Source organism: Halichoerus grypus, chromosome 3 (assembly GCF_964656455.1).
Source record: "Halichoerus grypus chromosome 3, mHalGry1.hap1.1, whole genome shotgun sequence".
Taxonomy (NCBI): Eukaryota; Metazoa; Chordata; class Mammalia; order Carnivora; family Phocidae; genus Halichoerus; species Halichoerus grypus.
Genome location: NC_135714.1, coordinates 181,032,861 through 181,104,048, shown reverse-complemented (window position 1 = coordinate 181,104,048; position 71,188 = coordinate 181,032,861). Strand labels below are relative to the sequence as shown.

The 71,188-nt window shown below is 40.7% G+C and overlaps 4 protein-coding genes and 1 pseudogene across 5 annotated transcripts in view; 2 read left to right on the top strand and 3 right to left on the bottom strand.

Annotated features, from left to right (window-relative positions):
* Positions 1–147, bottom strand: part of SARAF (store-operated calcium entry associated regulatory factor) — a 16,213-nt gene extending 16,066 nt beyond the window's left edge. The window contains exon 1 of the mRNA XM_078069663.1: positions 1–147. This exon is cut by the window's left edge and continues 132 nt beyond it. The gene's annotated coding sequence lies outside the window, so the exon portion shown is untranslated.
* Positions 148–5,470: 5,323 nt separating this feature from the next.
* Positions 5,471–16,692, top strand: LEPROTL1 (leptin receptor overlapping transcript like 1). Of its 2 annotated transcripts, XM_036107112.2 has the most exons (5): positions 5,471–5,924; positions 11,571–11,646; positions 13,376–13,562; positions 14,371–14,483; positions 16,090–16,692. In XM_036107112.2, coding segments are annotated over exons 1-5 (393 nt in total). In that variant the 5' UTR covers positions 5,471–5,908; the 3' UTR covers positions 16,091–16,692. The 2 variants fall into 2 exon arrangements, with proteins under 2 accessions (XP_035963005.1, XP_035963004.1); XM_036107111.2 differs by having other exon boundaries at positions 5,778–5,924; positions 14,371–16,692.
* Positions 16,693–34,211: 17,519 nt separating this feature from the next.
* On the bottom strand, positions 34,212–41,124 carry MBOAT4 (membrane bound ghrelin O-acyltransferase MBOAT4). Its single transcript, XM_036107107.2, has 3 exons — positions 41,006–41,124; positions 37,368–37,592; positions 34,212–35,175 (listed from the first exon to the last, which is right to left on the bottom strand). The coding sequence occupies exons 1-3, from the start codon at positions 41,122–41,124 to the stop codon at positions 34,212–34,214; spliced, it is 1,308 nt and encodes a 435-aa protein (XP_035963000.2).
* A 5,119-nt stretch (positions 41,125–46,243) lies between these two features.
* On the top strand, positions 46,244–70,184 carry DCTN6 (dynactin subunit 6). The gene is made up of 7 exons (XM_036107109.2): positions 46,244–46,374; positions 54,030–54,094; positions 63,390–63,495; positions 64,846–64,934; positions 66,196–66,243; positions 67,420–67,562; positions 69,606–70,184. Exons 1-7 carry the CDS (start codon positions 46,352–46,354, stop codon positions 69,702–69,704), a joined length of 573 nt encoding a protein of 190 aa, XP_035963002.1. The 5' UTR covers positions 46,244–46,351; the 3' UTR covers positions 69,705–70,184.
* LOC118545058 (dr1-associated corepressor pseudogene) lies at positions 56,708–57,294 on the bottom strand (annotated as a pseudogene).
* Positions 70,185–71,188: the final 1,004 nt, after the last annotated feature.

Below are 71,188 nucleotides of genomic sequence, written 5' to 3'. Positions count from 1 at the left end.
GGCTGCCAGGCCGGAATCCTCTTGCGGAAATCTGTCCGCGCGCGGCCGCACCGCAACGCCAGGAGCTCAGTCCGCGGCGCAGGGATGTCCGTCCGCAGCGCCGCAGCGAAGGTCCGTGCGCGAGTGTTACGTCATTGTCACTGCGTCGCGCGGGAGAACACGAGTGGACACTGCAGGCCCCGCCCCTGGGGCCTAGAGCGCCTGGGGGCGTGGCCAAGGGCAGGACGCTTCCGCTGGGGGCGGATCCATGAGCGGGGCGCAGGGTGCTGGGGCTGGGACCGAAATGACGCAACCCTGTTGCGTTTGGTCTGCGGCTCAGAAAGCGAAGGGACAAGGGTTAGAGAGATTGAAACCAACGTAAAATCTAAGAAATGTACTTGGGTTATGTATTTCCGAAACCTCCGTAACCTTTCTGAGGAAAGTAATTGTGCATTATAAAACTTTCTGTCTTCAGCACCTAACATAGAGCCTGGTACATGATTCGTGTTCCACTATTGTTTGCTAAGAAGATTCGGGTGAAAGGTAGCAAGGGAATATGTCGTCTGGTTTCAGAAGTTCAGAGCCTTTATATATTTCCTTGTACGTGGAGGCAGTAAGAACTTACAAAATATCAGGAGAAGAAACTACTACTTAACCAGTCAGAGAAAACAGTTCTAAGAGTGCACGAGCATTATCTTTGAGGCCTGACGGCCCTGGGTTTCTCTCATTCATTCATTCATTCATTCATTCAACAAATGCAGGTTGAATGCCTAATACGTGTCAGGCGCTGCTTTAGGCATGGAAGACAGACAAATTCCCGGTACTCGTGGACCTTACACTAAAGCCGGATAGGAAAAACAACATTAAATAATTAGTAAGCAAAGATAATAGGCAGTGATAAATGCATTGATGAAAATAAAACACGGTGTTACAAATAGAGACTGGGAGGCAACTTCAGGGAGGCATTTCCTTGCTGAGGAAGTGATTTTGAAGTTTGAGACCTGAATGAGAAAGAACCAGCCATACAACAGTCCGGGGAAGATCCTCCACAGCTTGGGGAACAGTGGGTGCACAAGCCGTTGCCATGTGTTTTGAGGAACAATCATTCATCGATTCAGCCAATAACTTTACATATCGAGCATCCACCAGTACCTAACAGTACCTGCCAGGCACTGTTCTAGGCACTGGGGATACAGTAGTGAATAAAACAAAATTCAGGGGTTGGGAGAGGCAAACAAGTCCAATACAACTGAAGCAAAGTAATTTAGGGGAAGAGCGGAACAAGAGGAAGCTGAGCAGTGGGGGCTTGGAGTGGGACCAATCAAGATTGTAAGAAAGATAATAGAAAATTCTGTTCTCAACATGTTAAGTTCGCAGTGACTATTAAGCATCCAGATAGACATGTCAAACAGACACTTGGATGTGTAAGTCTGTATTTCAAAGTTAAGGTAAACTTGGTAGTTGATGTTATCAAAATGAAGATGGTATTTAATGCCACAGAAAAAGGTACAATGCATAGGAAGAGAATTTAGATATGGCAAAGAAGGAGGCCCAGGACTAAACTAAGAGAACACTATTATTTGAATTCTGGGCAGAAGAAGATCCTAGAAAGAGTCTGAAAAGTAACCTCTGGCGAGGTCTGAGGAAAGCCAGGAAGGAAGCAATATGGTAGTTGAGAGAAAGACAATGGTCCACAGTGTCCACTGTTGTTGAAAGGTTGAATCCAAAAGCCACCTTTGGATTTTGCAATGTAGAGGGCATTAATTACCTTAACAAGAGAACTGCTGTTATTTGAGATCACATCATTTGCCATGTATAGTTCTGGATAGTGGTGAATACAACACTAAAGGTTATCCTAACTTACATTCTGGAGGGAGAGACAGCCAACAAATAATATAGTTCAGATAAATAATAAGCACATTCAAGAACAAAAGAGAGTAATACACACACACACAAAACCAGATTCTTTTTTTTTTTTTTTTTTTTTTAAAGATTTTATTTATTTATTTGAGACAGAGAGAATGAGAGAGAGAGAGCACATGAGAGGGGCTAGTGTCAGAGGGAGAAGCAGGCTCCCTGCCGAGCAGGGAGCCCGATGCGGGACTCGATCCAGGGACTCCAGGATCATGACCTGAGCCGAAGGCAGTCGCTTAACCAACTGAGCCACCCAGGCACCCAAAACCAGATTCTTAAATACAGAGAACAAACTGATGGTTGCCAGAGGGGAGGTCACTAGGGGGATGGGTGAAATAAAGGGGATTAAGGGGTTTCCATTTATAAAATAAATAAGTCACAGAGATGAAAAGTACAGCATAGGGAATATAGTCAATATTGTAATAATGTTGTTTGGTGGCAGAGAGTCACTACATTCATCATGGTGAGCACTGACTAACGTATAGAATTGTTGAATCAATATGTTGTATGTCTGAAACTAATACAACACTGTATGTTAATTATGTTTCAATTTTTAAAGATCTCATTTATTTATGAAAGAGAGGGTGGGATGGTGATGGGGGGTGGGGGGGGTGGGGAGAAGCAGAGGGAGAGCCCATGCAGGGGGCTCTGTCCCATGACCCCAAGATCATGACCTGAGCCAAAACCAAGAGTCGGTCACTTAACTGACTGAGCCACCCAGGTGCCCCTATACTTCAATTTTTAAAAAAGAAGAAGAAAACAGCATAATATAAAGTGAAGTTCTGTAATACATGGGATGTCCAGGAAGGGTTCTGAGAAGCTACCATTTGAGCTGAGATCTAAATAATAAGACGCAGCTTCTTAAATCATCTCTGAGACACATCAATAGGAATGTGTGGACCTGATTTGGGTCCTGATTCAAACAAACTAGAAAATAAATGACATTTATGAGACAATTAGAAATTTGAACACTGACTAGATATATGATGTTAAAGAATTGTTTTTTAGGTTTCATAAATGTACTATGGCTATGTTATTTTTAATGGTTCTTTTAGAAATATACTAAAATATTAGAGAGGAAATTATGTCCGGAATTTTCTTCAAAATAATTTGGGGAAAAATAATATGGGGGGTAGGGGAAAGAGGATGGGAAGTATAGACAAAACAACATTGAACATGTGTTAAGTTTTGAAGGTAGTTCATTCATTATACTATCCTGACTCCTTTTTATATATTTACTTTTTCCATAATAACATTTTTTAAACCAAAACTAAAAGCTTCCCTGAAGTTTGTCTGACTTTATCTGTAAGAGTTAGTAATTCCAAATGTACAAAATTGTGGAGTGGATGAAATCAGATGTTTAAAGCACCAGACACATATCAGCTGCTCAATAAACATCAGCTCTCTTCCTCTCACCCCCATCCCCATCTTTGTGAGTTAACTTTGGAGGATAAGAAGCCATCTGAATAAGTTTTGAAACTATGTAGGGTAACACTGATTAACTATTTTGTAAGAATACTTAGAGAACGTTTAAAGGATACAACATTAACTAACGATTAGGATTTACTTGGCAAACTAATGAAGGAAATTCCTGACATTCTACCTTTTTCAGACAATTATTTTCAAGCTTTCGTTTGCATAGGAAGTCTTCAGGGTGCTTGATAAAATTTCGGATTCCTGGGCTCTGCCCTCAAAAGTTCTGATTCGGAACTTCTGGGTCCAGAGTGGGACCCAGGAATTTGTATTTTTGGGAAGCATCCTAAAGAATTCTATTGTAGGTAGTTGAAATACGTTTGGAAACACTGTTTTTAAGGTCTCAAGTGTCTCCAGACAACATCTGTAGACCAAAATTAGTACTTAGGATGGTGAGTGTTTTCTTGCTAGTAACACTGTGGATCTCATGGAAAAGTCAAAGGAGCATAATCTCATTGGATTCTGTGACCATGGAAGCAAAAGAACATAGATCCTTCTAACCTGAAGAACAATCCCAGTTGCCTGTTAATGTTATCAAGGATGAATATCTGCAATGCCCAACCCATTTGTATTCACAAGAGGAAATTAGGGGACTAGCACTTACCTCAGCTACAGGGACTTGTGGAAGCCCCAAAAGGCTTCCTAAAATGTGATCTTTCCCCCAGGAGCCAAGCTATGAGTCTATGAGATAAGAACCTATCACTTTCACCACCACCAATACCACCACCACTGATCAGCTATCTCTGTTATGTTCCCTCAACCATCCTGCTTTCAAGGATGAATACTGTGGAACAAAACAAGAAAGGTGTTAGTGGTGACTATTTGGAGTCACAGAATCATTTATGTCTCCAAGAATTTCACCTACTCCTTTCAAGGTGGTTGGGGAGTAGGATGCATACACCTGCTTCAGTTTAGAGAAAGGAGCTGGTGGCTCACAGACTGTCTTAAACAGCAACATTTCTATAGCATATGTTCAAGTTCGCCTTGTGTTTTCACTACTACAGTCCTTAAATGGAAACTCTTCATGATTCAGAAGATGCCAGAATTTTTTGCACTAACTTGAATAGAAAAAAATTCTACTCCTCCACAAGATATCTATAGATTTATTGGGGACATTAAGCCTCAAGTGACCTGGTTTTTAAAAAATTATAATTCAACCCTGAAAGTAGTGGAGAGAAGCAGGGTAGGACAATACCTTTAGCTCTCAGTACCTCCCATTTTAAAGCATTTTGGAAACATCTCTTCTAACCATTCACTCAACAACGTTTTACATGCCAGTTTATCTTAGTCTGGTGACTGAAAAGATTGAAAAATTCAAATCTTATGTCAAGCACCTCCACCTGTATCTTTTTAAAACCCTTGGAAAGATTCTCATTGCTCAGGAGGGGGAAAAAATCTAATATAGGACTCTGCTGTCCTACCCTAGCCGGGAGCAATCCCACTCGCCTTCTCTCCTCTCTCCAACAGACCAAGCTCCTGGGCCCCAGTTTGCCTCCCAAGCTCACCATCCAACCACTTCTCCCACCTCCGCCCCCAACACCATCTCTCTTCCCCATAACGGTTTTTCCCTTTTGTCTTCTAGTTACACACCCGCTCATCCTTCCGTTGTCCCTCCCTCGGGGAAATCTCTCTGATCTAAATCAAAGACTGTCAAGGACTATCTACCCGTCTTCCTAACAATTATCACTGTTACAATTTTACATTTGTGTGTGTGTGTGCCTGTGTCTCACCAAACTGCAAGCTCCTTCAGGGCAGAAACCGCACCTAGTTTAGCTCACCCCAGTACCTAGCCCTGTTCCCCAAACATAGTAAATGTTGAATGCATTTGAAGGATGACTTAAGTAAGTGTATTTGTCCCTCTGCTTTCTCCTTTTTACTCCCCTAGCCCTGCTACTACTAAAAACAAAAAAACAAAAAATAAACAGCGATTCTCACAGACTCCCAAGAGATCGGATTTGCATTAAAATGTGTATTTGTATTTTCTGGTCCCGCTGCTCCTTATCTGTGGAGGTGGGGCTCACCAGAACTCTATTTGGGTCGGAAACCAAGGAGCCAAGTGCCAACGACCTAACTGGACTGACTTCTATTACAAGGCTGGGGAGGAGAGAGCAAAGGGTGCGCTTTAAAGACCGTAATACCATCCTCCGAAGACATCACAGCATGCCTCCCAAAGGACGGCGGCTACTCGCGCTCCCTTATACCCTCCAAGAATGTGGGAGGTTGCAGGATCCGCGATGGGGGACTGGGAGTGGAGCTTCCCCGAGCCTGAGGGGAAAATAGGAACGGAACCCAGGCGAGAACGCCAAGCCTGCGAGGACAGCAATCCGCACAGCACCACAGCAGGGAAAGAAGGGGTCGGCCCCGCCGCCCCCAACCCGGCGCGCCCCCCGCGCCCCCGCGCGAGCGCGAGTCGCCGGCGGAAGTGCTGCGTCGCGCACTTCCGGGTGTTGTCTGGTTGCCGCCGCCGCGCGTCTCCGGTCTCCCGGCCGCCGCCGCCGCCGCTGACGCCTCGGGTCCCGGAGCCAGGAGCGACGTCACCGCCATGGCCGGCATCAAAGGTGGGCCTGGGGCGCAGGGCGCCGGAGGGCTGGGTGGCCGCCCGAGAGAGGGGGAGGGGTCCCTCGCGGCCCCCGCACGCCGCCTCCCCGGCCCGGGCGCGCGCCGCGGAGGTCCCTGCGCTGGCGGCCGCCTCCCGCCCCTCGACCCCCGCCTCCGCCCTCGCAGCCTGGGAGCCGAGCTGGGCGCGGCGCCCTCCGGGAAGGGCCGGCAGGGTCGGCGGCTCCTCCGTCAGCCCCTACTTTCTGCTGATCTCGGCAGCCTCTCTCCCACCCATCGGCACCCGTACAAAGAATGAAGTGGTCCTTGGTCTGCGAGCGTCCCGCAGCACCTCGGGCCATCACACACGTTTTGCAGGAGTTTGCATCCGGAGAGAGAGGCGAGCGGAGAGTGGTTTTGAGGGGCTTGAGGCCCCTAGAGATGCCAGTTACGGGAAATCAGTGTCATTTCCCTCTTAAAGGCACAAGTGCGATCTTCGGGTGCTGAGCCAAACCGAGTCCCTCCGGAACGCCCTGGAAGGACTTAGGGACGGTTCTTTCCGAAACCTTGGCCATCACATCCACTCCCAGGACCCGTCCTCGAAGCTTTACAGGCTTCAGAAACTGATGCGTTTTGATTTGTAGTGTTTGTCAGATAGGGCTAGACCCTGTAAGCGACCCCGAAGTGCCCCTGTTCTCCACAGTTGGGTTCGTTAAAGAAATAAAATAGTGTTAAAACTTAATGCAAAATTACTCGTTTATTCGTCTGTTTTCTTTAGAAATAAGGAAGGTTGCATTCTTTCAAATTGTTTGGTAGTTTTGTTAATGTGATTGGAAGGAAACACCGTTGACAGCGTTTTCAACTTTTTGACCACGAATTGCATTGATTTCCTGACCTGCGGCTTTGTAGAAGGGACAGGCAAGCAGGAGGTGAAGAACTTTGATAGCAGTGTTTTTTTTCTGTGTAATTTATTTCCTTTAGGACAACTTTTATTGAGCTTCTTTCCCAGAGTCACATTTTTACTGTTTCTGGCTTAATGTCTGAAAACATTTCATTTCTGATGTAAAACTTTGTCAATAGATAAGCAACAAAGTTCATTTTCAATATTTTTTTGAACTGTGATAGACCTTCTTAAATCCTTGTGTGGAAAGGCAGGGTAGAATGCTGTGGTTTTTAAGGATGTTGCCAGTTTCCCAGTCCTTTCTCATTTCTTCAGTGTCATCAACGGAAATCTCCCTCTTAAAAAAAATAACTTTGTAATTTCCTTCTCCAAATTTAGGAAAATATTAACCAGGTGAAATTATCTCAGATGGAATTGTACTTACACTTTTGGTTTCAATAAGATTTTCTGATTGTTATGACTGTTTATCAGGACATTTTCTTTCTTTGGCCTATCTTTGTGTTAGGAGTGTTGCTATAATTGGAGACCATTACTTAATTCTTAAGCCATTTGCCTATTATTTGGCTATATATTAGATTTTTCTGATAACTCCCAGGTTAGGGAACTGGTCCCTGCTATGCTAATTTCTTTGTAGTCACAGAATCAGCACCCTGTCTCTAGAGAGTTTAGATAATTGGGCTGTTCCATCCCTAGCCTACAGGCTTTGGGAGTAGAAAGCAGACTCATCTTAAGTTTTGCCCTCCAAATGTTTCATCACTCAATTAGGGTATAAATTCTTGCCTTGTTGATGTGTCATCTGGGACAACCATTTATACACAAATGATGAAATTTGTGCATAAATCAGCCTAGTTGCTGATTTCATAAACCTGGAGAAACTTTACAAGTTTTGAGAACACTTTTGAGCAATGTATTTAACACCATTGGGGTTAATCCAGTGTGATTAGAGGTGAGATGTCACATAAAATTATTTTTTGATACTTAAATCTTACCTTGTTTTCATTTTTAAATTTTCAAAAAAGTGGGGCACCTGGGTGGCTCAGTCAGTTAAGCGGCTGCCTTCAGCTCAGGTCATGGTCCCAGGGTTCTGGGATCGAGCCCCGCATCAGGCTCCCTGCTCGGCAGGAACCCTGCTTCTCCCTCTCCCACCCCCCTGCTTGTGTTCCCTCTCTTGCTGTGTCTCTCTGTCAGATAAATAAATAAAATATTAAATTTTCAAAAAAGAGATCTTCTTTTATTAACTTTCTAAGAGTGTACTCAAAGAATTTAGACTTTCTTTTTTGATAAGAACATAAATAACTGTTCTCTGTCATGAAAGAGTTGCCTGCAGAGGCCATCAAGCCCTAAAGCTACTTGCCTTTTGGCCAAGATTACCACAAACAGGTATGCTTTTTGAAATTTTTCTGTCTGATTTAAGGTTTTTTTGTTTTTTTTTCCAGTCTCCTTTCTCTTGTCAGAGGGCAGATCTTGCTTAGGTGCAGTTCTACCTCCTATTTCTCATTTGTTTCAATGTGGGAAGCAAGATCTTCAAACTTACAAAATTTTATGTTACAAGTTACAGGTAATAGTGATCATTTCTGGGTAGGGAAAGTTACTTCTCACTTAATTTTGTTCTGGCTACATGAATTGCTATTGAAAAAAATGTATAAATGAATATAGATGACTCTTTTTTTTTTATTCTGCTGAAATTCACATACAACAATTGTATCCAAAAAAATGAATAAATAACGACTAAATAAGAGCCTAAGGGTCTGTTTATAAAGAATGGTAGCTTTAATGTATGGGCTCTGTGACATCTGTTTTACTCTTTAGTGACCCTTGTTTCCTCCAGGATTCTAAACTATATTCTGGATAAATGGCTTCTGAATAAATAAGTTGTTACTATATAGTATTTATAGTGGTGAATTTAGCTGTTTTGCAACTACATTCAAAAAGTGGAGATGGTTCCCCGAAGCTAATTTAACACTGTATGTTAATTATACAGTTACATAAAAAAAATTTTAAGTGGAGATGGCTTTTTATTTCTTCAGCATGTCTTATAACAAGTACCTTTAGTGTTCAGAGAATTATTTGCATTTTAGTTCTAATCCAAGTCTCATTTTATAGAAGAAAGAACAGATATGATTATGTGGACAGCTAGTTAAGTGGCTAGTAGGGACTAGGGACCCACTGTCTCCTGACTTTTCATTTATGTGCTGTTTTTACTCTGCTGCTTTGGCATGATCTTCCCCTCCTCTTCCATTCTGCCCCTTTCTTTTTTCCCTTGGGTTCTTTTTACTCATTCTACAGATATTTATTATTCAGTGTTAAGAGCTGGGTTGTGAGTATCAACAACAGAAAAACTTTTTCCCTGCTGTGGTGGACCAGACAGCTCATGAGGAAAAACAGATACAGGGGCGCCTGGGTGGCTCAGTTGGCTAAGCATCTGACTCTTGATTTTGCTTCAGGTCATGATCTCAGGGTCATGGAATTGAGCCCCATGTTGGGCTCTGTGCTCAGCACAGAGTCTGCGTGTCCCTCTCCCTCTGCTCCTTACCCCCTTCATGCGCACTCTTTCTCTCTCTCTCTCTAAAATAAATAAAGTATTTAAAAGAGGAAAAACAGTTACAAATCATTATAAAATTACAGCTGTGATAACTGAGCAAAGGGGATGTATACGGTACAGGGGGTGGGGGGCCTCTGCACATGCATGGCCCTCTGCTGGAATGCTCCCCTCAGATATCCACATGATTCACTCCCTCTTTTCATATAAATCTCTGCTCAGATGTCACCTTATCAGAGATGCCTCCCCAGGCCACTCTGTCCAGAATAGCACTCCCATCCTCTTAACTCTACCTGATTTTTTTCATAACTCTTAACATTCATTTGCTAACTTAGTTTTTTTTTTTTTTAATCATTTTGTTCTCCTGCTAGAATATACGCCTCATGAGAGCAAGAGCTTTGATTTTTTTTTTCATTGCTTTATCTCCAGTATCAAGAACAATGTGTGACATGTATTAGGTGATCAATAGATATTTGTTGAATGAATGAATTGAGGGAATTGGTCTAGCAGGAGGTTTGAAAAAACTTCAGTGAGGAAGAAATGATTGAGCTGAGATCTGAAGGACATGGAGGAGTTCACTTGGAAGAAAGAGGAAGGGAATGGAACAAGAATGCAAGCTTCATGCGTGTAGAAGGGCCTTGTCTGGTTTATTAACATATCTGCAGCACCTGTTATGTATTTGGTTCTCAGTAAATATTTCGAATAAGTATTTCTTGAATGAAATGAATGAATGAAAAAGTGTCTGAGGTAGAAGGGACAACATGTACAAGGGCCATGTGGGTGAGGGAGCCTGCTGATTTCCAGGAGAGGAAAGGCCAGTGTGACTGAAGTGCAGAGAGCAAGGGGTAATAGGCTGGTGTGAGTGTGTCAGGAGAGTAAGCAGGGCCAGATTTTGAGGGCCTGTGAACAAAACAAATGATAAACTCAGTATTTTCTTCACAGTTGACATTGCATTCCACTGTAAACTTGAGGTTATCTGCTATAAAATAAAAGTGCAATTCTTTTTCTTTCTTTTTTCTGTAACTGAAAATGTAATGGCATTAAGGATTAAATAAATGTGTTCAAGGTTGACATGACCTACATCCGTGATCTAAGTGAAAACCAAACTTGCCAACCTACCATGTGAATGGGTATCCTTGATTATCACCATTTTAATACACAGAAGTCTGTCAGTAGTACTGGGCAGCATTTAACCCCTTTACTATTAATTTTGGTTTGTGTGTGTTAGTTTTTCTCCCAATAACTTTTAGACCTTCTACAACTCTTTTGAATTTTAATATTTCTCTTAAGGTTAATGGACTGCATCCTTTAAGACAAAAAACACCTAAGTTATTCTCTTAACCAATGTAGTTGAGGAAATACAGGTTATATAGAACTCAAAATAAATAAATCGATCATTTATATCTTTGCTTAATTCTAGGCCATTGATTAACTATGCCTATTGAAGAAAGTTGTTTCTACTCACTACTCACTATAAAGTGAAAACACTTTATAAAATATAATGCTTTGTATATGTGTGTATATAACTTTAGAAATTATGTTTCACCTGTAGAATGCATCTGTTGCTTGTGATAATATCATAAAATAGTGATACCAAAGAAGGATTTGTACCTATTATCCTGCACATTTTCCAATGTGTAGAAGAAACCCAACTATAGTTTTGTAAACTATTCAAAGATCTATATCAAAATTAGTTGATTAAAATTATTAACTCCAGATGTTGTTGGACACTCTTACCAGTTTTGAGCACATTGGGGGTGTATGTGCAATAAGCAGGAGCTGATCATGAGAGACTTTCCCATAGGATAAGGTTCTAAAGTCCAGTAAAGCTGAGAATGCAGTTTCTCCACATCCTGCTTTTCAAACTGTAATGATCTGTGGAGTAAATATAACACTAATGACTGGAAGAGCATTGATCTGGCGGGCTAGGATACTCACTAGAAATGGAGCCAGTAACGAGGGAATGTGGTGGTGTGCTCACGATGGGTCAGGGCTTTGAAAATCAGTGTTGCTTTATTTTGCCTTGAAGATGACACAAAAAACTTATTTTGAGACTATAGATAACTTACACTCTTGAAGATAACTCACTTTTAATGCATTTGTTTTTTGTGTTGTGCTTTGCTTTTTGCTTCTGGGGTCACACGTAATATTCAGACTGCTAATACTAATATTAATAAAAATAATACTTAGTTTAATTAATATTTGTATTTGACTCTATTTACTTTGCAGCTTTGATTAGTTTGTCCTTTGGAGGAGCAATTGGGCTGATGTTTTTGATGCTTGGATGTGCCCTTCCAATATACAAGTATGTAAAATTTTTGTCTTTTTGAGTGTTTAAGGGTAAAATTTTTCTACTTTTAAAGCTTTATAAATTTTTTGAAAGAAATCTTCAACGTTCATTTACCAAGGACAAACCTTTTTTGAAGTGCGAAAAACACTTTTGGTTATTGCACTACTGCTCAGTTTTGAGTGCCTATTGATAAAATTAAACACAAGAAAGTATAAAATGTCTTTTCAGCAAAAAATACCAGAAGCAGAATCAAGAGACAGTTGACTATGAAAAAAAGTCACATAAGCAATTACTTTCCATAGGATAGAAAATTTAAAAATTTAAATTAAATTAAAATTAAAATTTAAAAATTAAGAGGATAGATTAGTAAGAAAAATATAGACAATTAAATAGAAAAATTTGCACAAATATGAAAAAAGAACTACAAATTACTAATAAGCACATGAAATTATACTCAGCCTCTCTCAAAATTAAATAAGATCCTTTGGCAGAGATAAAAACTATGGGCAGACAGGCACTGTCCTGTGCAGTGGGGTGGAGGAATAGCTACGGGCAGTCATCTTGGAGGCCAGTTTGCTTGTAGCTCTCGAAATGTGTATATTCCTTGAACTAGTCTTTCCACTTAGAATTTCGCATATAAATCTACTGGCAGGTGTTTGCCAAGATATGTGTAGTGAGGGGAGAGTATGGCTACTCATGGCAGCCTTGTTTATAATAACAACCAAAAAAAAAAAAAAACAAAAAAACAAAAAACCTGGAGGCATCCTGAAGGCCTGACAAAGGAGAAATGGTTAAACTCTGGTATGTCGATCAATGGAAGTAGTAGGCAGTCTTAAAAAGAATGAGGAGGAGCTGTAAGTGCTAATATGTCAAGGTGTTCAAGATACATTGTTAAATGGAAAAGTACAATGATTCATGTTGTTAAAATTTATCTGTATGGAAATATGGAAGGATCCACAAGAAGGTCATTAGGAGAGTGGAAGGAGAAAGCAGGAGAGATATGGGCAGCTTGGAGTTTTCACTTTTTGTGGCTTTTGTGTTTTTTCAACTTTTTATGTTGAAATGATTACATACTATCAAGAAGCTGCAAAAATAGTACAGAGAGGTCCCCTGTACCCTTCACACAGGCTTCCCCCAGTGGCCCTGTCTTACATAACTGTAGCTGTATTATCCAACCAGGAAATGACATTGGCACAATACAATAGCTAGACTGTACATTAAAAGCCATCTATTTTCTATATTCTGACTGAAAGTCTTCAGTATTACTTTCAGTTTGTTTTCTACATTTTGACTTCAGTATTTGGGGAGCTCACAGTGACCTAACAAGAGTTTGGGGATGTTCCAGCTTTACCCTAAGAAGGCTGTCATTCATTAGGAGTCAAGGGCATGAATCTTGAATTTTAAAAATGACTGTGTTAATATTTCTCTTTTCCATATGCCTCTTTATTTATAACCTAAAATAAAAAAGATTTTAATTTTGGGCCTTGATTCCAACTGCTTTAATTTATAAAGCATTTTCTTTTAGTATAAGAAATATTTAATCACTGTGTCATAATTGACTGTAGAAATACTGTGACTCTAAATGTTTCTCTTTTCAGTGTTCAGGTTATTGTTTATTTTTAAACTGTATCATGTTTTGTGCCTTGCAATATTTCTTTGGTCCTTATTTTTAAAAAGCGTATATTGTTGTGTAGGAAAATGACATAGATAGCAAAAACTACATTAACTTATTTTTTTTTTCTAGCCAATACTGGCCTCTCTTTGTTCTGTTTTTTTACATCCTTTCACCTATCCCATACTGCATAGCGAGAAGATTAGTGGATGATACAGATGCTATGAGTAACGCTTGTAAGGAACTTGCCATATTTCTTACAACAGGCATTGTTGTCTCAGCTTTTGGGCTCCCTATTGTGTTTGCCAGAGCACATCTGGTAAGTGAATGTATTCTTCAATTAACGATTTCACATTAGACTGTGTTAAAATTGTCTTAGGAAAAAGATTCTGTGAAATGACATGAAAAAGAGGTGAGGGACATAAGATCCTAGAGAAAAGAGATAATCTTACTTTTGTTGTTGTTAACTGATAAAAATGATACTGGGGAGCATGGCTGGGGTCTGTACTTCACTCTCAGAACTGGGCACATCAACTCACCCGGGGCTTACCAACCACAGGCCACAGGCCTGAGATCTTGTGTTCTTGGCAGGTGGGAAAGGATGGAAGAGGAGAAGGGGCGCTGGGCTCCATATACTTGTCTTCCTCTCAGACTCGCCAGTCACATTCACTCCTCTGTCTCTGAGGAGGTGGAGAAGCCAGGGGCCGGCCACCCTTCCATATGGGGAAGGCGGTTATTCCCTCTATCCCTTTAAAAGAAGGCATATGAGTGTGTTTTCATCTTTGGTACTTTAATCTGCTCTCTAGACACAATTTTAGATTCACTGAAGAAGAGTTGGAGCGAATTTCTTTATAAACAGAAAGTTGTAGAAGTCTGTGCTGCCTCCTCAGAGTCCAGAAGTCTAGCTGTTGAATAATTACCATCTTCGTGACTTTCTGTCTTTTTAAGGAAGCAAATTAAAAACAGCAATATAGAAAGACCATTAAGTGTTAGTAGAGCGAAAGTTATTATTACAAATTGTATTTGTTTTAGATCGTGATTGGCTTACAACTAGAGTGTGATTTGCTTTTCATTCTCCTTTTGTTTTTCATGTGTCTATTAACTAAGTGTTTATTTTATTTCCCTAGATTGAGTGGGGAGCTTGTGCACTTGTTCTCACAGGAAACACAGTCATCTTTGCAACTATACTGGGCTTTTTCTTGGTCTTTGGAAGCAATGATGACTTCAGCTGGCAGCAGTGGTGAGAGGAATTACTGCACTATTGTCAAGTGGACTTCTTGTCATTTGTTGGCCATCCACGCACACAGGAGCTGGGGCAGGGAAGCTGAGTGGCACAGCAAGCCTCTTGGGGGTATTCTAGGTGCTCCCTTCTCACTTTTATTGTAAGCATACTATTTTCACAGAGACTTGCTGAAGGATTAAAAGGATTTTCTCTTTTGGAAAAGCTTGACTGATTTCACACTTATCTCTAGTATGCTTTTTGTGGTGTCCTGCTGAATTTAAATATTTATGTGTCCCTGTTTAGTTACTTTTTTAAATCAGTATGCAATGTTAAGCATTTTAAAAATGTAATAACCATTTGCATTGGTTAGAAGTTAGATTTCTGCTGGCTATTACTGGGCTAAAGGACATCTTTTGTCTTAAAATTATTTAACCTCCATTGCAAAAGTTCAAAGAAGTTTTCAATCAGTCAGGATGACATCACTCCCAATTTTATGCAAACATACAGACTGTTGGCATACCTTATAGACTGGACACTCAGCGCAAATATAGCTGCATTTATACCTCAGAGGGGCCAAGTATTAATGCCCGTGCCCTCCTAAGGGTTGCTGGTTTTGCCAGGAAGCAGGTGTTTTGTGAATTGAAAATTATTTTATGGGATTGCTGCAAAGGAGTGCTTTTCTTCTCAATTGTTAGAAGAATTTATTGTTAAACTTAAAGGTAAGCGTGTAAAAGCAGATTTTTGAGATGGTTTTTATTTATGTTTATTATAGTTAAAGTAGAGTGAGTTGCATTGTGGGAAGAAACGACATTGAAATTCCACTTTTTGAATCCTCTTTCTATCTCTGAGTGAAATGTTTGATCTTCTATCAGCCTTCCATATTTTACCATGGGTGAAACGGACATCCGTGGAACTATACTACTGATAAGGGAAAGTTGTATGTTTGCGTCATCTAGACCAGAAAACCTTTCCCTGCTTCCTCCTTTTAACTTATTTTATACATTGTATATATTAAGTAAAATAACTTTTCAAACATAGTTTAATAACACTTTAAATTAGAGGTGTTTATCTCACCTGGAAAGTAATCGCTATGCCATACAAGCCGAGCGCCCCCTGCCCCGCAAGGCCTTGACATGATTAACAAGTGACTTGTTAGTCTTGCAGAGAAGTGATGCATTAACAATTTAAGATTTAGACCATGGTAATTGTAGTTCTTATTCTCTAAGGTTATATCATATGTAATTTAAAAATATTTAAGACAAGTTTCCTGTATACCTCTCAACTTTCTTGATTTTTATTTCATCATGATAGATACGCTGTTCCTTTTAAATGGCATTTATTGTGTGAATTAATGCAAAGTAGCCAAATCCAGCTGTATAGCAGCTTCAAACACAGACCTGACCAAAAAATTCCCGGTAACCAGGCATGATCAAATGGTAGTGGTCATTTGCATCTCAACAATTCTCAGTACCTTTTTCTAGAGCTAGTTAGGAAAGTGTTTGAGCTGGTCTGACAGTATGTTGTTGAGGATATTTGTGTGTTTAGTCAGTATACTTACAGGAAAATTATTTTGCCTTCAGACAAAACTGAGTGATCATGACAGCTACCTTTTGTTGTTTTATAGAGTTTATTTCTCAAGAAAATGGAAACAGATTTTGGGTTTGTTCAGCTTTTTACTGAAGATGCGTAAAGGCCACAGGTTTTATTGCTGAACCCATGTTGTGACTTTAGCTGTGAGATGGGCAGCAGAACAAAAGATCTGCATGTGGCCGTCCCACTTAGACAGTAGGCTGGACATGACTTGCGGTGTTATAATGACGGAGACCTAAAGAGGAAGGTACAGGTACGCATGAAGTAGCTGGCCATGCAGTTGGGAACTCAGTGCCTGTGATCTACTTGATTTTTTTTTTTTTTTTTTGCAGGCAGCACATCCTCTGGCCCTTCCCCATTTTCTGTTCTAGAATATCAGTGCAGTGCACTGCTACTGTTTTATTCACTTGGCCATAGACTCTTTTTCTAACAGCTGCATATTCTTTCTGTGTACTGATTGCATTGGCAGCATTGTGTCTTTCGTCTTGCACACTAGCTTGACATAGTGCTGTCTCTGATTTCTAGGCTAGTTATTTGAGGTATGAATTTTCCATAGAATATGCACTGATCCTGCATTGCCATTCTTCTATGGAAAGAAAACTTTTGATGATGAAACAATAAAGATTTTAAATATCTATTTTGGTTGTGGATGTTTTTGAAATGAAAATATACTATGCACCTCAGGAACTGAAGTGCATTACTCGTTTTAATAATGTGATATAAAACAAGTATGGCATTAATCATTAATGTTGGACTTGCTGGAGTTTCACTCCCAAAATAGAATTGAAACCATAGTAATAAATGTTAACAGTGAAGCCCTATGATTTTGTGCTATGGTGAAAGGATTGGTAACCTGGGGAAGTAGAATTTTTACCTAACCCTTTATAAAAAAGCCATAGATGATTTTGTTGATAAAAAAAGATCGTTGATAATCTAAAGTCAAGGTTGTACCTGTTCTTAAATTTTCAGATCTTTTTTATGACTGTATGTTTTATTGTGTATTTATCACCATTCATCATTAGAGCATTTTGCTTTTTGCAAACATTTCAAATAGTTAATGGTAAAAAATCTGTGTGGTACAGTGTGAACGGAGAAAAATACTGTTCTCTTTTATCAAACATGAATCTTGTCCCAAATTGTCCTAATTATATAACCTCATTATATACTTTAAAAAGTTTAGATCATAGTTTCTGAGTGTTTGCTCTAATACAATTTTTGGGTGTTTTGTCAAAATAATCCAGATTTCTAGAGTAAACCCTGGAGTATGTATATTGAATGTGACAAGATTCATTCCTAAGTTTCAGGTAACTTTAAATCAGCACATCAGATTTAACAAGCAGCCATGCAACAACAGTACCGTCAAGTGATATGTACGTTTTACATCTCGGGATGCTTTATGGTTTGTAAAACTGGTGGGAAATTCAAAATCATGTTTCTTCCATATAAGCCTATGTTATCCTTTCTCTGGGTGAAGATTAGGGAGCTCTTATTTTATTACGGGCCTCCTAATTTTCTGGCGTTCCCAGAGAAGAGAACATATCCTATAAAATAAATATCCCAGATAACTGAAGTTTATCTCAAAGAGAACTGACATTTGTTTTATTTATTTTGGTGAAGTATTAAATGAGTCCTACACTTTTGTACTTTCTTAGAATATATTAAGACATTTTGCGTTTTCCTTGGTAATTTAGGATTATCATAAATTATTTCCCCCTTTTTCAAATGGCCCCAGACCTGTATTTTTCTGGAATTGTGTTTTTGCTGGCTTTTCTTACAGCTGAATTTGTTCCTAGCATGCCTTAACTTCTTTTGTTTCTAATTTTCTAAACTATAGTATTTTAGGGGACGTCTGGGTGGCTCAGTCGGTTAGGTGTCCAGCTCCTTGGTTTCGGCTCCATACTCAGCGGGAAGTCTGCTGGAGGTTCTCTCTCCCTTTCCATCTCCTTTTGTCCTTCCCCCCACTGGTGTGCATGGGCGTGTGCATGTGCTCTCTCTTGCTTGCTTGCTGTCTCTAAAATGGGTGGATAAACCTTTTTAAAAAATAAATAAATAGACTATACTACATTAGGAGGAATAGAAAGTTGCCAGGGGAAAAATGAGGTAACCAAGTGGACTGAATCAATTATGTAACATTTCTATACACAGTTACCTCAGTGGGCCTAACCAGGTGCTCCCACCTCTTGTACAAAGGAAATGCTCTGTGATGAATCCTCTTCCTGCTGCAAAGGCCTTTTTAAAAAACTGTACACCAGCCAGTGGGGTTGTGAGAGGGAGCACAGACAGGGAGGTGTGACTGCAGCAGGAGCTGCCTCCGAGGTCCCCTTGCTATTGAGGACTTACCCCGAGCTTAGATACCCATAGGCCTCTAACTGATTTCTGAGAGCCTCTCTCTCTTCACCATTTGTCTTCAGTTGCAGAAAGTCTACATATGAAGACAGTTTTACAGTTCATTTTTACTGGACACTCTGTACTGAATATTTTGCTTCCAGTCTCTTGAAGATTATTTGAATCCATCTTTGGGTTTAGGACCATACACTGTAGTCACAACAATTCAGATATTAATTGTTAAGCTTGTAAATTCCTATCAGAGGGAATAAAACAGTCAAACTCAAAAATGTTTTCACAAGTGAGAAATTACGACCATGAAACATTCCTTTTTCAGTTGCAGTTGTTTTCTTGTTTGTATTTAGAGGCAGTACTCACAGGGGGCAATCAGGAACTTTTGTTTCAGAAGCCAGTAGAATGGCTAATACTGTGAGAGAGAAACTTTGTGGCAGCTTACAGCCATAGAAACCATCAAAAAGAATAATATAGAATGAGACTGAGTATTTTCATATCTCTTTGTAAGAGCATTACTGTTTAATAGTTTAGTTATCTTGACTTATACTGTGTTGCCATTTAATATCAGAAGTATTTTTTTCTCTTTCGGCTGATCAATGTATTATGTAATATGTAAATATAGTTATGACATAAAAGTGAGTGAACTCGTGTATATATGTGAACCTCCAAAATAGAACAGATGTTTTCCTGAAAGCTTGGTATACGTCATAGAATATTTGGGGACTGTCTCTAAAAGTGTTCACAATTGAACAACTTTCTAGGATTAAGTTAAGATGGATGGATTTTAATTCATTTTTTGTCATGTCTAAATCATCAACTTCCAAAATATGCAATCAGCTCTAATACCTAGTTAATGAGTATAGCAGTGAGGAAGAGGGTATTAGTCTCCCAAGGATTTAAAAAAAAAAAAAATGGTTTTGAGCCATACTCCATACTAGAAGGGGCATTTGTCATTTACAAGTATAAATGGCTTAATTAATCTAGTGCTTAAAGGTGTCCTCAAAAAATATATTATTACAAGGGAGCCTGGCTGGCTCAGTTGGTAGAGCATGTGACTCTTGATTTCAGGGTCACAAGTTTGAGTCCCATATTGGGCATAGAACCTACTTTAAACAAAATACGTACATATATATATAATATGTATACTTAAAAAAACACCTTCCAGACACTGAGAAGTATCCAACTAATTAGGTAGAAATGGTTTATATTTCACCTTGACTATGTCACTGAGATACTTACTCTGAAACACTACGTTTGGTTCAAACTTTTTATCTAGATAAGTTCTTTGTTCCCAATGGCAGTTATATTCTACATGACAACATTCTAGGTACTAATGGGGAATAGAAAAAAAATAGGAACACAGTCCCTCTCTGAACTAGAGATTCAAGAAGGTATCAAAGGAAGCTGATTCCTATATATGCCAAAAGGGAAGTGTGGGGATTTGCAGGAGGAAAAGATTTGGGAAGCAAAAGGGAGGTGGGGGGTAATTTCCTGTTCTGCTTTGGCCTGTCTCTTGCTGGCAGGCAGGGTCTTGGCATGAGCCTTTCTCTGGAGCAGCATTGTGTGTGGTGTTGGCTCTTAGGCTTCCTGGGACTCAGGGGGAAGTTGGGGCAGCAGAAATGGTGGTGGGCACTTCTTGATTATGACCCCCTCACTCTGGATCCCAGATACAGTGGAGATGTGAGAGGTGGGTGAGATTTATGTTGTGTTTTAAAGGAACGACCAAGCAGATTTGCTGAAGAACTGTGTGGGAAAAAGAGAGGAGTCAAGGGTGACTACCAAGTTTTTGATTGTCATGTCAGGGGGTGGGGGATGAAGAAGAAGTAGTGAGGGAGAGTTTGAAAACAATAAGGTCTAGACCATATGTCCAAACTACTGGTTCATCATATCTACTTGTTACGTGGAAGTGACATCATTTGCCTTGTTTCAAACCTTTACCCTACAAAACAATACTATGGACATTTCAACCTTGTAACTACTTTATAAACTCCTGAGGGTTGACATTGTAGCACACATCTTGGCATAGTGGTTACACAGTGAACTCTAGAGTCAGCCTACCTGTACCACTAGCTCTTCCTTATACTAGATGTGTAGCCTTAAGTGAGTTATTGAACCTCTCTGTGTCTCAATTCCACATCTTAAAATGAGGCTACTAATAGTACCTGCTTCATAAGGTGGCTGCGATGTTTAAATGTGACTTGCAGAGGGCTCACAGTGATTGAGATGGTTAAATGTTAGCTATCATTACTGTTTCTTACCAGTTCTCTCTACTGCTAAGCAGTTCCCTCTTCTCATGGAAGTAGACAAACTAAAAAAAATAAAACATTCTAGCAATCCAGTCTTAATATATTGCTGACAGGAGTCACCCCGTCAGCCTCATAGTATCTCTTGGAAATGCTCTACCTCCCTGGTCTTCAGTCATTCATTGCAGTACTTCAAGGTAATCAGGAAGACCTATTGATTATCTAATAAACACTGCCACGGTGTTCTGATGGGTTAAGTCTACAGGATCCTCTCTCCCCCCACTCCTGCACCAAACCTGAAAAATGATACGCCTTTTTTTTTTTTTAAGAATAGGGAAATATATTGCCAAACTTAAAACAAGAAGGGGAAGTCTTGGTAGATCAGAAACTAAGAAATCCCCTGAGAAAATGAAAACCAACATAATCAAATTGAAGAACAAAACTGTAGCCTAGAATGCTGGTGGCAAGCACATGGGAGGATACAACCGTAAAATATGGGAGCCATGCCAAGGAGGCCCTTTATCACCACAAGTGGTGGCATCCAGAGGCGGGAGGGGGCTCAGAGAGGCAACATACCGAGGCAATTTGCTGAGGGATTATTTAGGGTGCTGCAGTGGGAGCAGCAAAACCATCAGATCTTTATGCATCCCCATCTCACACTTCCCAGTTTAGGTTGGAGAACATGTTTCCTGAAGGAGCAAAAATGGGAACACCCAAGTCCAGAAGGCCAGCCACCAGAGTTACCCTGCTCAGTGGCGCATCTTTCTCCTCTCTAACTCACTGAAAACACCGCCGCTCCCTTTCCTCAGGCTGCGCAAGCAGGAGCAACAGGTGGTCTAGCCAAAAGTTCTCAGTAGCAAAGGTGAGTTCCCAGACAGGGATAACCAAACAGTTCAGGAGTGCCCATTGGAAGAAGACAAATTCACAGAATTTAGCACTGAGGAAACAGTTAACAGAACAAAAAGAAGCTCCATGTTTACAGTTTTGAGAATTGAAGCTGTCCAAAAGACCAGACCAACTGTGTACAAAATCAGGCTAATGAAGTTACAGAACATTTTACATATTTTGCACCCAAATCCAATTAGATTACCCAGGACCACTATTTTGCTTTTTCCTCAGAGCTTCTTTATCGTATTGCAATGGATTTAATTCAGCGACACATAGTATAATCTTACTACGGATAAACCTTATTCTCCCTGTAACATCCTGTCCTGTGAGCGTGAACATGGAACCCAGTATCTGCTTGGATGGGAAGGAAGGGAAAAGCTATACCTGCTATTACACATCTTACATGATGTTTTGGATTCCCACCTGAAACATTGCATAGCCCACCATAAGCATTTATTCATTCCACAGACATTTTTGGAATCAGACACCAGGGCTATGGAAATGGAAATAAAATGGAAAGTGAGATGAGAACAAAAGTATCTCAGACGTCCCCACTACATTATATCTACCAAGTAGCTGTGTGACTCTAGAGGAAGTAGCAACAACAGCGAAGGGAGGATAGAGAGATGCTTCACAAAGAAAATGGTTGTTGGGGCGCCTGGCTGAATCAGTTGAGCCTGCGACTCTTGATCTCAGGGTCATGCATTTGAACCCCATGTTGGAGATTACTTAAAAAAAAGAAAAAGAAAATGGTGGTTGATCTTGGTCTAGGATGGTAATAAGGAACCATTCAAGCTCCCAACCAGTGTGACAGTTAATGTTCTTATGTTCATGTTCCTCTTCCAAAGTATTTCTGGGAATCCCAGGATTGTGTATGTTTCACAAACTGGTCATGGTTGTTGCTTGTCCCTCAGCCGGACTCTGGCACTGGACTGGCTTCCATTCTCTGCAGCCACCTTTTCACCACTTTCTAATTGCTTTTTCCTTTCTCCCTATATCCTGCACCCCAACCATGGATAGGACCCTCTCTCTTGATCCCTGCAAAGTACATCTAAAATCAGGCTATAACTTCAAACAAATCTTTTACCAAAGGCCTGAGGAAAAGAGAGAGGAATTACTACACAACCCTCACCACCCCCCCAAAAAAAACTGATCATTGTACTCACTGTCTTCTATAGTCTATTGGCTGTGTACTTGCTTGAAGGCTGCCCCAGGTCTGTCCATAGCTCTGACTTGTGCCAGGTTGCAGGTAGCATTTACTTCCCCTAGAAGGGAGAGATTCTCAAATCCCTCGTGAAGGGACTCATGAGGTCCCCTTACATGAGTCCAGGCCTCCTGCCCACAGAAGACAGGGTTCTTCATAATGAAGCATGTTATCCTTTCAAACATTTTCATCTAGAAGGAAGATTTTTTTTTTTTTTGATCTTTGTCTCCCTTGAATCATGAGAAAACATCAGGTAAACCCACTTTGAGAGACATTCTGCGAAACAACTGGTACTCATCAAAGGTCATGAAAGACAAGAGTCACCGAGGTCATGAAAGACGGAAAAACTGAGGAACTGTCACAGATGGGAAGGAGACACAACAATTAAATGGAAATGGGATGCCCCATTGGATCTGGATCTGGAGCAGAACAATGACATTGGGGGAGAATTGGTGAAATTTGAGAAAGGTCAGTAGTTTAGTAGTTAATAAGGTACTGATACTAATTTCTTGGTTTTATAATTGTGCTATGGTTATGTAAGTTGATAACTTTAAGAGAAGTTGGGTAAAAGATAAATGAATTCTCTGTACTATTTTTTGCAACTTTCTGTAAGTCTAAAACTATTTCAAAATAAAAAGTTTTTTTAAGTACCACTAGCACCCATCAGATCAGCAAAATTGTGAGTCTTGACAATATCAATAACTGGAAAGGACATGTAGCAAATTAAACTTACCACAAATACTGCTAGTGTAAGTGTCCATTGGTACAACCACTTTGGAGAGTATATAGGAATATTTGACAACATCTAGCAAAATTGGAGATATGTAAGCATTATAACCAAGTGACTCCATGAGTAGGAGCATGTCCTATGGAAACCGTCATACAGGCACTCAAGGAAACATGTTTAAGAGTGTCCATCACTGATTATTTTAATAACAAATACTTGGGGGGAAAGGAGACTGGATAAATAAATTGTGGTACATTCACACAGTGGAACACTATACAGCAGTGAAAATGAAGGGACTAGGGCCTATATGCACCAGCATGGATGAACCTAACAAGGAATTGTGAGTGAAAATTCAAGTCACAAAAGGATACTAGACAATAATACCATTTATATAAAGCTTTAAAACATGCCCAAAATACTATATATTGTTTTGGGATAAATAAACTATGACATTAAAACATAAAATACAATCTCTTCTGAAGTGATAAAGTGGGGATACATAATCAAGGAAGGATTCAAAAAGGACTTCAATTGTATTCTCAATGTTTTATTTTTTAACTTCATGGTACATACACAGACATTTATTATATTTTACTTTACTTTTTTTTTTTAAGATTTTATTTATTTGACAGAGAGAGAGTGCACAAGCAGGGGGAGCAGCAGAGGGAGAGGGAGAAGCAGGCTGCCCGCCTAGCAAGGAGCCTGATGCGGGACTCGATCCCAGGACCCCAGGATCATGAACTGAGCCGAAGGCAGATGCTTAACCGACTGAGCCACCCAGGCGCCCTATACTTTAACTCTTTAAGATAATTACTGTTAAAGATAGAAGAATGTCCTACAGGGAAGTCTTACAAATAGATTAGTGAAAAAATTTAAAAAGAAATAGCGAAATATATGAGCACACAATTTCTGAATAAAAATTTATAAATAGATGGTCAATAAGGAGTGTATGGAGGGGGCGTTATTCTTGTTAGTAATCAAGTCAATGAAATGTAAACATCAATATGACACTTTATACCACTTACAAATATGGCAGAGACTTTTTTGAAATTATAATATTCAAGTAGGGCACATGAAACGATCACTCTCACAGATTTTAGTAAGAGTGTAAATTGGTATAAACATCCTCAAATGTGGGGCACCTGGCTGGCTCAGTCAGTGGAGCATGTGGCTCTTGATCTCGGTGTCGTGAGCCCAAGTCCCATGTTGGGCATAGAGCTTACGTTTAAAAAAAAAAAAAATACGACAACAACAACAAAAGAAACCCAAAAATTTCTCAAATGTAATTTGGTGATAAATATTAAAAGCCTCTACGTATGCATACTATTTAACCTATTAACTACCTGAATAGTAATCCTAGGGAATTAATCAGAGGATAGTCATCACCTTATTAATTATAGCAGTGAAAAATTAAAACAATGTTAAAGTCACATAGCAGTTTGATTAAATAAGTCATGAATGTTTTAGGCAGTTACTAAAAATCACATTGTAAAAATGCAGACATAACACTTTAATGTTAAGTTTAATAAGCAGGCTAGAAAATACAAATGAGTATAATCCTAATTTTTGAGAATATGTAAGTACATATATATAATACATAGGAATGTATATGTAGAGAAAGTTGGAAGATTTTTGTAGTAGTCTGCTTAGGCTGCCATAACTACCACAAACTGGGAGGCTTAACCAACAGAAACTTCAGGGCACCTGGCTGGCTCGGTCAGCAGAGCATGCAGCTCTTGAACTTGGAGTCATGAGTTCAAGCCCCATTGGGCATAGAGCTTACTTAAAAAAAATAAAACAGGGGTGCCTGGGTGGCTCAGTCGTTAAGCGTCTGCCTTCGGCTCAGGTCATGATCCCAGGGTCCTGGGATCGAGCCCCGCATCGGGCTTCCTGCTCAGCGGGAAGTCTGCTTCTCCCTCTCCCACTCCCCCTGCTTGTGTTCCCTCTCTTGCTGTGTCTCTCTCTGTCAAATAAATAAATAAAATATTTAAAAAAATAAAATAAATAAAATAAAATAAAACAAGAGGAGTTTGTTTTCTCATTGTTCTGGAGGCTGGTCCAAGATCACAGTGTCAGCAGGGTTGGTTTCTTCTGAGGCCTCTCCTTGACTTGCAGAAGGCTACCTTCTTCCTCACTGTGTCATCCCTCAGTCTGTGTTGTTTGTGTCCCAATCACCTCTTATAAGGATACCAGTCGTATTGGACTAGGACCTATCCTATGACTTCACTTAACCTTTATTACTTCTGTAAGGGCCCCATCTCCAAATACAGTTACATTCTGAGGTGCTGGGAGTTAGGAGTTCAACATCTGAATTTTGATGGAACATAATTCCGCCCATAATACCTATATGTCAAAATATTAACTAGATATGTCTAAGTAATTTTAAAAATGCTTTTTTATTAAAATGAGATCTTACTATACTAATGATAAATAGGACTCTTTCAATCTCAGTTGAGGTCCCCCAAACCAAGAATAATACAGAGATGCCAATTTCTATCTCTTTGTCCTTAAATGTGGTGCTAAGTCACAACTATTGAGCACGCACCCACTTCCTACCTGTAGAAGTAAAATGTGGAGGATGGAGGAGTAGAGAAGGTAACCCTTTGAAGAGAGTCACTGGAGCACTTCAGCATTTCCTCCCTCCAAGGGTCTGAAGAGAAACTGCTTCTTCCTCCCTCAAGAGAACTAGGGCAGTTGCCAGAGTCTGTGGAATGGATGCTGATGTTCAGATAAATAAGCCCCAGGTATTTGTTATTCTGTTGTTATGCTCAAGATTTAAATTCTTAGCTTAAAAAAAAAATTTTTTTTTAACACTGAAGACAAACTTGGGACTCCTGGGTGGCTCAGTCAGTTAAGCGTCTGCCTTCAGCTCAGGTCATGATCCCAGAGTTGTGGGATCGAGTCCCGCATCAGGCTCCTTGCTCAGCGGGGACCCTGCTTCTCCCTCTGCCTCTTTCTCTCCCCCTGCTCATGCCTGTGCTCGTGCTCTCTCGTTCTCTCTCTCTCTCTCTCTGACAAAACAAAAACAAAAACCAATGAAGACAAACTACAGGAGGCAGACACTGTTGTTTGTTTACCCCATGGCTGTTTCTCTTAATTATTGCCACAGAAACACATTTTGCTTGGGGGGCTATGTGGGGAGTTACAGGGAATGAATCATGGTGGTTTAGAGAATGACTTGCTAATTTTACCTAAATGCCTTAAAAAGATCTTTCATTTTCCTTGCAGATTAATAATTCCAGGGTAAGATTGGTTGAAGAGATCTTTGTCAAAATCACCCAATATGAGACTAAAGCCCCTAGTATTCACCATACCTTTCATTATTTTTTTCTCTCAGGATAAAGATTAAAATAAATAATTTAAGAACTATAATTAAACAAACAGCCCAATTTGAAAATGGGCAAAAGACTTAAACAGACTTTTTCCCGAAGAAGATAAACAAAAATTCCATAAGCATATTGAAAGACGCTCAACATCAATAATCAGAAGGGAATGCAAATCAAAACCACAGTGAGGGGCACCTGGCTGGCTCAGTTGATGGAGCATGCAGCTCTTGTCTCCGGGTTGTGGGTTTGAGCCCCACATTGAGTGTAGAGATTACTTAAAAATAAAATCTTTAGAAAAAACACAATGAAATACCATCTCACACCCGGTAGAATGACATATATATATACATATGTATATATGTGTATATATATGCGTATATATATCCTTTTTTTTTTTTTAGTAGGCTTCTTGCCCAACATGGGGCTTGAACTCACAACTCTGAGATTAAGAGTCACATGCTCTACCAACTGAGCCAGCCAGGCACCCCCAGAATGACTATTATATTTAAACAACACCAGAAAAAAACAAGTGTTGACAAGGATGTGAAGATTGAAATGCTTGTGCACTGTTGGTGGGAATGTGAAATGGTACAGCCACTGTGGAAAATGGATTGGTAGTTCCTCAAAAAATTAAGCATAGAATTACCATGTGATCCAGAAATTCACTTCTAGCTATATGACCAAAAGAACTGAAAGGAGGAACTCAAAACAGATTTTTTTTTTTATACCAATATTCATAGTACCACTGTTCACAGTAGTCGAAAGGTGGAAACAACCCAAATGTTCAACTTTAAAAAAGGATGGACTTCTAATGCATGCTACAGCATGGATGAACCTTGACGACATTATGCTCAGCGAAATAAGCCAGACACAAACAGCAAATATTATATGAAGTACCTGGAATAGGGAAATTCACAGAGACAAAAGATAGAACAGTGGTTACCAGGAACTGGGGGGGTGGGAAATGGGGAGTTGCTATCTAGTGAGTACAGGGTTTTCATTTAGAATGATGGAAACATTCTGGAGATGGATGGTGGTGATGGTTCCACCACTATGTGAATGTTCTTAATACCACTGAAGTGTACACTTAAAAATGGTGAAAATGGTAACTTTTACGTTATATTTTACCACAACAAAAGCAGTCTTAAAAAGTGATGACAGTTAATTGTTTTTTATAAGTAAGATATGTGTGCAACTTTTTCAGAAAATTAAACTTTGCATTGTTGCAAATATGTACTACTTGCAATTTCTTGAGGCAATTATGCCAATTTACTTTTAATGTTGCATATGAAGCCATTTCAAATGAAATGATAAAATTATAAATAATTGTCATTATTAAACCAATTGTTTTTGTCCCAGGCAAGGCTATAAAAAGGGTCCAAATAGTTCACCCCTTTGAAGCAGATTCTAAGTGAGGGTCAATCTCTTAGTTGATGCCCACTCCATGACAAATAAAAAAAAAATAGGGTGGATCCAGATCTCCCCAGACATTTGGGAAAAAATAGAAGAATGAGAAATATCATAAGACTGCAACAGGGATGGTGCGTGGAGCACCGTCGGCCAGGCGGGCCAGGAGGCGGGGTGTGCGGGCCAGTCGCTGGGCTCTTCGAGGTGCAGTAGAGCCTATGAGGTGAAGATGAATGACGGTTGTCCTGATGTTTTCCAGAAACTGCTCACAGGATGGCTCTGATAAAACCACTAGGAGCACAACTGCATGTAATGAGCATATAGGTAGCTGCAGATGAATATTCAAGTGCAAAACTGTCGTTAAAATTCATTGCCTCAAAGGCATGCAATTGGAAGGAAAAAAGAATTGGTCAAGAAGACATGAAACAGATGAAGATTAATATTTTATTTAACATTGATCACCTCACAATAAATTATGTAGAAAAATTAAAAAAAAAAGACTGCAACAGGGATTATGTGATATTATTTTGGTTGTAGAATATAAAGAGGGCAAAATAACCCTTTGAATGATTTTTCTATAAGATAGATAGATGTAAAAAAAACAAACAAACATGAGATTTACTGTCTTCATGAATTTTAAGCGTGCAGTATAGTATTGTTAGCTATATGCACATTGTTGTACAGCAACTGCTAGAACTTTTTCATCTTGCATAACTGAAACTCTATACCCATTCAGTAGCAACTCCTTGTTTCCCCCTCTTTTCTAGCCACTGGCAACCACCATTCTGCTTTCTGTCTCTATGAATTTGACTACTTTAGAACCTCATATAAGTGGAATCATGCAGGGGTGCCTGGTGGCTCAGTGAGTTAAGCGTCTGCCTTCGGGTCAGGTCATGATCCCAGGGTCCTGGGATTGAGCCCCACGTTGGGCTCCCTGCTCAGCGGGAGCCTGCCTCTCCCTCTGCCTCTCCCCCTGCTAGTGCGCTCTCTCTCTCTCTCTCTCTCTTTCTCTCAAATAAATAAGTAAAATCTTAAAAAAAAAAAAAAAGTGGAATCATGAAGTATTTGTCCATGACTGGTTGATAAGCTGTATATTTATTGTTCAGTGACAACCAGCATTCATTCCCACCACCTCTATTACAAGGGTCTTGAAACTCTATTTTCCAGATCCTCTTGCCTCCAGGGTCCTGTGTTTAATCTATATTTTGCTAATAAAATACACTCACCATGCTTTGGGAAACCTGAGGAGAGCGAAAGATGTTCTTCCTCTGCCAACAGTGGTATGCAGGCTTAAGCAGATGTGAGTTTTCTCAAGGGTTGACAAGACTGCATTCCACTGCTTTTAAGCAGATGCAAGGAATTTGTGACTTTGGCAGTGGTTTCCTGACTTGTGGGTGTTATCGGAAACTTTCTGACCTCTGGATTAAGGTATGTGATGACCTGAGCCGAAGACAGATGTTCAACCAACTGAGCCACCCAGGTGCCCTTTTCTGGTTCTTATTTAAAAAAAAAGAAAATCAACTTTAGGGGCCAAGACAATTCAAAGGGGAAAGAGTAGTCTTTTTAGCAAGGGTGCTGGGACAACTGGATAAACACATGCAAAGGAATGAAATTGGACCCCTACCTCACTCTATCTTCAAAAGTTAAATCAAAATATATCATAGACCTAAATGTTAGAGCTAAACTATAAAAGTTTAAGATTTACATAAGTGTAAATCTTCATGACCTTGGACTAGGCAATGGTTTCATAGATATGACAAGCAACAAACAACCAAGGGAAAAATACAAATTGTGCTCATCAAAATTAAAAGCTTTTGTGCTTCAAAGGACACCATCAAGAAAGTGAAACTACAACCCACAGAATGGAAGAAAATATTTGCAAATTATATATCTGATAAGGATCAAGTATCCAAAATATTTAAATAACTCTTAACAACTCAACAGCAGAAAGACCCAAATAACCCAATTTTAAAATGGGCAAAAGCATCTGAATAGACATTTCCCTAAAAAAAAGATACAAATGCTAACAATCATATGAAAAGGTGCTCAACACTGTTAGTCATTAGGGAAATGCAAATCAAACCCACAATGAGAGGGGTGCCTGGGTGGCTTGAGTCGGTTGAGCGTCCAGCTCTTGGTTTTGGTTCAAGTCATGATCTCATGGGTCGTGGGTTGGAGCCCCACATCGGGCTCCCTGCTCAACGGGGAGTCTGCTTGAAGATTCTCTCCCTCTGACCCACCTCCCACTCTCTCTCTCAAATAAATAAATAAAATCTTTTTAAAAAAATGAGATACTATTTCAAACCCACTAGAATGGCTAGAATGAAAAAGGCAGATATAACAAGTGTTGACAAGGATGTGGAGAGACTGGAATCCTCATACATTGGAGTGAGAATGAAAAATGTACAGCTGATGTGGAAAAGTTAAACATAGTTCCCATATGACCCAGCAATTCTGCTCATACATATATACCTAAGAGAATTGAAAACTTAGATCTACACAAAAAATTGCACACAAATGTTCATAATAGCATTATTTATAATAGCCAAAGAGTGAAGTACCTGTTTTTTTTGTGAGAAGTCTGTTCAATTTCTTGCAGATTTTTATTGTTTTGGAAATAGGTGTAGTTGACAAGGTTCACATAAAATATAACTACTAACCCTCCACCTCTCAGTGCTGAACCCTGGGATTACAGGGAGCCAAGTTTCCTGCACCATCTGCTATGTTAAAACATGTAGAGAAGAACCTGTTGGAAGTGACATGAATCTACAGTCTAATACCTGCATTTTAATCAGGATTGTTACTAGTGATTGCTTTATTCTTTTATAGCAATTGGTCACTGTAATGCTCATAATCTGTTGGTCTCCATAGTGCTTGTATGAATACAGTGGTCAAATCTGTTCTTTCACACCACTGAACCTGCTTCACCATCAACCTGCTTCTCATTGTTTTATCCCTTCCCCTTCGCCCAGGCTTGGCAGGCTGGCTGCCAGAGCGTCTCAGGTGACCTGAGAGAGAGTTCATTGATGCAAGAGATCAGTCAAGTGAGTAGCATCCTTTGGGCAGAGATAGAACTTGGCTCTCTTGGTACTTTTCTGGTTTGAAATATCTACGAATGTATGCTAGGACAAACTCCTCAAAACTCTCCATCTGGGCCTCCTTTTCCATGTTCTCATGGAATTGATGAATCAAGGATTGATGAATTAATTGTGTGGACGTTTGTCAGTGAAGTCTCCCTATGGTTTGCTTTTGGACAGAAAAAAAAAAAAAACTACATGGATAGAAAAAAAACAAGATTGGATAGTCTCCTTTGGAGAAGTTTAACAATTGGGATGGATCGCTAAATCTGAGTTACCCATTGAGAGCCACTGGCTGCCTATTGGTCATGGCAGCGACCAACAGATTTGTAAGGAGGCCAACATAGGTGAGTGGTGCCTGTGCACCAGGGGGTGCCCCGTGAGCCTACCTTACCCAAAATAATAGATTGAAAGGTGGACTGAAGTTTTCATGGAACACTTCCTAGGCAATGCCATTTCAATAGACAAATGATGGCATCTACAGTTCCTGAGTCCTCTTAGGAAGGCAAATTTTGTAGCTTTGTGTTAAATTTTTTCTAATTAAGTTTTGCCAGCATTCTGAGCTTTTCGGTTATCATGGCTTATCCCGTTTTTAGGGCTCTCTGAATCAACAGAATCTCACACAATGATATTTTCCAACAACTGGATGAGGACTCATGGGGGTGTCTGTAAAGGCTCCTACCAAATTCTTCAGAGTAATTTGGCTGATAAAAGATAGGATGCCGGGGCGCCTGGGTGGCTCAGTTGGTTAAGCGACTGCCTTAGGCTCAGGTCATGATCCCGGAGTGCCGGGATCGAGTCCCACATCGGGCTCCCTGCTCAGCAGGGAGTCTGCTTCTCCCTCTGACCCTACCCCCTCTTGGGCTCTCTCTATCTCACTCTGTCTCTCTCTCAAATAAATAAATCTTTAAAAAAAAAAAAAAAAGATAGGATGCCAAAGGGTGCCTGGGTGTCTCAGTTGGTTAAGCATTGGACTCTTGATTTCGGCTCAGGTCATGATCTCAGGGTCATGAGATAGAGCCTCCCATCGGGCTCAGCGCTGGGTGTGGAGCCCGCGTAAGATTCTCTGTCTCCCTCTCCCTCTGCCCCTCCCCCACCACGCATGGTGCATGCGCACGCGCACTCTCTCCCTCAAAAAAAAATGAGGTGAATAAGCAGGTGCTATCCATCATGTGTCAAAGGGAATGTGTCAATGGGCAGGGTCTGGGGAGTGACAATCAGTAACTGAAGGAAAGGGAAACTAAAGTTGGCAATTGTTGAGGAAGCAGTGGGGGCAGGAGTCAGGAACTCAAAAATTAAGTCCTAACAAAGGAAATGAGGATTGAAAGAAGATACATTCTCTGTTCTCTGCTCTTGGATCCGGGATCTTCTCTGTGCAGACAGATGGCTCCTGGGTCTACATCTCTGGCTGTGACTTTTTTCCTTAGATTAATTCTTTCAAATCACATGTTCTTTATACTATCCAGTATAAATGGAACACTTTTATAGGATGCAAATAGAAAGGGAAGGAAGTACATGTCCTGGTTTTAACCAGTCAGAGGAGCAGAAATTACCCCTGGCCATCAATGGGGAGATAGATTTAGACATCATACATGTATTAAAAAGTCTGTTAAGGGTGCCTGGGTGGCTCAGTTCGTTAAGCGTCTGCCTCCGGCTCAGGTCATGATCCCAGGGTCATGGGATCGAGCCCCGCATCGGGCTCCCTGCTCGGCGGGAGTCTGCTTCTCCCCCTCCCACTCCTCCTGCTTGTGTTCTCTCTCTCTCTGTCAAATAAATAAATAAAATCTTTAAAAACAGAGAGAGAGAGAAACTGTAATTATGTGACCAGCTGGGAGGTCGGCAGAGGCACTGTGACAGCAACCATGCGATGACACGGCTTCGCTACCACTCAGCGGTCTTCACAGCTTTCTCTCGGGGCCCTCACAGAGGAAGACACAGAGGTATTTAGGCTATGCCAAGAAAAGGGAACCAGACCCTCAACGTCGTACTAAAATAGGGCTTACTTCTTGTTTTTGGCCGCTTTGTGTGACATATCTCATGGATCGGTTTTGTGCTTAACTATTATGTAAGTGGTTATCACGGGTCAGCCAGATTTTCAGTTTATTGACATATTTGGAGATAATAGCAGCTTTTCCATTTTGAGACCAAAATTTTCAAATTACCTGTAGATGAGGATGAGTCTCTAGTTCATGTAGCAAACCAATACAATAATTTGATTTAGAGGTGTTTTTTTTTTAAGATTTTATTTATTTGACAGAGAGAGACACAGCAAGAGAGGGAACACAAGCAGGGGGAGCGGGAGAGGGAGAAGCAGGCTTCCTGCTGAGCAGGGAGCCCGATGCGGGGCTCAGTCCCAGGACCCCGGGATTATGACCTGAGCTGAAGGCAGATGCTTAATGACTGAGCCACCCAGGCCCCCTAGAGGTTTTTTTTTTAAGTCATCTCTACACCCAACATGGGGCTAGAACTCACGACCCCAGGATCAAGAGTTACATGCTCTCCTGAGTGAGCCAGCCACGTGCCCCGGTTTAGGTTTTTGTTTTTGTTGTTTTTGTCTTGCTAAACTCACAGTCCAGGATCCCAAGTGGACATGTTGGAGACTCAGTGTTTGGATGTCCGTGTGTTTACCGTTTGCCATTTGGTTGGCGGTACCTTATGTTTTTACCTATCACCTTACTGTGCTTCCGCCTAAACTATAAGTCCTAAGGGAAGAAACCATGTCTTTGTCTTTGTCTTTTTGTTTTTGAATCTTCAATACGAGTATAATAGTTTGTGAAAGTAGATACACAAATTTCTATGGCAGACATCAGATATATACATCCAATACTTGAAAAAAAAAAACTTCTAGTATGGAAAAGTTCAAGCATAGCCATCATCAACACACCATCTGGCATTGTCTAAAGTCTGTTTCATGGATGTATAAGATGAAGGCTGGGGAAAGATATCAGTTAAATGTGTGCTTTCTCTTTCCTAACAGAAAAAGCAAAATACAATACACGAGGGGGAAGACACTGTTGTAAGAATTACACAGCAGCCAGAGAGAGGAGAGGCTCCTGGCCTCCACAGCCAGCATTATATAAGCAATGATGAGCTGGGTGTGGGCCCAGGTGAGGGTCCTATAGAGCAGTTGCATCGGCCAGGATCTGATAAACAAGCGGGCAAAGGTATGAATCAGGTAATCAGCCTCCACCATCAGAGCCCAGCAGAGGAAACCGAACACCTGTCCTGGATGGAGTCCATGCCACCAGGCCGAGAAGGCAAACGTCTGCAGCAGGGGCCAGGCCCTGCCGTGCTGGAATACAAGGCGTCTGAGCCACTGTGCTGTGCTTTGGTTCCATTTTCTCGTGAACAGGGAAATCCTGTGGGTTGTTTCCAGGGTCCAGATGTCCGCATCAGGAATGTATCCCTCCTCACCAGGGCTCTGACCAAACCCCGGCCCAAAGCCCGCAGCATGGAGGAGGGCGTCATCCAGGATCCAGCAGGAGTAGTAGGTGAGTTTGAAGAGCCCGGCTGTGGACCACATGACATGGATGCACTGGAGTTGCCCGCAGTCAGTCAGACCTGCTCCTGCACTCACCACCTTCCCCAAGACCACCTTTAGGCACTCGAGGCCCAGGATCTGCAGACCCCTCCAGCTCAGAGCCCAGACAGAGTGCCTGGGACACAAATTGCTGGACCTTTGAACACGAGCCTGAAATTTCTGGAAGGAACATAGGGGGCCTCCTAGGAGAGCAGGGAAAAAGAGCAAGTAGCTGAAATAGGGCAGTGCCTTACACAGATGCTCAGACAACGAGCTTCTTTCCCTGATGCCTCTCGATGCTGCCTTCACTTTTCCCTCACAAATGTCCAGAGAGAGGGATGTGACCCTCTGGGTCAAGAGCATGAGGGAAGAAAGAGTGATGCAGAACCTGAAAGAGATTTATTTAAAATGTGAAAATGCTCCATATTTATTTCATCCCATTCCAGTCCCTCACACATGACCCCACAGCGAACAGCCACTCTGAACAATGGAGACCGATGTCCTGCCCTGCTGTGCCCCCACAAAGACTCTTGGATTAATTCACACCACAGGCTACTCTGGGCAGGATCAAAAGGTAAATGGGGAAATGAATCATTAGAGAGGCAATTAAAAGAATGTAAAGGAATATTGTGGGGGAAATATTGTTAGGATATTTCTAAGAACGGCTTCTATAGATTAGAATGAGGGACCTGGGAGAAATTTGCCATGGAAGGAACAAAAATTTAGTACTGAAGAGACTATAGGAAGGCGAAGATTTTAAATATGAACCGGTCCCTGTCAGTAAGATTCTGTAGGCTTTGGGATCTGTGCTCAGGAACGGTGAGTCAAGCTCGGGGTTCAGGGTGTGCACTGAGTCATTAGCAATTTGAGGTGTGTTCTTAACCAATCACCTGAACTGCTCCTGCCTCAGTGTCACAAGGTAGAAGAGATCCTGCTGGCAAGATTATTATGGAGAAGATTAATGAAAATTGTATGATATTCTCTACAATCAGGAACGCTGTCCTATGGAGAGAAAATGGCAGTGTTTCCCACATGCCCACAGTTTCCATCTGTGAGTCTGAGGATTTAAGGACAACTGACCTCCTCACCTGACTTAAACAGTAAGCAAAGTAGCCTCCAAATACCACCAACCCCTGTTCGTACACCTGCTGTTGTGGGCTGAATGTGTTTCCTCCCAATTTCATACGTTGAAGCCCTAACCCCCAGTACCTCAGAATGTGACTGTATTTGGAGATAGGGTGATTAAGTTAAAATGAGGTCACCGGGGTGAACCCTAATCCAGTATGACTGTCGTCCTTATAAGAAGAGGAGATTAGGACACAGACACAAACATAGGGAAGACCAGGTGAGGACACAGGGAAAGACAACCATCTACAAGCCAAGGAGAGAGGCCTCGGAAGAAACTGAACCTGCCAACACCTTGATCTTGAACTTCCAGCCTCCAGAGGAAGTAAATATCTGTTGTGTGAGCCACCTCATCTTTGGTACTTTGTTATGACAGTCAGAGCAAACTACTACATCTTCCCATTTCAGCTCTGGCTCAGCCTTCTTCCCATTGACCAGATCCTGTTCAGCTTGCTCCTTCAGCCCCTATCAAGTCCCAGCTTCTTAATGAAATCCTAATTCACCACACCCCAGTCAGTACTCCCCACCCCCTACCGCCTGCCATCTTGCCTCTTCTTCCAAGAAGCAAACCCTAAAGCCTTTGGTGAACACAGTGAGGATAAAGAAAAGGATTCTGGGTGTGGCAGGGATGGCAGAATGAGTGAACCAATGGCAAACTAGAATCAGAGAGGGGACCCGCCTCAACAGGTCACAGCCCCTGTTCTCTGAGTGACCACAGACCCACACCAATTGTGGTAACAGAGGAAGCCAGGGACCACAGGCCTCAAGATTGCAGAGATACCTGTTCTCCCCTAATCTGGGTGATCTCACTGACTCATGAAAACACTTCTCTAGACTGTAATTAGTGCCTGATTCTGTTTCCTAGACTGGGTAACTACCCTTCTTCTGGGAGGAGGAAACAGCTGAGTCTCAGTGAAAGCAAAACCCTTGCGTAGCAGCTTCCATAGGAAGGCAGAGAAGGTTTACAGTGGATTTTTACCTTCCCGGTCCTGCTGAAGGGGAGGAGAGGATTCTGGCTATGTGTCTAAACCACCCGCTCCGAGTTGAGCAAACTGTGCTTAGTCACTTCTGGGCAGACCTCATCTGTGGGCCCTGAGGCTCCTGGTTCAATGCCCTTTTCAAGCACAGTGATAAATACAGCAAAGTGCCAGGCACTGTGTGACATGGGCAACACATGGTAGTTATTTATAGTCATATAATTACATTTATATTAATTATCTCAAACTTAAGAGTCTTATAAGACTGGTATTCTTATACACACACATATACATATACACATACCCACACACTGGTTTGGGTTTTTTTTAGGAAAAAAAACTGAGGCTGAGAGGTTAAATGACTTGCTTAAGGTCACACTGCTCCAATGTGCAAGAATTCGGATTCAAACTCACTTCTACCATGGTGCAAGCAAAGCCTTGGCTGGTTTAGTACGGCCAAGTGAATAGGCAGCTTTACCTCGTGGAAGCACGTTCTTGCAGATAGTATTCCGTATAGTGCAGCCCCAGGTGACACAGCGTCTGCCAGCTCATCTGAAAGAAGAAAGCCCACCTGTGGACATCCCGTGGGCCAAGCCAGGAAATCAGAACCGTGGCCCACAGAGCAGGGATGAGGACAAGCACAGCGAAGGAACCCATAGCGGCCAAGGCCAGGGCCCCCCCTCCAGCCAGGAGAAAGAGGTACCTAAAAGAGAAAGGACAAGTGTGAGACTGAATTGGTGTGACAAAGGAGTCACTTCAGATGTCATTCTGGATAACCCAATGGAGGTAAACCCCATGTACCACCTGAAGAAGCCATACCGTAATCACCCCAAAGTCTTCCTTTTGTTTTTCTGAAGGAAAGAACCGAGGGAGAAAAAGCCAGAGTCCATTTGAAAACGACTATCTCAGGAGACAACTTTTTAAAAAAGATCTTATTTATTTATTTGACACAGAGAGAGAGAGCATGAGTAGGGGGGAGGAGCAAGGGCAGAGGGAGAAACAGACTCCTCGCTGAGCAGGGAGCCCGATGCTGGGCTCGATCCCAGGACCCCGGGATCACGACCTGAGCCGAAAGCAGACACTTGACCGACTGAGCCACCCAGGGGCCCCTCAGGAGATGAATTTTGATTCCTACCTTAGTGATCCTGGGAACCTCTCTTTGATGTCCACCACTCTAGTGGGAACAACACCTCTGACAATCCTGTGGGTGATAGCTCCAGAGGTTTCCTGGTGGGGACATCTTAAAAATCTAGTGGCTTGCTGCCTGAATGAAAAGTGTTGTAGATCTAGTGTCAAGGATCTAGGAGAGCTCTCTAGACATCGCCTCATCAAGATGAGCCTCTTCCCTTTTCGCTGGGTTGCACTGCCCTGAACCATTCCAGAGACAGTGGGAAAGGGGATTCCGTCTCTCTCTCTAAGTGTTTGAAAACTCAATTAGAAAATCTTTATATGTGGGGCGCCTGGGTGGCTCAGTCGTTAAGCGTCTGCCTTCGGCTCAGGTCGTGATCCTAGGGTCCTGGGATCGAGCCCCACATCGGGCTCCCTGCTCAGTGGGAAGCCTGCTTCTCCCTCTCCCACTCCCCCTGCTTGTGTTCCCTCTCTCACTGTCTCTCCCTCTGTCAAATAAATAAATAAAATCTTAAAAAAAAAAAAAAAAAGAAAAGAAAATCTTTATATGTGCTCTTAATCCTCTCGACTGCACTTTCAGATCTTAGGAGTTGGTGGTTTTTTTCATGTTGTTAAAGACGCACATCAGTGGTTTGTGGAAACTACCTCTCTTGGAAGCTGTCAGATGCCCTGAGGATATGCAGAGACCTGGGAAATTTCACATGATAAGGACTCAGTTCTTCTTTCTCATGACCCCACAATCCAGACTCACATGCTTTCCCAAAGGAGTCAGCCGGGTGCCCCTGTTTGTTTTAATTGGTGCCAAATTAATAAATCTGAATGGAGAGGTGTGAAAATAGGTACTGACTCCTCAGGGATAGGAAAATAGAGTCAAAGCGGCCTGTGTTTTCTTGACCATCAGAGGGTACATGTCCTGGCCCTGTGGCACAGTGACATCCACACATGGGTGAGCGAGTCTTTCTGGGGAGCAACTGGTAGGTGCCCCAGTGTGAGAAGCTCTATCACACAAGGCCTGGGCCATTCCTGTGCTTCTCTTTGACCTAACCCACCCCAATTAACACTGTGGCCCAAGACTTTACCTCCTTGCCGTGGAAAAATGAGCGGAACACGGATTCCTTACACAGTGAAGCCTAAAGTGGCAACTGCCCTAAGGCTTTGTCAACATTAAAATGTCTACACATGAACAACACAGGATACTTGATATACGGAGTGCTTATTTTATTCTAGGCATTGTGCTAATAATCCCTGTATAAGAAATATCTTTATGTAATCCTTAAAATAACCCCATGAGATAGGCATTATTATTTCCATTTCATGGATTAACTTGGAGAGAACTTATTCACATACACAAGGACAACTCAGGAAGGGAGGGACCCAGGACCCACCAGGCTGTCTCCAAAGCCAACAATCTTACCCCAATGGGAATTAACCTTTGTTTTTGCACTTGTTTTGCTTTCTTATTTGTGATTCTTTCTCAATAGGAAACTTTTTTACAACGCCCCCCCCCCCCCAACTGCCCCTATCTCCTAAATGAAGGTAAGGGCCATCAACCAGTTGTGAACGTGTAATAACATACCACAGTTCAGTCAAACTCAGAAATTCTAACTGATAATTAGATACAGCTGGATTTTACTTAAAAATCCTCAGTGTATAAAAATCTTAATTTCTAAAATAAGTGAACTATTAGGAGGTAGCCCTCTGGCAACGGATTTTCATTTTACAAAAGGATATTCCACAAACTTCTTTAAAAACAGGGACCGTCTCAAGGGGTCTGGGTGGCTCACTCGGTTAAGCGTTGGACTCTTGGTTTCGGCTCAGGTCTGATCTCAGGGTTTTGAGATCAAGCCCCGTGTCAGGCTCTGAGCTCAGCACGGAGTCTGCTTGTTTTTCTCTCTCCTTCTCCCTCTGCCCCTCCCCCTTGCTCTCTCTCTCTCTCTCTCTCTCTCAAATAAATAAAATAAAAAAGATTTTTTTAAAGATTTTATTTATTTATTTGACAGAGAGAAACACAGCAAGAGACGGAACACAAGCAGGGGGAGAAGGAGAGGGAGAAGCAGGCTTCCCCCCGAGCAGGGAGCCCGATGCAGGGCTCGATCCCAGGACCCTGGGATCATGACCTGAGCCAAAGGCAGACGCTTAACAACTGAGCCACCCAGGCGCCTCAATAAAATAAATCTTTAAAACAAAAAACAAGGACTGTCTCTCGTGTATAGAATCTACTAGCTAGATCTAAAATCATTTCAATCAAGTTGTCAAATCTCTAGTGACAATAATTTTTAAACCCTAGATTGAGACATAGCTAATCTAACATAATTTGTTTTGACTTAATTCCATTTCTCTGAGAAACCATACAAGGCATTTAAAAAATCAGTTATATATTTAACAAAATTTATTTTATTGAAAATGATAAAATGCCATGAACTTAAGACTGTTCAAGAACATGTAGGACATATGGTGGGGGTACAGATATATCTGATTGGGGAATTCCTGTACCATCTCAACAGCTATCTCTCCCCAGAGTTTATTTTTATCCTTTTCCCATTTAATGGGAAACTTTGAGTCAATGGAGTCATGATGTCAATTTCCAGTCTCATTTCACTCTATTAGAGATACTCATGACCAGGGCGCCTGGGTGGCTCAGTCGTTAAGCGTCTGCCTTCGGCTCAGGTCATGATCCCAGGGTCCTGGGATCAAGTCCCACATCGGGTTGCCTGCTTGGCAAGAAGCCTGCTTCTCCCTCTCCCATTTCCCCTGCTTGTGTTCCTGCTCTTGCTCTCTCTCTCTCTGTCAAATAAATAAATAAAATCTTTAAAAAAAAAAAAAAGAGAGATACTCATGACCAAACAATCAATAATCAGTGGTAGTGATAATCACTTAAAAACAACCGTATAATTAATTATTTAATCTTCATGTCTACAGGCCGATCCATGCTTTTTGACCTACTATGGTATTCATAGTTGTAAGAGCAAAATGAGCCCTTAAACCTACCTGGCATGGGTGGAAAATGAATCCATGACGCAGAGATAATTAAACAGAAGTGCAAAAGGAAAAGCAGCCCCTTGATAAAGTGATACAGGATGGAGGAAGAACCCCTGAAGCCAATCCATTGTGAACTGGAACAAAGACACTGTTCTTTCTAGAGTCCTTAACTGGTGCCTTCCTGTAAGAGATGCCTCAACCAGGCTCTCTTTGAACTTTTTATATGGCTCAGGAAGGCCTGGGTGAGTAAAGAGCAAACAAAAGCACCAGCCAGAAGCTGCATAAAAGTTGGCTTTCTGATAAAGGGAACTGCGCTATAGAAACCAAAACACATTCTGGTGTTCTATTAAGAATGTACGGAAAACATTGCTTTCAGAAGTTCTCATTTCGTTTAGTTTACATACTGCATTATTTGCCTTTCCAGTCATCTGACTGTCATATTTTCTTCACTAAGTTAATGAAAAATCTCATTTTCCAGTTGTGGACAGATAACCAGCCAGCTGGGGAGGGTGAGCGAGGACATGAGCATGAGAAAGGGAAGCAGGTTCTCAAAGAGCAGGAAGATTCCTCCTCCCAACCACTGCTGTCTTCCTTATGCTATATCTTTCTCTTTTTTTTTTCATAGTACCTATCACCACCTCTTCTCTATTTTTCAATTAGTTTATTGTCTGTCCCCTGCTACAATGTGAGCTCTACAAGGGAGGAACTTTATTTTGTTTATTGCTGTATCCCCCTGCACATAGAACAGTGTTGGGCGTATGCTATGTAATCAGTAAATACCTGTTAAACTTTATAAGGTTTTAAGGAAGTGAAGTGTAGAGAAGAACATTTAAGGAGAAGCTTTTCTTCGGAGTGTGGACAAGAAATACAAGAGACACTGCCTAGAAGCAAGAAAAGAACAGGCCGTCTCTTGGCTGGTAGAGTCCATCTACTGAGCCCAGAGTATTACAGCGATGTACCTGACTGGCCATTTCTCATCTTTGAAGACACATGCAAGAGCAAGCAACCTTAAATAAAGGACAGGAGAGGGCGTGTGGGTGGCTCAGTTGTTAAGCATCTGCCTTCGGCTCAGGTCATGATCCCAGGGTCCTGGGATCGAGCCCCACATCGGGCTCCCTGCTCAGCGGGGAGTCTGCTTCTCCCTCTCCCACTCCCCCTGCTTGTGTTCCTGCTCTTGCTGTCTCTCTCTCTGTCAAATAAATAAATAAATCTTTAAAAAAAAAAAAAGGACAGGAGAGTAGAGCCTGATACAAAAGCATCCTAAGGACAAGGACCATCTCTTAGTGAGAGATAGCTCTGCAAAGAAGAAAAAGCAGAGAGAGAATCTCTTATTAACTAGGGGACTCTGAGCTAAATCCCTTCTCTTGGAGACTGAGCTCCTTGATAAAAAAAATTACATATAATAATGCCCATCTCAACAGAATGGTTATGAAGATTAGATAAAGTATGGAAAGCATGGAGCCTAAAGCTGGTTGTTAAATGTAGTTGAAAGTAAAACAGTTGGATAACAATAAAAATGGTAGCATTATTGGGCTACCATTTTGTGATAGACTGGTGCCAAGCACTAGGAATATAAAGATGAATAAGACATGGCCCCTGCCTTCAAGCAGCTTTCAATCTACGAGGGAGATGGAAATGGCAATGAATACTTTCATCAAAAAATGACAGGTGCAGTATACCATGGGTATCCTGTAGTGGGTAAATAAAAAAGCAATTATCTGCAGTGCTTAAATTGGCTCTGGAAGGAGGTTTCCAAACAGATGGACAGCTTATTCTAGGCCACAGGTGGCACAAAGATCTAGATGAACAGTAGAACAATGAATAAGCTCACACAATATTGAACATATTAAAATGTAATCACATCCCTCATTAAATTTAACTGTTAGGTACAGAGGAATTGAGTTGCAGTTAATTTTTAGGGAAAAAGGTTATGCTTTGGGGCACCTGGGTGGCTCAGTCTTAAGTGTCTGCCTTTGGCTTAGGTCATGATCCCAGGGTCCTGGGATAGAGTCCCACATCTGGCTCCTTGCTCAGCGGGGAGCCTGCCACTCCCCCTGCTTGTGCTCTCTCTCTGTGTCAAATAAATAAATAAAATCTTAAAAAATAAAAAAAACAAAGTTATGCTTTTTGTTTTTGAATTAAATATTTTTTAATTTTTAAAAATTTAAAAATTTATTTATTTGTCAGAGAGAGGGCACAAGCAGGAATTTATTAATTCCTACTTGTACTTTTTGTTTTGGAATCAGTACATTTTTAAAAAAGATTTTATTAGAGAGAATGTGTGCGTGTGTGCAGTGGGGAGGGGCAGAGGGAGAGGGGGAAGCAGACTTCCCACTGAGCAGGGAGCTGCACTCTGGGGCTTTGGGGCTCAATCCCAGGACCCTGGGATGATGACCTGAGCCCAAGACAGACACATAACCTACTGAGCCACCCAGGTGCCCTTGGAATCAGTACATTTTATTTTCAGGTCTCAAACAGTTTGTAGGTCCCTAGAAAGCTTATAGGCACTAGACACTGTACCTAATGTTGATAAAATGGTCCTTCTTATAAGCATGCTGTGATGGTTAATTATTGTATCAACTCAGGCTATACTGCTCAGTTGTTTGGTCAAACACCAGTCTAGGGCACCTGGGTGGCTCAGTTGGTTAGGCGACTGCCTTCGGCTCAGGTCGTGATCCTGGAGTCCTGGGATCGAGTCCCGCATCGGGCTCCCTGCTCAGCGGGGAGTCTGCTTCTCCCTCTTCCCTACCCCCCTCTCATGTGCTCTCTCTTTCTCTCTCTCATTCTCTCTCTCTCAAATAAATAAAATCTTAAGAAAAAAAAAAACACCAATCTAGTAGTTGCTGTGAGGTTTTTTGTTTTTGTTTTTAGATGAGATTAACATTTAAATCAATACTTAGAGTAAAACAGATTACCATCCAAAATGTGGCTGCACCTCTTCCAATCAGTTGAAGTCCCTAAGAACAAAGACTGAGGTTTCCTAAAGAAGCAGCAATTCTACCTCCAGATTGGGTCAGAGAAACCCTGAGTTTCCAGTGTGTGGATTTTGGATTTGAGACTGCAACATCAACTCTTCCCTGAATTTCCAGCCCATGGGTCTACTTGTACAAATTTCAGGTTTTCCAGCCCCCATAATCACATAAGCCAATTCCTAAAATAAATGTGTGTGTGTGTGTGTGTGTGTGATCTCCCGTGCTTGTGTTTCTCTGGAGAAGTCTAATACACATGCCCTAGAAGTCTTTCAAATTAATTTAGACAGAAATTGCTTGAAAATGAGTAAGTGCTTATATGCTTGGGGACAAAAGAATGTTCTCAATTCATCCATATCTTTATCCAATAATTCTTTTTGAGTATCAACTATGTGTCAGGTACTGTGGTCAGTATTGAGTAAAGAGTGGGGACAAATTCATGTGACTACTTTCATGGAACTTAGTCTTTTTTTTTTTTTTTAAAGATTTTATTTATTTATTTGACAGAGAGAGACACAGCAAGAGAGGGAACACAAGCAGGAGGAGTGGGAGAGCGAGAAGCAGGCTTCCTGCTGAGCAGGGAGCCCGACGGGGTCCGATCCCAGGACCCTGGGATCATGACCTGAGCCGAAGGCAGACGCTTAACGACTGAGCCACCCAGGCACCCCTGGAACTTAGTCTTTGGGGGAGATAGTAAGATAAAAAATTACAGCTGCTGAATGGTCCCTTTTTTCTTAAGTAAACTCCAACTCCAAGATCAAGAGTCACGTACTCTATCAACTGAGCCAACCAGGTACCTGAATGAGGGGTCCTCTTCTTATCCCTTGGAGAAAACCAAAAGTACAGCAAAAATGACCTATTTCTGATTGGGTGGTCAGAGGTTTCTCTGAGTGTGATGGTTAGTTTTTTGTATCAATTTAGCTAGGCTATGGTTCCCAGCCATTCAATCAAACACCAATCTAAGTAATGTTTTGAAGGTATTTTATAGGTGTGATTAAAGTCTATAACCAGTTGACTTTAAAGAAGGGAGATTATCCTAGATAATCTGGGTGGGGCTGATCCAATCAGTTAAAAGGCTTTAAGAGCAAAGCTGGAGCTTTCCTGAAGATATTCCACCTATATAGACAGCAGCTTCACCGCATGCATGAGAGTTCCAGCCTGCCCTACAGACTTCTGACTTGCCTAGCCAGCCCCCACAATCAGGTAAGCCAATTCCTGGCAATAAACCTCTTAATTTATATCTCCTAGCGGTTCTGTTTCTCTGGCTGAACCCTGACTAATACACGGACGATGGGACATCTGAGACTTGAACCCGCGGGGGGGGGGGGGGGCGGAGGGCAGGGCAGGGAGCAGGGCAGGTGGAAGCGCTCTGGGGCAGGGTCAGCTTGGCTTCATGGAGGATGAAAGTGTGATCGGAGAAAGAGGAAGAGGAACACGACAATAAGGAAGAGAGAAGTAGGCAGGGGCTGGATCTAGCCCAGAAGTAGGCGATGGAAAGGAGTTTAGGAGTTTGGATTTTATAAAGAATGGGAAGTAAAATAACTGGATTGGTTTTTAAAGGATGATTTTGGCTGCAGGAGAATGGCTTGGATGGGGGGTGGAGGGCAGGGATGGGGGTGTGACTTTAGAGGTCAAGGGTGGAGGGAACCGACTACCCAGGAGAGATGGCGGCTGAGCTTACATTGGAGAGGTGGCAGAGTCTTGCCGGTGAATTATATACACGGAGGTGAGGAAAGCCTAGGATGCCTATTGAGTTTCTAGCATGAGCATCTAGGTGAATGGTGGATCCCTTTACTGAGATGGAGATCAAAGCACCAACTGAGGGTGTAAATCAAAAGCTCTCTTCTATACGTTTTAGGTTTGATACAACTTTGAGGCATCCAAGTGGAGATGCCAAGTAGGCAATGGAATAACCAGATGTGAAGTTCGGTAAAGAGGACAGAACTAGAGATATTAACCTGAGAAAGCCAGTAGGTAGGAAGGTATTTAACTTATGGGAATGCTGAGATCGCCCAGGAAGAGAGGAGCTCACCCTGAACAGAAAAGGGCGCAGGGGCCTGGCAGGAATCTTAAGGAGCAGAGACCGGAAAGCAGACTGAAAAAGAACGGTGGGGTATGATGAGATGAACATGACGTGTGCTGGACTGGACTAAGCGGCTGTTTTAAATCCGAGTCTATCCATCCGCAGGCTGCCCTAACCATCAACCAGTGGCCACGTACGGCTGCCTCGCACCAGCCGCCTCAGCCAGGGGGAGGAGAAACCACTAGCCCCGGCAGGCCCCGCCCCCTCCCGATCCTGCCAGGCGCTCCAATCGCTTGTAGAGATCATCGCTGGACCCAGGCGGTTGTGTCGATCTCCGCTCCAATTGGAGACAGGGTCCAAACCATGGCGGAGAAGGCTCAAAAGAGGTGAGTCCGCTGTTTGAGAAAAGCCTATTTCTACACTCCGCAGGAGTGGAAAATCTGCTGTTGGGCGCCAGTGGTAGGGACTAAGATGGTGTCTCATCCCCGGTGCTCGGCCGGGCTGGTTCTTAAAGCCCGGACCTGGCGGCCCTGAGGGAGAAGACGACGAAGTGGATCTGAGGGAGGATTGGGAAGGGATGTGGAATCGGTGCCAGAAGGTTTTTGTTCTTAGATCCCGCCGCCCTCCTCCGCAACGCGCCGGCGCAGAAAGGGTCTCCGGAGGCGTTGCGCGGGGAGCTTGGCGTCGCCCACTGCCCCGGGACACGGAGGGACACCCCGCTCCCCTAAATCCTGCTGCGTTTGGTGCTGCTGGCCACTGTCGGCGGCTTGTAGCAGTGTCCTCCGCCGGGCGTTCCGAGACACCCGCGGAAGTGCTGGCCACACCCCAGTCCCCTCCTGCCCATCGTGGGCGGTGTGCCTTTGTGCAAACGCGTCACTGTCGCTCGTGTAAAGGGGGCCTGCGCCTGGACCAGAACTGTGTGAGACGGTCCGCTCGGCGTGGATAAGCTCCTTTGCAAGCATGTGAGGACAGCGATGGTGGCGGCTTGTCCAGCAGTCTTCACTGCTGGAAACTGGTGGTGGAAAGGAACGGCTTGGGTGGGAGAAGTGCTTATGTTAACCATTTCCGAAAGCCCAGCGTTGAGCACCCTCTACTGACTGTTCTTTGAACAGGAAAACCGACAAACCTTGGTTCTGTTGTAATAAATTAAAATTTAGGGTTTTCTCCTATTGAGGCAGGTAACTGTAATCTTTTTTCATAAGCTGCAGAGGATCAGATCTACTATGAAAATTGTGTGCAGTATATAGTAGTGTACGGTGGAGATGATATTGTTGCCTTGTTATTTTAGTAGGTGCTCGGCTAAGCCTTTTCCTCCCAGCCGTCTGAGCCGCCCCCCCCCCCCGCCCCGCTGCCCCACGGAGATGTTTGGACCGCGTTTAGTTGGTCTAGTCGTGAATTTAATTATTTTATGCCTCAGGGAGAAGTAGGCTGATCGGGACACAAACTCTACCTGGGTCCTCTCCCTTAGGCATAAGACTGGACAGAGGGACATTTGGGAATCGCTCCTCTCCTCACTTGTCTAGGACAAGTTAAATGTTAGATAATGCTCTTTTCCTAAAAAATCATAGTGAGAGGGAAGCTGAGGAAATTGAAACCCCAAATAAGGTCTAAAACAAGAGGTATTTTATAAAACCTAACTTATTTGACCAGGGCCTAGTAAAATTGCATTATTTTAACACACACACCCACTCTAAATGGAAACCATCAGAGGAATAGCATTTACAAATGGTGATGCGTTCAAGGACAGCATCATTCAGCTCTCACAGGAAAAATACCCAACATGTCAGGATGTTCCCAGGAAACTTTCAGCTAACAGAAAAGAAATGCTTGGTGTTCGGATAATGATGCTCCAGGGACGAACTGCTTCAGGAAATTTCTAGTCTCTGGGCTTCAGTTTCCTCATCTATAAGATGAGAGGGTTGGGCCATTTCTGCTTTCTGTTCCGTGGTACTAAAGTTTTTCATGTACTGGGTAGAAAGATTGTATTTTTTCTGTGACTTCAGCAGAGTTAGACACAACCCAGATGCATCATTTCTAGAATTTCATTAACTTGTGCCTTGTAGAAAGTCACTGTATGTCAAAATGATGGAAACAGATGTAGCTGTGTCTGATCTCACAAATATTTCTTGAAGACAGACTCAGGGATTATTAGTTTTTGTTTGGTATATATTCTTTTTACTTAGAGCTTTAAAAATACTTGGTGGTAGGAAGGTTTGTTCACTGAAATTTGTAGGAGAAAAAAATTGTGTATGTCTCCTTTTTTTAGTTTTCCTTATCAGTAGGGAAGTTGGTGTGATTTAAGAAAAATATTTTTGGTGTTACTTTGCACTTGTATTAGGGAATATTTAGGGAGATTCTGGAATGTGAATGATGGAGAGACATGTTAAAGAGTTTGTACCCTGGGGGCGCCTGGGTGGCTCAGTCGTTAAGCATCTGCCTTCGGCTCAGGTCATGATCCCAGGGTCCTGGAATGGAGCTCTGCATCGGGCTCCCTGCTCCGCGGGAAGCCTGGTTCTCCCTCTCCCACTCCCCCTGCTTGTGTTCCCTCTCTGGCTGTGTCTCTCTCTGTCAAATAAATAAATAAAATCTTAAAAAAAAAAAAGAGTTTGTACCCTGCTGACTCTCAGAGCTTTATTTCTGGTCTAGAACTCTCATGAGCTCTGTGTTTTCACTTTCTTACTGGGTCTTTCTCTTGAATTTTCTGTGGACCGTCAACCTAGGTTAATCTAAAATTTAACAAAATAACCTCATTTTTTTTCATTTCCTTACTTTTCTATGTACTGATGATTTTCAAATCTTCTAGCAGATATACCAAATATCTAGTAATCATCGCATAATCTGTCTTCTTTTTTTCTTGGAGATCTTCCCCTTGAAACCCTCTATCATCTTTGCTCTCTGAGGCTGATACATGGCTGTTGCCCTGATAATTTCCCTCTGTCCTCACACACTGGGGCCTCTGTTTCTAGAATCTATCTTGTCTGTTGGCTTTCTTTTATTTAGCTTAGTACATCTTTCGGCATCTTCCTAATAAAGAGTACTTAAGAGGTAATTTTTTTTTTAAGTTCTTGTAAGTATGAAAATGTCTTTATTCTCCTTCCATACTTGATTGCTAGTTTGGCTGGATAGGTAGCTCTAGTTTGAACGTAGTTTTTGCTTAGCATTCTGTACGTATGGTGTTCTGGTCTTGTAGCCTCCAGTATTGCTATTGAGGACTCTGATGCCATTCTGATGATTTTAATCCCTCTGGGTGACTTTGTTTTTGGTTTTGGTTTTGGTTTTTTTGTTCTGAAAACTATAAGGATCTTTAGCATGGCATTCAGAAATTTTAAGATGATGTTACTTGGCGTGGGTCCTTTGCATTTGTATCCTTTTAGAGTTAAGATTAATATCCTTTAGTAGTGGGAAGTTTTCTTGTATTATTCCTTAATAGTTTTTACCACAAATTCTTTTTTCCTTTTGAGATTTTCTTTTTTAATTTTTTTCGAATTTTTTTCCCTTAGAGATAGAGAGAGAGCACAGTGGGAGGGGCAGAGGCAAAGAGAGAGAAGAGCAGACTGCCTGCTGAGCTGGAGCCCAATGCAATGCAGGGCTCTATCCCAGGACCCGTGAAATCATGACCTAAGCTGACCCAAGAGTTGGACGCTCAACCGACGGCACCACCCAGGCGCCCCTTGAGATTTCTTTTCTAATTTTCTCATTTTTTTCTGTCCTATTTTCTTTTCTTTTTTCCATTTTGTTCTACTTTCTGGAAGAGCTCTTTTTTTTAACCTCACTCCTAGTGATTTCAATTTTTGGTCGTTTTTAATCTCTAGGAGCTCTTTCTTAGACTTTGTTCCTTTTTCATAGACTTTTGTTTTATGCAGTAGTGTCTCTTATTTCTCTGAATTATAAGGGTTTTTTTTTTTTAAGTTTTCTTTTACTACCTGAATTGTCTGTTTTTCCTCAGACTATTTTTTCCTCTTTGTTTTGCTTTTTTCCTTTTTAGTTGGAGGCTTTCCTGATTTATCTGATAATCTCTGGCTCTCGGTCCATTATTAAGAATGAGAACTAAACAACTGGAAAGGGAGCTGGTGGGCTAAACTAAACAACACAGGGAAAGGGGAGCTGGTGGACTCACTGTTGCTCTATCATCATTACCTACCTCTGGGCCTGATGTCTCGAGTGCAGTGCCCACAGGGAGGAGCAAACTTTTTCTATAAAAAGGTAGTTTTATCTTGCTTTTTATTGTTAGGGAGTATATAGTATTCCAGTAAGTTGATGATTATATTTTATTTCATTACTCCTCCTCCCTGGTTTCATTATTCTAAATAACGTGGCCAATTTGTGCATATATATTCCTCCTATTGAATTCTTGATGATAGAACTCCAGAATAGATTTCTAAGGTCAAACATGGTGACTGTGTTGATGATTGCTGATGCATATTGGTACAGTATTTTCCAAGAAGTGCCCTGATATTGTCAACAAAAGTGTCCCAGTGTCTTAAATTATAGGTGCATCATCATTTGATAGCCATCATAAATGGAAAAGCAAAAACACCTCATTACCCTGAACAAACTAATACAAGAAATGGACCAGAATATGATCATACTGACTATTCCAAGTATTCATATTTATTTCATAACACAACCTTTATTTCTTATTTACATTGACTTGTATCATGTTTCTGCTCGTACAGTATCAAGCATCCTGGATGTAATATGACACAGAACAGTTATAGACAATGGTCTGGAAATACTATAACCAATGCCATTGTGAATATGGCATAATAGGGTTATATTTGTGATAGCTGGTTATTTATTTGAAGATTGGAAGTAATGAAAAGTGATACTAATGAATAATAATTTTTTTTTAAGATTTTATTTATTTGACAGAGACACAGCGAGAGAGGGAACACAAGCAGGGGGAGTGGGAGAGGGAGAAGCAGGCTTCCCGCTGAGCAGGGAGCCCGATGTGGGGCTCAATCCCAGGACCCTGGGACCATGACCTGAGCTGAAAGCGCCCCATGAATAATAATTTTATCCTTGGTTAAAGAGGATTGTTGTTGAAGCAGTGGGAACAATGATTTAAAGAACAAAACATTGGTCTTGGGGCACCTGGGTGGCACAGTGGGTTAAGCATCGGACTTTTGGTTTTGGTTCAGGTCGTGATCCCAGGGTTGTGAGATCAAGCCCAACATCGGGCTCAAGGGCGGAGTCGGCTTGAGATTCTCTCTCCCTCTGTCCCTCCCACTGGTGCTCTCTCTCTCTCAAACAAATAAATCTTTAAAAAAAAAACTGGTCTTAAAGGGAAACTAAGAAGTCTAAAATTAATTAAATGATACTTAAGAGTTACAAGAAAGTATTTTTAGGTAAAATGAAGTGGGGGAGGGCATATAGGGATCATGATTTGAGGGAGACTTTTTAAGGAAATAGGGATAAAGTTTCATCCCGATTATGGAAATGAATCCAGGACCCCCTTAGCACCTGGTATAAAGAAAATTTTATCACTCTCTTTTTTGTTTTGTTTTATTTATTTGTATATTGAATAGGCAGTGCATTTGTAGGATTCAAAATGCAAACAGTTAAAAAATGGGCATGTAATGAAAAAGTTTCCGTCTACCATTGTGTCCCTGCTATCCAGTTCCTCTCTCTGAAGGTGATGTATATTATTAGTACCTTGTCTGTTCCTCTAGAGATAGTTTGGAAATATTCAAGCAAATACAAATATTCAGCAGTTACGCACTAGTGCAGCTGTATTGGTTTCATCATTTGTAAATGATGCTCAAAAGTTAGAGAAATTTAATGTGCTAATCACTTAAAATATTTTGTTAGAATGGCAAGCATGTCCTATTTAAGTTCACGTTACATATAATGAAAATTTGCATTCACCAAGGAGGACAAATATAAAAACATGAACCTGTCTCACAGTAAAACATTTGGAAAAAAAGAAAACCTGGCAATACAATTTTTTTTAACCAAAGAAATGTCCAAAAAAAGACATGAAAAACAAATAGAAAGTACCATTAACATTTTTATACTATTTACTATATGTTAAAAATAAGCAAGTATTTTCATACATGAATATTTGTAGAACTTAAAAAATAATATTGATACGAATGAATCATTACACTCTACATTTATGGTTCTTACTGGTTGAAAACATATTTGCTAAAATAAGAAAGCAAGTCTTTAGAAAATTAATAGACCAAAGCATGAACATTTTGGTCAAGAAAGTTTCAACTGTTTTACATACCAGGTTTTAATAATTTATTTAAAATGCATCATTCATGGCTTAGAAAGATAGTTTGATAGGTTTTGTTGATCTTACAGACCCAGAACATACTAAGGATATTAAACATCGTACTGAAAGTCTTAGCCAGGGCAATAAGACAAGAAAAAGAAATAATATGCATACAGATTGGAAAAGAAGAAATAAAACTGTCCCTATTCACAGACTACAGAATTCTTTATGTGAGAAATCCCAGAGAATCTATGTGAACTGAGTGGGTTTAGCAAGATTTTAAGAAACAAAGTCAATATGCAAAATTATTCTTTCTTTTTTTTTTTTTTAAGTAGGCTCCACACCCAGCATGGAGCCCAATGGGGGTTTGAACTCACAATCCTGAAATCAAGAGCTGAGACAGGAGTCCAACGCTTAACTGACTGAGCCACTCAGGCAACCCCCAAAATTATTGTATTTCTATATACTTGCAGTGAACAACTAGAAATCAAAATTTTGAAAAATCCAAATAGGATTATAAAGTCAAAATTGCTAAAATGGTATTGCTGCTATTTTATAGAAGCTGAGTACACATTTAACACCATCAATAATATCATTACTACTAAAGAAAATTCTTTACTTAATAAGAACAAGTTACCAAATGATTATCAGTTTACAGGGGAAATCGTTTGGTATAGTTCTCCATGTCAGCTCATGGCCCAGCTAAGGTAGCATTTAGCTCGATTCAGCTGTGTCAAACAGGACGTTACAGAATATCAAAAAGCATCAGTAAATTATTTGGAAGTTAGTAATTTTGGGACAGTTTGCACTCCAACTTATTTCACTTGATAATCAGTTTTATAACATATATAGTTAGAGAATAAATAGGAATCTTTGTAAATTTTGAATCTCTACATTGATTTCTATATTAGTATTACCTTGCTGGTTGTTAAATATTTTGAATGTACATTCTTTTTTTCCTTTTTACAAAAATAACAGTGTGTTATATACCATCCATTTTCTGGCTTTGACTTTTTTTTACTTAATATAACTTGGAAATTGTTCCAGATCTTTACATAAAGGATTATTCTTTCTTTTTTATGACTGTGTATTAGACTGTGTTGTACCATAGTTTATTAACCAGTCCCTTACTATTGGATAGTTAGGTTGTATTCAGCTTTATCCTATTTGGAGACAATGCTGGTGTTAAAAGAATCCGAAGGCTCTTTTATCAAGCATTTTATTTCTATTATTTTTTAAAAGATTTATTTATTGGGTTTACTGGGTGGTTCCGTTGGTTAAGCGGCTGCCTTCAGCTCGGGTCATGATCCCAGGGTCCTGCTCAGCAGAGAGCCTGCTTCTTCCTCTCCCTCTGCCTGCCGCTTTGCCTGCTTGTGGTCTCTCTCTTATCTCTCTGTCAGATAAATAAACAAAATCCTTAAAAAATTTTTTTATTTATTTATTTTAGAGAGAGTATGCGCAGGGGATGGGGACAGAGGGAGAGAGAATTTCAAGCAGACTCCCCACTGAGCACAGAGCCTGACACGGGGCTCAATCCCGTGACCCTGAGATCATGGCCTGAGCAGAAACCTAGAGTCAGTCGGTTAAGCCACTGACTCACCGAGGCACTCCCTCAAGCATTTTAATAAGGTATCGTTATTGATTTTAGCCTGATGGATAGTATGCCTCCTGAGAATTTTATAATATATTAAATACCTTATTCTCTTACAGTTTTTTTTAATCCATTTTTTAAACCATTTTCTCACTGCAGTGTCAAGTTCACTTCTATAACAATATTTTTAAAACGTACCCATAGTGAATATTACCTTTTCCTTTCTACAGTGTGAAGATTGCTCCTGGAGCAGTTGTGTGTGTAGAAAGTGAAATCCGGGGTGATGTAACCATAGGTAAGAAAACAGTTTATTAGTGTTGTTTCTCAAAAATTGATGTAATTTAATTTATTTCAGTGCTTTACAGTTAATTAGGTTTTATATATTTATGTTTCACTGATGTCCTAATTTTATTGACCAAATAATTTATTTTTCCTATAAGTGTTTTTTGTTTTTTTTTTAAGTTTTATTTATTTATTTGACAGAGACAGTGAGAGAGGGAACACAAGCAGGGGGAGTGGGAGAGGGAGAAGGAGGCTTCCCGCTGAGCAGGGAGCCTAATGTGGGGCTCGATCCCAGGGCCCCGGGATTATGACCTGGGCTGAAGGCAGACGCTTAACGACTGAGCCTCCCAGGCGCCCCTGATGGACACTTTTTTAAGATTTTATTTTTAAGTAATCTCTACACCCAACATGCGGCTCAAACTCAAAACCCTGAGATCGAGTCGCATGCTCCACCCACTGAGCCAGCCAGGCCCCTTGATGGACTCTATACTGAAACTTCTATCTGGTAAAATAATGAGGCAATATAATAAAGTCATTCATTTGTTTGAGAAACATCAGTTGTGTACCTACTGTGTGCCGGCACTATGCTGGCCCTAGGGACACAGCAGTGAACACAGCAGACAAAGGTACTGCCTTCATGGGGCTTATGTACTACTGTTAACAATGTGGACTGTGGACTCTGAGACCTGGGTTAGCATCCTTGCTCTTTACCTGCTGATTATACTCTTTACCTTGATTATACTACTTAACCTCAACAACCTTCATTTTCCGCATCCGTGGGTAATTGTGTGTATTAGAATTAGGTTCAGCTGCATAGAGTGGTGGCTTAAACGATGCAAAGGTTTATTCTTTTGTATAAATAAGTATAGAGGTAGGCAATTCAGGGCTGGTTAGTTGATTGTCCAGGAGCTCCAGCCTTGTAGGCCAGAATGCGATAGCTAAAGCACCAAGAGTGATCTTGGATAAGAAAGGGAAGAACTGGGGCGCCTGGGTGGCTCAGTTGGTTAAGCGACTGCCTTCGGCTCGGGTCATGATCCTGGAGTCCTGGGATCGAGTCCCACATCGGACTCCCTGCTCAGCAGGGAGTCTGCTTCTCCCTCTGATCCTCCCCCGTCTCGTGCTCTCTCTCTGTCTCATTCTCTCTCTCAAATAAATAAATAAAATTTAAAAAAAAAAAAAAAAAAAAAAAGAAAGGGAAGAACTGGAGACAAAGGGTGTACCTCCTAGTTGAGTCAGCTTCCTTTAAATAGTCTTCCTGAAAGTTCCACACAATCTCTCTTTGTATGTGTGATGCCTTGGATTTAGTGTCATGGACACATCTAACTGCAGGGAAGGCTGGGAGATCATAGTCTGAACTGGTCGCTTGGCTTCCCTCAGCCCAATAGGGTTCTGTTACCAGGGAAAAGGGAAGCATGAATATCTAGTGGCAATTAGCAGTTTTTGTGACATGCAAAATAGGAGTGCCCACCTCATAGCTTTTTGAAGGATTCGATAAGAGACTATTTGTGAAAGTCATTGCCCAGATCCTAACACTAGCTAATCGCACCATTAAATCTTAATACTGTGTAGCCTTGCTAGAGGTGAGATCCAACACTGAAATCAAATGAACAGTTTAACAGGTGGCACCTTGCTTATATGGACATGATTAAGTTCTCCCAAACTTACATTTTAGCCACTTGTTTTTTTACATATGTTTTCACTGCATATCATGCCCTTGGAGCTTTACTAACGTGAGTCCATCCTTACTAGCAGCTGCGTGTTACCAGAGTAGAGCTTTCAGAGAGAAAATATGCCCTGTTCCCTTATACTAACAGTATCTTTAATAGGAAAAAAAATTGTGAATTTTACTAAGTCTAAGCCTCCAACCAATTTAGGCATCATGTCTTAGAGAACAAGTAAAGATTGTGCCGGTATTATGGAACATCATTAGGAATTTGCCAGGTTGGTTTATTTAATTACTTTAAATAGACAGAATTTCAAAGTTTAGAAGATGACCCAGTTTCTGTTCAGTGCTGTTAACTCTTTAATTCCTAAACTGCTTACAAACTTTTTATGAGGAGAAATCATGATGGCCACATGTTTATCAAAGTGCTGTTCTGCATATTTTAATCTGATATTTTTATGGTTTTCATCATGATTTGAGGAATAATCCTCTCATTAGCTCACAAGGTATTCTACAGTTAGAAGGAAAGACTAAAATAATGTAGCTAATTACACATATTTTCCCTTTCATTTCTACTTCTTCCCCATTCTAAACTAAGTATATTATATCTACTATGTAACAGATACATAGTATAGATACCTCTGCTGGCATGAACATACAAAGGTGTATATACATGTTTGTGTGTATGTGTATTTCTGATTTGGAAAAAACTCCTGTTACTTGTAGAAGCTTTTGTAGAATAGCAGGAAAGGCTTTCTCCTATGAAAAGGAAAGGTGGACCACTGGCCGCTAGCATGGGATTGGGGCATGAGGGTATCAGGAGTCAGCGCTCACTTTTCCTGTTTCTCCTGCTGTCTCTCACTACTTTGTGTTCCTCTCCTTTCTCCCCCCACTTTTATTATTTTTTAATAAATTTAAGAACAGCTCTATCTTCTCTCCTCCCCCGAGAGCAACTAAAACCAACTAAAAGGGGGCGTGGCCTCTGTGTCCGCTGCTGAGGGGCCCCGGGGGTGCTGGGGGCGGGGGCAGAGTCGAGGTGAAGGGCATGAAGGGTGTCGGGGGGTCTGGAAGTGGGCGGGGGGATGGCTGGCCTGGGGTGGGCCCTGTGATGTCTCCTCTTCCCCATCAGGGTCTGTGTCGCCAGACTCCTCCTCCTGCTGCTCCCAGTCGGTCCCTGACAGCTTCTTGTCCTGGCTTTTGCTTCCCGTCCCACCATTCTTCCGGCCCCTGCGGGTACCCTTGTCCCTGTCATGTGGTTGTCTTCCCCGTCTCGCTGCATGTCAGGCACAGAGGCCACCAGGTCCTTCGAAAGGTCAAACTGCTGCCCCAGCTCCGCGCGCTGCTTCAGGTGGGATGTGGTCATGGTCTCGGCGTTTCGGGACTGGGTCACCTGGCAAGCCTTCTTCAACAGCGACTCGGAACAGCTCAGGCGCCCGGGAGGTGATGACAGGCACTGCCGCCGCCACCTTCCCAGTGTCTTCGTCAGTTTCCGTGATCTTGATCCGCGCCGGCGGCAACCGCGCGTTGTACGTTTTCTTCTTGATCAGCATCTCGGCCTCTCTCGCCGGGCGGGGCCCAGCGCCGCGCCCGCAGCTTCCCGGCCCCCCGCCCCGGGCCTGCTCGCCGCCGCCTGCCGCGGTTCCCCCGGCTCCTCTCCTTTCTTTATTCTTATTAACAACCTACCGTCCCCAAATGTTGCAATTATGTAAGGAAATACAGTGTTTAAATCTACTTTCCATATAAGTTTTTCCTCTAGCTGATAGCACATGGCTCTGTCGTTAAAATGTAAAATGACAGTTCAACACAGATTTTCAATGATAGTTTATAGCATAAGAAGTGGTCATAATTTTTTAACTAGTGATTTGAAGCTTATCATAGAATGGATCTAAGTTAATATTTGTTATGCTTATTTTTGACCCAGTTTTTTTAAAAAAGAAAATTTGCTGAAATACTTTACAGAAACATCTCAATTTTTTAAATTAAGGAAAAGATTCAGAAGTGATATAGTTACCTACTGTTTGATCTTTTACAAGTCTTCATTTTCATTATGAGTTTCTTATCTTTTTGTTTTTTTGTTTTGTGTGTGTTTCTTGTCTTTAATTATATATGTAAGTATGGAAACTTTCCAGAATCGGTATTTAGATAGCCATTTCTATCATTGTTATATTTGGTATAAGAGATCTCTAATCAGGGGCGCCTGCATAGCTCAGGGTTAAATGTCTGACTCCTGACTTCGCGTCTGGTCATGATCTCAGGGATGGGAGACCGAGTCCCACCTCAGGCTCCGTGCTGGGCGCCCTGGGCATGGAGACTGCTTAAGATGCTCTCTCTCCCTCTCCATGTGTTCCCCCTCCAAATATATATAAATATAAAATCTTTTGACTGCTATTAATTCATATTTCTGATATAATACATCAGATTAAAAAGCTCCAAGGAGATAGGAAGTTAAATCAACTAGGAGAGTAGAGAAAAGTCATTTAATTAAAACTTACTCTCTCCACCATGTTTTGTTTTGTTTGTTTGTTTTTTCAATGTATGGCTTTTATTGGTTTTTGTTTGATTTTGCTTAACTTAGAATAAAGTCTTTTTCTCTAATGCTATGGATAGGGAGATTTGAACGATTAATAAGCTCTATTTTCTGGGTTAAGTAGCAATAAACTTAAGTGTAGTTGAATTAGTGGATTTTTCACAGGATGTTATGCATAACTTTCTGTCCCCTAGTTGGTTATACTCCTACCAAATTATTCCATTCTGAAATATTTCGGAAGGAAAGTAATTTTTTCCTTCTCTATGTTTCAGTGGTGTAGTAGAACTTTAAACCTGATCTTCTATTCTCCTAGAAAATCAGCTATTTGGTTTATCAGAGAAACTAGTCTGAAGCTTTGAAGTATTGTCCTTAAGCAGAAACTCTATGACTTGAGGCTCTGCTGGAGCCTTGACCCCTTTCATTAGAGGCTGCTAGGAAACAGACCTTGGGGAAAATAACAGCTCTCTTGTTAATTACAATGTGGGTAAACAAGGTTTCATAGTATCAAGCCTGTTTGTAATTAGGCTGCCTTGATTCCTGGGCCATGCATTATTTCCTTAAATCTTGCTTTGAAAGCTGAAAAACATTTCAGAAAGTTACTTCTAAGCAAGTTCTGTAGTCCCATTATAGAGTGAAAGTCAGTCTCCTTGTCTTAGGACAGGGCTTGGTTGGGACATTGCAGTAGGAAGGCAGAACTCCACACAGTGGTAAAACTTTGAGATGGAAGCCCTTTGTCCCACTTACTCTGTCTTTCTCTCCATTAGAGTTTTTAATATAGATCAAAAGCTTCCCTTTACCGTGGAAATCTTTTTCAATAAGGCAGAACGGTGGCTTTGACTTGAAATTCATCAAATACAAAGCAGTTCTTAGAGGTACTTCAGCTTACAGGTAAAAAGAATTGTTTTAATTTTCAAAGGAAAAAGCGTATGGCTTTTTGAACTATTTATTGACATATGAAAATGTGCACAAAGATTGCTTTCTGTGGCAAAGATAGACAGGAAAAATGTCCTTTACCAAATGAGGGGAATGGAAATTTGATGCGAGGAATGCCTTTCTGGCTGTGTTGCGTCAAGCCCAGCCAGCCATTTAGAAAAATAATTCATCAGCCGGTAAGGCAACTCCAACTCTAGACACATTTATCCAAACAAGGAGATAAGCCAAATAGGGTTTCAGCACATTTGGTAAGAAAATATACAAACTACCCTGCCAGCGAGAGCTCCAAGAAAGTTCACAACAACCTTTAAAAAAAATCTTTCCATGGTGACAGATTTTTATTTTTAAAGCATTTTAACCTCAGTACCCTTAAACTTGCTTTGAAATCAGACCCATTCTAGGTAAAAGTGTTTCTCGCATGTAGAAGAGTGTGGAGCAGTCTTTGCCCACATTTTAGTCCACTGCGGCCGCCCGGGACTTGGAATAGCACTTGGACTCCTGGGCTCTCTGGTGCCAACCTCCAGCACAAAACTGTGCAGAGACGAAGCCCACGCTGGACCGCACACCTGCATCGGAACTTCCCTTTAGCAAGCTCTCCAAACCAAAATCTTAGCACTCACGTGCTGAAGTACACGTGTACTAACCTCTCTAGTCTCTGCTCCAAAAGACCTGACAGTTTATGATCACCCATGACTTTTGTTGTTACTTCACAATTCAAAGTTGATTCTCTCACCTTTTAAGTTCTTTCCGCCCGGAAACACGAGGACTTGTAGTTTGGCAGTGCTGCCAGCAGGGGGAGGTGCTGTCTTAAATGCAGGTCTCACCCAGGCTGGTGATCCTGCTTTTTATCTCTGGGCCCTCAGATTTCTAACCAGGAGTTTTCCAGTTTATCTTCTAGCTAGCTTATTAGTAATGATAAAAATGATAATAACAACAATAAAATGCCTGGTTAAAATAGCTCAGGCATTATATTTAAAAATTGTGTAAGACATGGGGACTTGAGTTCATTTTTTTAAATTTGTGTTTGTATAATTAACATGTATTATATCATTTTGAAAAATGGAAATATCAGTTGTTTTCAAAGCTACACTTTAGAGAAACTTTTAAAGAAAGACAGGTTTCAGTGATAACCTTTTCATACTAGTCCATTCTCAGGTAGCTTCTTGAAAGTCTGCTTGTTGTCAAAAGCTACTGCTTGAGGACCAGCAGAATATCTAGTGCCCCTGGCTTCTTATCTAGCAGTAGCAGCAGATCTGCTTTCTATCACAGCATGATGATCTCTTCCCCGTCTAAGATTCTAATGCTAGCATGGAAAATACTTTTTAAATTTCTTTTACTCTTTTACAGTAATATGTAAATTTCTCCCCTCTGGTTAAAAGGAGTTATCACCCTAATAACCTGAGTAGAGGAGTAAAGTGGACTCTTTTTTTCTGTTTCTTAGATCAGAAGGAGTTTTTTGCTTATTATGATAGTTACACAAATAGCTTTTGGTGTCAGATAGCGATGAACCTCCCATTTTTAACAGCTGTGGGCCAGACCCTGTGATCTCCCTTTGAGACGTTATTTCATATAATCCACACTTCAACACAATGAAGTAGGTTGCTCTAGGTCTCATCTTTTTATAGATGAGAGAACAGGCATTTGAGAGATGAAGCATTTAGCCTTTACGTGGTAGAGGCCGGAGCCGGGCTTTCTAGACAAGGGGTGGGGTGCTGGCAGACTATAATTACAAAGAACCTAAAATTGAATGATTTGTCCCTTTTATCATAGAACATTTATTTTATTTTTAAGATTTTATTTGAGAGAGCGCGCGTGCAGAGCAGGAGTGAGCACGAGCCGGGGGAGGGGCAGAGGGAGAGGACGAAGCAGGCTCACAGTGGAGCAGAGAGCCCAATGCGGGACTCCATCGCAGAACCCTGGGTTCATGACCTGAGCCAAAGGCACACGCTTAACCGACTGAGCCACGCGGGTGCTCTGTCATAGAACATTTTAAAGTAAAATGCAAATCTGGTATTGTGCAAACGACAGACTTAAATTGGTTCACATAGCTGGAAGACCTATAAGAAATTTCTCGTTTCAGAGGAATCCAGTGTTTGTTTCAGCATTGTTTAGCACCTCTCCCCCAAAAGTGATAACATCTAAATGCCCATTATTAAGGGCTTGGTTACATAAATTATGGTATGTTAATATGATATGAAATACTATTCAGCCATTGAAAAGAATAGCTAGCTAAATGTACTTCTATGGAAAAATCACCATGACTTTTCAGGTGAATAAAGCAGATTGCAGAATAATAAGTACTATTCCTTGATTAAAAAAAAAAAACAACTATGTGCCTATAATCCATATTTTTCCACCTTCAAATTCTATTCTTTAACTTTGAGATGAAATATATTTTATATACAGTGACATTTACAGGTCTTAAGTATACAGTAGAACTTAAGTCTGGAATAATATATCCCAAACTAGTTACCTCTAGGGAATAGGATTAGCATAAAGAGAGGATCTTTCACTTTTTGCTTTGTTTGGATTTTTATAATGGGCACATAATACTTTTATAAATGTGTGTATTTTTTTAACAAAGAAAAAAAAGTTATACATGTTCACTTGAGAACCTTCCCAGAGATCCGAGAGATCCCATCTTCTATTCTGAATAGAAGTTGCCAGAGAAATTTAATTTGGCAGCTGAGGATTTGGGGAGCCAGAGGTGACAGAAATAACAAAGCCTCTCTCATGTTGTTTCTTTATCAGACCGTGCGGTCCTTTGACTGTGCATCCTGTCTTGGGCCCCACCCTCCTTATCAGTGCCCAGCTCTTCATTGTTAGGGGAAAAATAAAGCTGCGCGGAGGTTCCTTCCAATTCTCTAGGCACCAGGAACACCTTCTTATTTATTTTAATACATTTGTGTATGAGTATGTTAAGTATTTCCAGTTTTCAAGATAAACAAAACAAAGAAGATCGGTGAGCTCAAAAGGGCAAAAGTAGCCTGTATTCCTTTATGTTTCCCTGTGACATATAGCACTAATCTTGCCTGTCACAAGCAGATAATGATTGTTGAGTAAGTTAATTTACACGAATACTGAATGACATGGACAGTGGCATCTTCCTGACTGCCTCCCCACCTTCTGGCAACACTTCTGCCCACCCTCTCTTACTTTCAGAGTGGTTACCTCACGTCATCTTATTTACCAATAAAAATAGCCTTGGCCTTGGGGGTGGGTGGGGCTGGTGCTGCAGGGAGGGGTGCATTTTCTCATGAGTGGTTTCATTATCACCAAAATGCTAGCTAGGCCTTCCAGGAAATTAGGAACCAGGGGAAGGAATGTGTTAGCGCTCCAGAATCGGGTCCCTGTTTGAGCAGTGTACTGCCTCCTTCACCCTGATGGTGAAATGGATGTGCTAAGACCCCTTCCTGCTCCCTTCAGTTTGAGATGGGAGACATTGCCTCAGTCGGCCTGTTTCAGAGCCTTAGGACTCCAGTAACCACCTTTGTCTCCTTCCACTGCCTCCCTGTAACCTTTTTCTGGTTAAAATCGTATCTTAGGTCAGACACAACAGAAGCTCCGCCTCCTTCCAGTGGTTAGGCTTGTTGTAGGGATGGTGACAAAGTAACAAAGGCAAGGTTAGTTTACATATTTCCTATCTCCCTTTCCACCCATATTTCCTCTTAGCCACTTAATAAAAAGACTAACTCTGTAGTTCACTAGCATAAGAAAGCGTTATGTGGTTCACTAGCATGAGAAAGCACCAGCATTGTAAGCAAAGAGAGCCTCACTTTTATGAGGGAAAGCAAAGCATGGAAGGGAATTAATTTTTATTGCCAACAATGTGCCAGAATACCGTGTCTACAAACATAATCTCATCTAATCCCTACAACGACTCTGTGAGACTGGTATTCTCACCACCCCCATTTCACCGCTGAGATAACAGAGGCTTCCAAATAGCGGGTGAGCCAGGGCTGTCTGGCCCCAGAGCCTGGGCTGTCTCCACTCACCTTGGTTTGAGATTTGGCACGAACTAGTATTGATAATAGCTGAGGAGATAACGTTTGTAAAGTGCCTAGTGTGGTGCCTGCCTGCTTTAGAAAATGTGCCTCCCAATGGCCTCGACCCCCCTCGATCATCTCCCCTCCTGTTGGAAGCGTAGCCTCCACCAATAATTCCGTTTCATCATATTTTTAACAGGACCTAGGACGGTGATCCACCCCAAAGCGAGGATTATTGCTGAAGCCGGGCCGATAGTGATTGGTGAAGGTAACCTCATAGAAGAACAGGCACTTATCATAAATGCGTGAGTACGACTCTTAGAGATACTCTGAACTAAGGACCACAGATTGTGTTTTTGTTAATTTCAGCTATCTATAGGAACCTTTTACAACAGACATCTGGAAAGCCCACTATTTTAGAACTAGAGAAACATTAAGGATTTTTTCAACACAAGTAATTAGTAAACGAAACGAGACCAGATGGGTGAAGAGGCTTGTCCAAGGTGAGAGAACTCGTCGGTGGCTGGGTAGAATCCCTCTGGGTCTGATAACCTTCCCCTTACGTGTCACTCTCTTCTGTGCCTTAAGCAGACATTTCCTGATTCCAGCGACTAAGTGCTGTGCTGACCACCCCGAAGAGAGTCTTTTGATTGGATTTCTCAGTTCTGGCTGAAATGTTATTACTCATGCCCAGACACATGAATTTAACTCTGATGTATATTTTCATATGCTTTGTGGGGGTAGCACCCAGAATTATATTTGAAAATTTGGGGGGTTCTAGAGGCAATTTTTAACTTTGAAGATTAAAGAAATAATAAAATATTAAACATGTACATGATCTTAGTGAACTAGACTGTAATACCAATGCAATTTTCATAAGCATTTTGTAAAGCTTTCTAGATAAAATTTTGGCAGGAAATTCAAGCTTATACCTAATTTATAGCAACAATGTATGGAATTTGTAAGAAAGACCTTGGGAAAATATTTAACTGTGATAAAGAGGTTGATTTGTCTTAACGCTTACTTAGAATTTGGGAGTTTCTTACTATATTAAACAGTTTCTTTTTAAAATCTATTTTGGCACCTTTAGTGTAAGTCAGTTGACAACAGCTATATTCTGTAGTAACTCAACTGTCAGAGATAAAGCTCCATTTAAAAAATGGCTTCCTCTTAGACCACAAACATTTTATGTTCCAAATATTTCAAACTACTTAACAGCATGAAATAATTATTTGATGTGAATATCTGTTTGCATTTCACAATCTCGAATGATTATTAAGAATGGAAAATTTTCAAGCCAGGCCTGATTTTGATTCTAATTTAACAAGCTAAAAAACGATAGCCAGCAACATTTTTACCTTGTCCTGGAAAAGGCCCTCTGGGCTTTGAGCTTTAATAATAAGCAAAGAAAAGCTGATCTATGACTTCTTTAGGCATCTGCCTCGGGCTTCTTTACATTTCAATAGTTCTTTTTCAACTCAGAATCAATTCTTCAGCACAGAGGATAAATAATTCACTTAGATTAAGAAAGTACTTTTGTAGTTACATATTTTAAGCTTGATGAAGGTAAAATTGAAAGAATGAACCCGAATTCTAAAACAAGAGAATTGCTTATTGCATTATTGACTTTGATAATTTGTCTCTTCTTTTTATAGTCACCCTGATAATATCACCCCTGATGCTGAAGATCCAGAACCGAAACCTATGATCATTGGCACCAATAATGTGTTTGAAGTTGGCTGTTGTATCCTTTACAATAATTTAAGTAAACTCTTCTTCCCAGCTGTCTTTAGTATTCAAATCTATTCCATAGAAATTGTCATGTTTTAGCTATCAAATATATCAAATATATTATAAGTGTGCGTTCACGCACACACATACATATCTTTAGGTACCATCTTGCTCCTGTTGCATAATTTGTTGACAGGTAGCAATGACTGAGTGGTAGTAGACATAGAAGCAGGAATCCTGGCTTTCATCCTGATTTAGGAACCACAGCTCTGTCCATTTGGTTCCTGTATAGTTTAGGTTAACAGAATGTTGTCCGATGCAAAGAAATGGTGGATAGGGATGGAAATACTTCATTCTTTGTTTTTTTTCCCCCGGAGTGCTACCATTTCTTGTGCTTGATTTTTGTACTCTAAAAAGATAGTAAAATGCTTTCATGGTGTCAGCAAAACATTATTTTTTGATAGGAAAACTTGGAGGAAAAAAATCTAAATGTTTAACAATAGCAAAATATTTAAATAAATTAAGCTGTATGCACAAAATGGACTATTAAGGCCATTAAGCAGTCATTTTAAACTATGTTTTTAAAGATTTTAATGTTATGGAATAATGCTTGCTTGCAAAGTTAATTGAACCAAATAAAGTGAGCTGTGAAAGTTTATATGGTTTGATTTTATACAGTTTGATTCCCAGTTATATAAAGGGAATTATATGTATTTATATAAAGATATATCAGACTGTTAACAGTGTTAGCTTTAAGTGATTTGGTGATAAGTAACTTTAATTTTCTTAAGACAATCATGAAAATATGTCACTCATAGAATTGGGGTAAAAGATGCTCATTTCTTTAAAAACTATAGAAGGCATTATGTCTGCTTAGAGATACTTATATTTAAAGATGAAAACTTTACTTTCAGGCTGCCCTGAGCAAGCCGTTCTGGCCAGACTGGGGCTGCGTGGCCCTTCCCATGCCTTTGTCCTCTGCCCCAGGCAGGATAAGGATATAGTGAATTAGGGACACCTGGGTGGCTCAGTGGGTTAAGCATCTGCCTTCAGCTCAGGTCATGATCCCAGGGTCCTGGGATCGAGTCCTGCATCAGTCCTTGCTCAGCGGGAGCTTGCCTCTCCCCCTGCCTGCTGCTCCCCCTGCTTGTGCTCGTTTTCTCTCTCTGACAAATAAATAAATAAACTCTTTTTTTAAAAAAAGGGTATAGTGAATTAGTGGAGGGAAAAAAAGATGAACACATTTACAATATTTACTTAACTCTGGCTTACAGATTCCCAAGCCATGAAAATGGGAGATAATAATGTTATTGAATCAAAAGGTAAGCTATGTTTGGAAATTTTATTGTGAAAAGTGATTACCTCCTTTCTCTTTATTGTGTCCTAGAGAACAACCTAAGTAGAAACTATGGCAAAGTGGAAGGAAGGTATGGTTGAAAGTGGACTAAAATAGTTATGAGACTAACTCTTTACCTATGTTTAATACATTGAATTAAAAATTCAGCCGTTGGTCTGCCTGGGTAGCTCAGTTGGTTAAGCATCCGACTCTTGATTTTGATCTCAGGGTTGTGAAATTGAGCCTCATGTCAGGCTCCAGGCTGGGCGTGGAGCCTGCTTAAGATTCTCTTTCTCTTTCTCCCTCTGCCCCTCCCTCCCTCTCTTAAAAAAAAAAAAAATTCAGCTGTGTACATTTAAATCAGGATTGAATTAAACCATAATGTTCAGATGAAAGATTTGAAAAAGATTTCTGCTAAATACTAATGTCAATGATAATTTAGTTGATTAATATAACTGCAGAATTAAAGGAAAAAAATCATTTTCTGTAGCAGTTTGCTTTCTTTAATTGCAGGACTCCTTTACCCTAGCCAGTCAGGAACAAATGGAAGCTACTTATAAATGGAGCTAGGCAGGAGGTCTTGTAAAGTCACCACCGCTACTGGAAAGCAGCTCCAAGAGCATGTCCCACTACAGTCCAGAAAGAACCTGAACAATGAGACATCTTTAGAATAATGATTTATCTTTGATGGTCCTGATTGGTGTGAAAGAAAATGTTTCTTTTTTTTTAATTAATAAAATTAGACTTTTTGTTAATCTACTTAATGGTTTTTATTTTAATTTGGATTACCAATTATTATCATTGTTATTTTCTATTTATTATATACTTACTATGTGTCAAACCTTTGCTCAGCACTTTACATTTAATATCTCACTTATTCCTTACAACAAACTGTAAGTAGGTCAGTCTTTCCATCTTATAGATAAACTTGCTCAAAGAATTTACAGTGACTTGCCCAAGGTCACACAACTAGTGAGCAAAGCTCTGTTTTAATCCATTTAGTACTAGTCAGGCGCCTGCCTGCTTTACAAACTCTGAACTGAAATATTTCCTTAATTTTCTTAAGGCTAGTTTGCAATTTAATACTTCAGTCATTTTAGAAAAATATTAACGTTCTACTCATTTGTCTTAAATTGCAGTTCTTTCTATGTTTTTACTGCAGCTTATGTGGGCAGAAATGTAATATTGACAAGTGGTTGCATCATTGGGGCTTGCTGCAACCTGAATACGTTTGAAGTCATCCCTGAGAATACAGTGATCTATGGTGCAGATTGCCTTCGTCGGGTGCAGACTGAGCGACCACAGGTACTAGACCCTGTCTTTAAAAAGAGTTCTTTCTAAAAGAAACAAAGACTTAAATACAGAGAACAAACTGGTGGTTGCCACAGGGAAGGTGGGTGGAGGGGATGTATGAAATAGATAAAGAGGATTAAGAGCTACAAACTTCCAGTTATTATAAAATAAATAAGTCACAGAGATGAAAAGTACAGCACAGGGAATGTAGTCAGTAATATTGTAATAATAATGTTGCATGGTTGCTGATGGTGACTACATTTATCCTGGTGAGCACGGGGAGTAATGTTTAGAATTGTTGAGTCACTATGTTGTACACTTGAAACTAATATAACACTGTATGTTAATTATATTTCCAAAAAAAAAGTTCTTTCTAGGGCTGCTGATTTTCCCCAGAATACCGCATAATTGTTTTAATGGGGTAGCAGTCTGCTATTTAAAAAGCAAATGATTAAAATAAAACATCAAAGAAACATCCCTAAAGCTAGAATTTATTTGCAATGAAATTATTCAGTCTTTTTTTTTTTTTTTAAGATTTTATTTATTTATTTATTTAACAGAGCTAGAGAGAGGCGGTGAGAGAGGGAACACAAACAGGGGGAGTGGGAGAAGGAGAAGCAGGCTTCCCTCCAATCAGGGAGCCCGATGCGGGGCTCGATCCCAGGACCCTGGAACCATGACCTGAGCCGAAGGCAGAAGCTTAACCAACTGAGCCACCCAGGCGCCCCAAATTATTCAGTCTTTAAGTTATTATCAAAAATACATACAAAGATGACAATGACAAATTGATAGAAAAAAGAAAATCCAGAGATGTTATTCCTGGTCTTAAGTGTTTTCACTGAAGATGCATCACCAAACTTTATAAACTGTTGATTCACTCTTAAAATCCTCCAGGGTAAGGAATGACCCTACCAAATTTATATTGGACAACCAACTTGGATCCATCTATTAGTTTGCCAACATAGACGACTTGAAAGTAAACACAGTTTGTGAATATGCAAATGTGTTTGGATATTTTCCTGGCTTATGAGAAATTATCTTTTCTTCCTCCTAAGAACCAAGAATAATGAAGAACATGTATTTAGACTTTCATTTAGGAAATAAATAGGGCATTTGGGGCTTTCTTTGGACAGAAGACATTCTGATTGAGGTTTTGAGCCTCATTGCTTGGCCCACAATATAGTGCTTTAGTTACCCAGCCTCTTTCCCCTCCCCCAAAAGAAAATATTTTTCAAGACATTTATCACTTTGCATCTGATTCTTAGCCATACTTTATCAGAAATTAAAACTCCAGTTCTCTTTGGGGTATTCTGTTTCTCTAACATTTGGCTTTTATTACTGTTCTAAGCAAGTATGACTTCCATAGACTAAAAAGGCAATAAGAACAAATCAGTTTTTCTTTTCACTGTCATTCTGCCTAACAGCAAAACTGATTGAAGAGGGAGAAACGAATTGGGTTGAGGGAGATTAGAATTAAGTAAGTAAGAATATCTGAAGTTTAACACCTACTGTTTTCCACATTTCAGTGATCACAGTGATCACGTAGAGGTCCTTATTAAAGGAAGGATTCCCCAGACTTATTGAATCACAGTGTCTAGGGCAAGGGCCTAAAACTCCGTGTTTGTCATGAATGCCCCTTGTGAGTTTCACAGTGAGGGAAGTGTGGGCAAAGCTGATGCGGGAAGAGTGAAGAGCCGATAAGGACTGCAGCTGCGTGCTGTGTAGGTCCTGTGGGAATCCGCGTGCTCCAGGTTTCTACTTAACGTTGTTGTCTGTGATTAGAACTGTTTAATTTTTTGGAGGCCAGGGTAAAGTCTACAAAAGCAGGGTTGAACACTGAGTCGTGTGTATTTTTTCTATGTAAAATCTTTTGGCTTTTTCTTATTACCAAACTTAACATACATTCATTGTAAATTAAACAAACAAACAAACAGGTAAGCAAAAATAAGCCAGTGAAAATAACCTATATTTCCCTGGCCTGGTGGTAATTATTTCTGCCTGCTACTCTTAACTTTGCCTTCTGCTTGTCAGTCCTTAATTATCTTATCTTTTTAGCCCCAGACACTACAGCTGGATTTCCTGATGAAAATCTTGCCAAACTACCACCACCTAAAGAAGACTATGAAAGGAAGCTCAACTCCAGTTAAGAACTAAGAACAATATATGACATCAAGATAATAGTTTGTCTTTGACCACTGTCTTTTGAAAGGGCCACAGTGTTCATGCAGTCTTAGCAGTTCCCAGAATAATACATGCTGACTTTATTTTGTAAAATTGAGTCAGAGAGGAAGGTAATGGATTTTCACTGTAACTGTCCTCTATAATTTATATAAAATGCATTATTTTCCTATATCCTTGCTCCTTTTCTGAGAATTTACAGGTTTGGTTTATTTTTCTTTTGTCATATAAAATGTTGGCCATGGATTTTAGTTGTATAAAAGATTCCCCGTGATAAGAAAGGACATATTGTTATGTATTTATATTCTAGCATATATTGTACTAAATAAAAATGCTAATGACAGGACTTTAGTGGACATACTTTAGTCAATTTTTCTACTTGTGTTAACTTGCCCAAAATAGATCTTTTCATTTTTATTGCATACTAGCTATATTAAAGCTAATGTGTTTATCTTCTTTTTGGCTTTGGAGCTGTTTAAAATTTCAGGTGAAATTTCAGCAGCTGTTGAATTAATTTGACTTAATTTTGTTTCCAAGAAAAAAATTTTATTTTCATTTTAGTAAAACAAATAATTAGGGAAAAATGTATTCAGTAGCATACGAAATCAGTGAGAATGATCTCTGATGAAAATGACAAGTAAATGACCATTGAATGGTCCTGGGTTTCTGAAGGCAATAAAACTAAAAGAGATTTTGATATATTTATAAATGTATGAAATGATTTTGGCATACTACATCATATATCAACATGACTGTTGATGTTATAATTTATCTAATTACATAATGGCAACATTAAGGATTTTGTTGTCGTCTAAGTTTTAATAATTCAAGTGCATACATTTGATGGAACAGACTCTTCAACTTTTGAATCAATAGCTGTTGATTCATACTAAGACATTAAATACTAAGATATTTTCTCTTAAAATTAAATACTTACATAGTAAAAACAATTTTTGAAGTTCTGAAACTGACAGGTACAAATTAGCCTTTGTTCTAAATTTGAATGATTCAGTTTTGGTGAGAACACTCATGACTCAGGTACTACCACATATAGTGGGTTGTAAAGAGGATAACATCACATAAATGCCCTATTTTTGATAACTGCTGTTTATTCATTTTTCCGTCCCTGGTGATCTTAACTTCAGATTTTGTTGATCATGGAAATTTTCTAGAGAAAAGATCAGAAATTACAAAACTGCCTTTCAGAGGCTCTGCCAGTTCCAGAATACTATCTCTGGACAAGCTCTGGTATGCTAATAAATGTCCTCTGATCCAAACGGTGTAGGTAATGTGTGAAGACAACAGGGAGACACTCCAAGGACATGGTAGTAAGATACCCCCAGAGATTTAAACTAACTAAGTCCGCATGTGGTGAGGAGCCCCATTGTTTCCTAGAAGTGATACTAACTCATTTGAGAAAGCAAATGTGAACAGAAATAGTCAATTTGCCAAGAGTTTGG

Excerpts from the sequence above, each read along its gene's own strand:
- LEPROTL1 (XM_036107111.2), top strand. Across the intron at positions 11,647-13,375 it reads TGTGCCCTTCCAATATACAA|CCAATACTGGCCTCTCTTTG; the intron begins GTATGTAAAATT and ends TTTTTTTTCTAG. Across the intron at positions 13,563-14,370 it reads TGTTTGCCAGAGCACATCTG|ATTGAGTGGGGAGCTTGTGC; the intron begins GTAAGTGAATGT and ends TTATTTCCCTAG.
- MBOAT4 (XM_036107107.2), bottom strand. The coding sequence starts at position 41,124 with ATGGATTGGCTTCAGGGGTTCTTCCTCCATCCTGTATCACTTTATCAA. Across the intron at positions 37,593-41,005 it reads TCATTTTCCACCCATGCCAG|GTACCTCTTTCTCCTGGCTG; the intron begins GTAGGTTTAAGG and ends TTTCTCTTTTAG. Across the intron at positions 35,176-37,367 it reads CAAGAACGTGCTTCCACGAG|GTTCTGCATCACTCTTTCTT; the intron begins GTAAAGCTGCCT and ends AATCTCTTTCAG.
- DCTN6 (XM_036107109.2), top strand. The coding sequence starts at position 46,352 with ATGGCGGAGAAGGCTCAAAAGAG. Across the intron at positions 54,095-63,389 it reads CCGGGGTGATGTAACCATAG|GACCTAGGACGGTGATCCAC; the intron begins GTAAGAAAACAG and ends TATTTTTAACAG. Across the intron at positions 63,496-64,845 it reads CAGGCACTTATCATAAATGC|TCACCCTGATAATATCACCC; the intron begins GTGAGTACGACT and ends TTCTTTTTATAG.